Source organism: Coffea arabica, chromosome 8e, assembly GCF_036785885.1.
Source record: "Coffea arabica cultivar ET-39 chromosome 8e, Coffea Arabica ET-39 HiFi, whole genome shotgun sequence".
In the NCBI taxonomy this organism is placed as follows: domain Eukaryota; kingdom Viridiplantae; phylum Streptophyta; class Magnoliopsida; order Gentianales; family Rubiaceae; genus Coffea; species Coffea arabica.
The window spans coordinates 26,068,867-26,140,955 of NC_092324.1; the positions used below are offsets into that span (position 1 = coordinate 26,068,867).

General features: G+C 37.1%; 1 protein-coding gene across 8 annotated transcripts; it reads left to right on the forward strand.

The window, feature by feature from the left end:
- The first annotated feature begins 23,775 nt into the window (after positions 1-23,775).
- On the forward strand, positions 23,776-46,413 carry LOC113704143 (putative disease resistance protein RGA3). 8 transcript variants are annotated; one of them, XM_072062037.1, is made up of 5 exons: positions 23,776-27,084; positions 27,619-27,693; positions 27,788-28,988; positions 30,325-30,359; positions 33,872-46,413. In XM_072062037.1, exon 1 carries the CDS (start codon positions 23,954-23,956, stop codon positions 27,035-27,037), a length of 3,084 nt encoding a protein of 1,027 aa, XP_071918138.1. In that variant the 5' UTR covers positions 23,776-23,953; the 3' UTR covers positions 27,038-27,084; positions 27,619-27,693; positions 27,788-28,988; positions 30,325-30,359; positions 33,872-46,413. The 8 variants fall into 8 exon arrangements, with proteins under 8 accessions (XP_071918138.1, XP_071918136.1, XP_071918135.1 ...); XM_072062035.1 differs by having other exon boundaries at positions 27,788-43,792; positions 45,129-46,413; XM_072062034.1 differs by having other exon boundaries at positions 27,788-30,359.
- The last annotated feature ends 25,676 nt before the right edge of the window (positions 46,414-72,089 follow it).

The window sequence follows — 72,089 nt, forward strand, 5'->3', positions numbered from 1 at the left end:
ATCATTGGATAATTTCTTTAGATTTTTTTTGTCTGGAGGTGCAATAGTTGAGATGGCCAAGCGCCCTAATATGATATAATAACAATTGAGAGTCCTATATACGGAAAAGTAGTTTTGTTGTTGGTAATATTTTAGACGGAAATGTTAGTTGGTACTGTGGAGAATGCATTTGCAAGTTTGTCAAAAGAAGCAGCGCTCTTCTTTCTAAGCTGAGAAACCCTCATTGGCTGATTTGTTTAGGATTTTTCTGCATACATTCCCTGGTGCAGCGGTAATAATTGAGATGGCCAAAGCCGCCCTAATATAATAACAAATTAACAATTGAGACTCCACCGTCACCCATCCATTTCTATATATATATATATATATATATTTTTTTTCTCCTGCTAGTATTATACATTGTTAATATTTTACCATTTTTCCAGTATTTTTTAAATATCAAGGAGTAGACTTTTTAAACAACCCAAGGGGCTCCAGCATTAGCGTAAAGTAACTACTCGCTGGAATGATAATTTCCTAAACCAAACAACATTCAACACATTAAAAAAACATTGGTTCATCAGAGAAATTGATTTAGATTTCTGAACAATTGACTGAACAAAAAAGTCTCATGCAGTTTCCAGTTAAAACATTGGTTCATCAGAGATATTGATTTAGCATCTTGCAACATTTGAAACCTGTCAAATAATTTGCATTCTTCTTCATGATGATGAGCCTTTTATATAAGGAAGAGGCCTTGGTCGACTAAGGTTGAGAATACAAGCATTAGAGGTCTTAGGGTTAAAGTTCCCGCTTTTTACGTCTCACTCCTCCTTACTGATATTCTTTTCTAATTTTTTGAAGTTTCTTTTAATTTTTGAAAAAAAAAATGCAGTTTTTGCACCTAAAACAATGGCCACGTTGCATATTTAGTTGTCAAAAACCCAAATTGCAGCTAAATTTGGCCGCCTTGATTTTATAAAGAACATAAAATCAGTATTTTAAAAGTGAGAGACAAAAAAATTCATCTAACGAAATATGAGAGACATTTTAAATGATTTTCTAAAAAAAAAAGTAATAAAGAACAAAAAAGAAAAACTCAGCATTGATTTAGAAACATTCAAGTAAAACGCCAATCAGTATTGGTGGAAAATGCATTCCAGTTTATCAAAAGAAGCACTCTCTTCTTCTATGCTGAGAAAATCTCTTCTTGCAGCAGATGCAATAATTTCTTGCGTGGCACCTTTTTCTTTCAGTAAATTTGTATTGGCATTTAATCATGAAGGAATAGTGGATTTAGCATCTTGTAACATTTGAATCCTGTCCAATAATTTGCATTCCTCTTCATGAGATGTGCCTTTATATGGGGAAAAGACCTTGGTCAATTAGGTAAGATTGAAACTACAAAAATTAGAGGTCCTCCGTTCAAAACTCATGCTTCTTAAATGCTTCTTACATTTCCTAAACTCATGATTTGTTTAGGATTTGTTTTGGATAATTTGTTGGTGCCAAAGCCGCCGCCCTGACACAATAACACATTAACAATTGAGACTCCACCGTCACCCATCCATTTCTATATATATTTTATTTTCTCCTGCTAGTATTATACATTGTTAATATTTTAGCTGGAAATGTTAGCTGTGCCCATCATTTTCCCAGTATTTTTTAAATATCAAGGAGTAGACTTTTTAAACACCCCAAGGGCCCCCAGCATTAGCGTAAAGCAACTACTCGCTGGAATGATAATTTACTAAACCAAACAACATTCAACACATATAAAAAAACATTAGTTCATCAGAGATATTGATTTAGATTTCTGAAAAATTGACTGAACAAAAAAGTGTCATGCAGTTTCCAGTTAGCTTTATGGGTTTTCTATATATATGGTGTCGTCAGTTGGATTGTCTGTTTTGCAGTGATTTTGGCTAATTAAAATGCTCGATGGGAAACCCTGTTGGCCCCTAAATAATGCCTTTACTTTTGGAATTCATTTGATTCTTAGCTGAACCGCATCACGGCACAGTCTTTTTATTCTCTTCGTCTCAGCCGGCCAAAACTTGTGATTTGTTGTTGTGAATATAGAGAGTGATGTGATGAATGAATTTAAGGGTTGATTACACTTTGATTACATCACGAACTTGGGAATGAGACCTGAGTAACACTTTATCACTCTGAACTTAAGATATACTATACACTTTTTTCCCCAAGATGGATGAATAAAATGTTTAACAACACAAAGATTCGGTCCAAAAATTTAATGAAATCACATTAATGCCCAGAAATGATGGCTATATGGGTGACATTTCCCTTCAGGCAGGCGGGAATATTGACTGCCTATTGGCACGCTCGGCGCGCATGATTGAAAAGAAAATGCAAATTCAATAAGGGACTTGGGTGATAGTTCACGGCAAAAAAACCTAAAAAAGTGTTCAAAAATTGACAACTACACCAGCGATCTTGCGCGCCTCCTCTTTCTTTCAGTAAATTTGTATTGGCATTTAGTCATGAAAGAATAGGGGATTTAGCATCTTGTAACATTTGAAACCTGTCAAATAATTTGCATTCTTCTTCATGAGATGAGCCTTTTATATAAGGAAGAGGCCTTGGTCAATTAATTAAGGTTGAGAATACTAGCATTAGAGGTCTTAGGTTTAAAATTCCTGTTTTTTACATCTCACTCCTCCTTACTGATATTCTTTTCCGATTTTTTGAAGTTTCTTTTAATTTTTGAAAAAAATGCAGTTTTTGCACCCAAAACAATGATCACGTGTGAATCTCTTCATGTATTTGGTGGTCAAAAACCCAAATTGCAGCTAAATTTGGCCGCCTTGATTTTATAAAGAACATAAAATCAATATTTTAAAGTGAGGGGCAAATAAATTCATCTAACGAAATATGAGGGACATTTTAAATTATTTTCTCAAAAAAAGTAATAAAGAACAAAAAAGAAAAACCCAGCATTGATTTAGAAACATTCAAGTAAAACGCCAATCTGTATTGGTGGAAAATGCATTCCAGTTTATCAAAAGAAGCACTCTCTTCTTCTACGCTGAGAAAATCTCTTCTTGCAGCAGATGCAATAATTTCGTGCATGGCTCCTTTTCTTTCAGTAAATTTGTATTGGCATTTAATCATGAAGGAATAGGGGATTTAGCATCTTGTAACATTTGAATCCTGTCGAATAATTTGCATTCTTCTTCATGAGATGAGCCTTTATATTGGGAAAAGACCTTGGTCAATTAGTTAAGTTTGAAACTAAAAGAATTAGAGGTCCTCCGTTCAAAACTCCTGCTTCTTAAATGCTTCTTACATTTCACTCCTCACTCATATTTTTTTTTTCTAGTTTTTTGATGTTGCTTTTAATTTTTGGAAAAAAATGTAGTTTTTGCACTTGAAAAGATGATTACATGTGGGTCACGTTGCATATTTAGTGATCAAAATCCCAAGTTGGGACTAAATTTGGTTGCTTTGATTTTATAAGAGACATAAAATTAATATTTTAAAAGTGAGGGAAGAAAAAATTCATCTGACGAAATGTAAGGAACATTTTAAATGATTTTTCCAAAAAAAAAAAAGTAATAAAGAACAAAAAAAAAAATTCCAGCATTGATTTAGAAACATTCAAGTAAAACGCCAATCAGTTTTGCTACAAATTGCATTCAAGTTTATCAAAAGAAGCACTCTCTTCTTCTACGACTAAGCTGAGAAAACCTCTTCTTGCTGCGGAGGCAATAATTTCTTTTGATGTTTTCTGCACGCACTTGTTGGTGTTTTAGGTGCAATAATTGAGATAGCTAAGCCGCCCTAATATAGCAATTGAGAGTTTGGGACCCAAACCCGAGCCGTCCACTTCTATAATTTGTCTACTATTGTTATTGCTAATATTTTAGGTGGAAATACCTTTTTGTTCAGTATTTTTTTATATATCAAGGATTGGACTTTTTGAGCATCCCAAGGCCCCAGCATTAGAGTAAACTAAGTAGTTGCTGTAAACATAATTAACTAAAACCAAGCCAGCTTCGAGGAAGAAGCAAGTGGCTTCATAATTCATACCAAGTAAGAAAATTTTTGTTTATGTAGCAAAATTTCTTTCTTAATCTCCAAGAGAAAACTATTGATTTAGCTTTGTGAATAATTAAGCAATTGGCTTCATAATTCATACCAAGTAAAGGGAAACAAATATTGGTTTTGATGATTTCCATCGTTCTTTTAGTTTCGTTCAAATCACAAGATGTCTGATTATATGGTGTGCATGCTAAAAACTCAGTATTTTTTTTCCTTGGTTTGCTATTAGACTGCACCAAATTATGATATTAGTCTAATATTTTTATTCAACTAAACCGCTATCCAATCACACTTTTATTTAAAGTAAAATCACATTTTTCCTCCTTATGGATCATTCAATTTTTTCCCCCTTGGTTTGCTATTAGACTGCCCCATATTAATAAATATTTCTTATTTTAACGAATGTGTCACAGGCTTTATGATTGTATTGCAATTGATATAAATTTTTCCTCAACCTCATTTGTTTACGCTCAATTGCTCTACAAATCTCCCACTTTAATGTCAAACTTGTCCTAATACTTTGGATGCCCCCTTCTGTTTGCTAGTGCACCAAACCCATTTTGTGACTCTATACATGTACAACATTAATCTGAAGTAGCATTATTTTGCTTGTGCCTTGGCATGTTTATTTTTTTAAAATTTATTATGAATTCGTTCAAGCATGAATAATTTTACTAAAAAATTAATGATGATCGTACAAGTTCATTCATATTAATTTTATAAAATTAATGTAATAATTATACATAACTGTCATACTAATTTTTAAAAAATTCTTTAGATACTTTTATTATAATACAATAATATTCATCAAATATTATAACGCATATCAAACAATCAATAGATATTCTACCCATTTGTGTATGTATAGTTTTTACATTATTGCAATTTTTATAATAACCATAAACATAGTTACATATTCCTACTTAATTAAGTACAAAAAATTTAGCAATTTATTTATGCATCAACAAATGTTCAATTTCCAGCAATATTAATAAATCTATCAGTTAATAGTTAAAGTTTTTTGACACTAAGTGAATCCATGTGGATAAAAAAAAATATACAAATTTATCTTATTGTTAGAATAGAGAAGAACCATAAGAAAAAATAATTCAATTTTACCTAAAAAGATAAATTTTTTAGGACTAGAAAAACTAATTATAAAAGAGCCGGATACAAAAATAGGTAAAACTTAAGTATCCAAATAACCGGTTAATTCCCCATCAATTTCCACTCATTTTCAATTTCCACCTTTTGAAGTCTTCTTTCAAGAATCTTCTATTATCGCAACTCCATTTAAGTTAAACTTGTGATCATATCATAGGCAAATAATTCAATTGTAAAAATTGGAATCCAATCTTGAATCGTAAAGATGTTTTCTAATCTAATTTTTTATATTTTTAATTATTTTTTTATCTCACATATATTATATCATAAAAAATACTACAGTAATTATTTCAAATAATACTCTATCCAAACAAACTCACTAGCATAATGCTTGCAGAAAGCAAACAAAATAAGGAGTACTTAAATAATGTTATTTATTATTATTATTATTTTGGGTACATTTTTATCCTTAAGGACAACAGTTTCTTGTGCCTCTTGGGTCAGATCACTATTCCCACAACCCTCTGGGATTTTTTCCACAACTGAAGGGCCCAACAATCAGAAAAAGGTGTAGGCCTCAGCAAAGCATTGATTACGACAGGTCAAGTCAAAATCCCAAGCAACTTCCATGGCAATTATGAATTACCCTTCCGTCCAAATATTAGAATCGTTTTTGGGAATTTAACTTTTTACAAAGACATGACAATTATTATATTTATAAATTTCCTCCTCCGTCCAAATGTATTTTTGAATTTAAAATATTCTCTTGATTAATGTATATTGAGATTTTAAAAAGTTACTTTTAAATTATAAAATTAAAAAACATATGTTAAATTTAAAATGATGACTTTTATTTTATAACATCAACAAAGTAAAAATATGATAATACCAATGGAATGTGCGTGGACTAGCCATTACTTTCTCATTATTTCTTGGCTTCACCAAACCCAGGTACTCAGTATTTTTTTTTTCCTTGGTTTGCTATTAGACTGCACCAAATTACGATATTATTCTAATGTTTTTGTTCAACTAAACCCCTTTCCAATCATACTTTTATTTAAAGTAAAATGACTCCTTACGGATCGTTCATATTTTTTTCCCCTTGGTTTGCTATTAGACTGCCACAAATCTCCCACTTTAATGTCAAACTTGTCCTAGTACTTTAGATGTCCCCTTCTGTTTGCTAGTGCACCAAACCGATTTTGTGACTCTATACACAAAATCTCCCACCATATATATATATTTTTTTTGTCAATTCAGGGGTTTCTGGATTAATCCCCTGGCCTGTACAAAGCCCCGCCCATGGATGTACAGGAATTTCGCACAACAAGGTTCGAACTATGATCCTACGGGATATCACCCAAAAATATGCAATTTCCCCTGGCATGTTCCGGGTTATGAGATGAAATTGTTTTTCTTTCTTTTATTTTTTTTCTCTTTCTTCTCTCTTTCATCCTTCCCAATAGAAAATTTCATTTCAACGAAAATTTTTGTTTTGAATTTGTAATTGCATATTTTTGGGTGAAGGTTTAAAATGCATCAAAAACTAATTTTTATTTTTTGTATGATGCCACGTGTCACAAATTTCAATTGATGATTATTAATCAAGTCACAATTTCATTTTAAGATATTTTCTTGGGAATAAAATGAGAAACTAGAAAGGAAAGAGGAAAACCCAAAATTAAAAGAATTGAAAGGCTAAAAAAATTGTATTTTGGGAAAGTGATTTGAATATTTTTTTTAATCATTTAAGGAGAAAATAGATCTCTGCAATTCCTCTTTTTTAATTTCAATCATTAAGGTGAAAATTTTTGTGGGAAAGAGGAAGAATTAAATAAAGAAGAAAGAGAAAAAGAAATAAAAGAAAGGAAAACAAGGTAAATGAAAAGTCAAAATAATGCAAGGGCAATTTTGTCCTATAGGGGGTTAAGTGAGCAAAATTAAAGGTTAGAGGGTAAACTGAGAAATAAGGTATACCTTAAGAGGTTTAAATGTGATTAATCCTTTTCTTTATTTAGGGATGTCGATTTTGGCACAATTGGCAACATGCATACATGCGCATCCAAACCCTTTTTTGGTAATTTTAAATTTGTTTTGGAAATGTTAATTTTTTTAAAAAAATTGAAAACTAAATGCAGCTCCCTACTTTGCAAAAGAGCACCTCTGTGACGCACCAAAAAAAGAAAAAAAAAAAAGAGCCCCTCTGCTCTTTTGCAAATATGGGGTTTGCATTTGCCCGTAACGTAATACATGAGGCTGATTTATTGAAAAAGGAATTTTAAAAATGGGGACACATGTGGTCCTTTGTCTGTGAAAAAATTTAACACGTCGCACCTCCTTGTGAACTCTACTTCATTAGGTCTCTTTTCTTTCTTTTAGTTCTAGTAACGCACCCATTTCTTCATATGGAGCTAGGGATGTACTACTCGAGCTCGACTCGGCCTATAATAATTATGCTTGAGTTCGGCTCAAACTCGATCGAGTCAAAGAATCTCAACTTGAATTTGACTCGAGGAGATCCTTAAAAGCTCGAGACTCAACTTGATAAGGCTCGACAATTGAGTCAAATCTTATCGAGTCGAGTAATCGAACTTTTTGACTCGGCACCCTACTTGTAAATTCAATATAAATTATACCCATAACGGTCATTTTATAATTATCATACATATATATTATTTAAATTATACTACTCGACGAGTAGCTCATCGAGCCACGAGTTGCAAAGTCCTGACTTGAACTCGATTTACATGTATATTCGAGTAATTCGAGATTCGGTTCGAACTCGATTTGACCAAGTTCAAGCCAAGTCATTGTAGCTCACAAGTAGCTCAGTTCGCGTACATCCCTACTCAGAGTGTTGCACCCAATGATTGGAACAAATAATTGCAGTATGACAGTTTTTTAACCAAAAAAAAAACCGCCAATTATATCTGACAGGTGGGGTTATATACCCATTTTATTAATAAAATCATCGAAAAAGTTACAAAGAAAGGAAGGGGATATTAGACCTTACCTCCAAATAGAAAATTGAAAAGTACAAATATTTTGCCTATCTAATGGTAATAAGGCAGTAGTAATATGCGACAATATGACATTATTCATTTGTAATCAATCGCTCCACTTTCTTGATCAATTTGGTTGCCTTCCTTTCTTTGTTGTGATTATTAGGAGTGCCCGTGCATCGTACTGATGTTTGGTGCATGTGATTTGAGAGAATTTTTTATTGGATAAATAATTGTATATTCTGAAAAGAAATAGTCATCAAATATAATAAAACTAATAATAGTACATTTTAATTGCAGCACACACTTGTACATTTTACTTTATTAATGCTTTTACAATTTTACCATTCTTAAAAAGCCCCTACAGATGTTAGTTGAAAATCGCCCAAGAGCAGATATAAATTGTTTCAAACAAAGAAATATCCTCTAACGGCTAATTATAGCAATATTTTAATTGCACAACGTGTTAATATATCTTTGTGTTAATTGTACAACAAAAATCACACTTTAATTAAATATGTCAATAATATCATTTCAGTAATTATATCAACACATAAGTTTATATGAGTTGTACTCGATGCAAAAATGGTTGCAAAATAATTTTATATTTCAGAAATACCTGAATGTCCCCATAAATCAAAGTTTTAAATGTACCAAAATGACTGTATTTCAGTAAATCTATCTAAACACATGCTGCCATCAATTGTACCAAAAGATTTTAAAAAACTACACAATATTTCATATTTTAAAAAAATCCCTATTCATACGACTGAAATTCAAATTCCATTTGATCACAATTTATTCTTATACAGTAGTATAAGGATTTGTTCCCTTGTTTCTGAATGACGGGAACAATAGAACAATTATAGGGAAGCGTTGAATAGTGACCAAGCAAAGCTACCAAATGGCATTGGGATATGATTGGCATATACATACATATATATTTATATATATACCTCAAATTATAGAAAATTAAAAAAAGGGGTCACAGAACTGAATCGAATTAGAAAATGGGCGTTGAACGTCTATTTTATTTCTCAAGAACTGGAAATTGGCTGAACAATGTAGCCAAAGTAGATTGTCATTTTCCTTTTATTTATTATTATTATTTTGGTACATTTTTATCCTTAAAGACAGCAGTCTCTTGTGCATCTTGGGTCAGAGAGGTTTTTACCACAACTGAAGGCCCCAGCATTTAAGATCTGTCAGCTGTTGGCCTCAGCAAAGCATAATGTTTGTTTGGATTGGTTTTATCCGAGTATTTATTTAGAAACAAAACTCTACCCACATTTTTTGACGCAAATCAAATCGATTGACTTATCTTTTGAGAAGATAAACTTGCAGCAAAATTCCAAAACTTGTTTGAAATTTTAGCACAATATAAGATGATTTATTAGGATAAACATACAATATGTGGAAGCCATAAAGGTCAATGCATATTTCAAGCAGACATCCATCAGACAAGGTATTCCACGTAGCAAAAGTAGTAACGATATGAACTCCATGCAAAGGATAACTCTCTAATATTTTTTTTCCTATGTATTTTTTATTTCAAGAAAATCAGCAAATACATCACAATCGAATGACTTTTTCCCTACCAGTTATTGCATTCATTTATAGATGCTAAGTCAGAGTCTCAAACAATAAACCGACAAGTAAAGCTTAATTAAACTCCTTTTGGAAACTATCAGTGAATAGTTTTTGCATATTGTATTGTCTTTTCGAAACATTCACACATTATATAATCTTTCAGAAATTATTGAAGACAAGCACCTATTGAACGGTTCATCGATAGTGTCCGGATAAGTAAATACATTTTCTTGTGGCAAGTGTTTACAACCAATAAATCGCTAATGCTTTAATAGTTTTTCCTTTTATCAATTTCAACCACCTTGTTAAAACTGCATAAAGCAGTAGCAACACTTGAATGATTAGCCAATTGCATGTCAACAAGTAGATCAAATTGCTTCCCCGTTAACAGTTCACCAAGGCCAACAACTAACCTTTCTAAAATGGAGATCAAAGCATTGTCAGTAGGGTTACAAATGAATCCAGTTGAGTCCACTTTTGGCTTAATAGAGTCAAGCTCAAATCAATTTTATCAAATTCGAATTCGACGAGTTTTCAATGTAAAATTCGAGTTCGTTCTCGACTTCAAATTTGAGCCTAATCAAAGTCGAGTACTCGAGTTTGAGCTTGCTCGACCTTAAAAAGTAAAATATACTTATTTTGTTTCTTTTAAAAAATGAATAAATAGTCATTTCTTGCTTAATAAATAATAAAAATATTAGGCATATATATGTGTAATTTTATTATTAAAATAATATATATAAATATATATTCGAGCTGACTCGTGAGTTAACGAGTTGAATTTCTTTATGTTTGACTCGAATTCGATAGCTCGACTTGGTTGGATTGAGCTCAACTCGAATTCAATGTTAACTGAACTTGAGCTAACTTTTGATTGAGTTGGCTCGCTAGCGCTTGAGTGGTTTGCAGTCCTAATTGTAGGTCACAATGAAAAAGAAGGATGAAAGATGGAGAAATAAGATGAAAGAGAGCAATAAAGGGGTTGGTAGTTTTTTTGGCTTCTCTTCCTCGTAAAACGCCAATGGCTACCTCTGCATTTGTGAGTGAAATAGGTAAGAAATCCGAATAAAGTGGACAGGCCTTTAGAAAATAAATAGTAGGTGAGAATAATTACAGATTATGTATCCACATCCAAACACCATTCTAAAGTAACTTATTTTGAAGCCAAATATAACAGATAAAATCATGCATCCAAAGAATCAAATTGCTAAAATGGAAAAGAGAATTTCCATAACTTAACCGTATATTTATCCTTGCACTAAATTTTTTTTCCAGGTATATGTAGTTATTTCTTAGACATGATTTTCTAGATTCAACATTTAATAAGAAAAACAGCAAATCAAGATGAGATCTTGTAATTACCTAAGGTATTGGTTTTGCCTTAAAAAAAAGGTATTGGCCCAAAATTGCTAGAATTTCAAAACTTCATTTGTCTATTTTACAAGCGTCAGATGAAGCACTAAATTCTCTCATGCTGATACACTTTAATAGTTTTACATGTTAGCCTAATTGAATTTACAAATTGGAAAGGTTGCGTCATTTTTCCTTCGTTTCCAACAAATATTTCATTATTGTTTTTTTAATCTAAATTAAGCATGCAATTTCCAACAAATGCTTTTGGATAATAGGATAGGATTAATAATATATAACACGAGACGTAACCAGAAAATACTCTTAGCTAGTATAAGTGGTTTTTTTTTTGTACTTTTTTCTTTGTGTAAGTGGGAGGAATCGAACCCGAGACGTTTTATTCATTGCCTCCCTCCATACTTCCCCCGGTATAAGTGGTTTATGAAGGGATAAGTTTAATTATTCAACAAATATTTTCATTGTGTTTCTTGAATGGGGAGAAGACTACTTGTTTGGATTGTAGTTTTCTAAGGCAAAATTTTTACATTTTTTGTAAACACATTTTTTAATTACTTTTTTATTTCATATTGATCAAATCGCAAGCCATGCAAGGATTGCAGTTTACTACGGAAAATTTTTAACGTTTTTCATAAACACATTTTTCAATTACTTTTTTATCTCATAGATATTAAATTCCTACAACACATTTTTCTATAAAAACTTCAAAAAATAGCAATCCAAACGAAAAAGTCTCTATAAAAAACTTTTTTTTAAAAATTATTTTTGTTTTTTATTAATACGGAATCTTGAGTACACTAAGTGCCCTATCATACATATCCTACCATCTGTCTACGGATCGAGGGAATTCCCAACTGATCCAACCTAATCGCCCCCCGAACCCATTGAGGTAAATCCAACATTGACTGAAACAGTTGTTTGCCATTTAGATCTGCCCCTAAATTAGCCAACTGATCCGCGGGAACGTTCGCCTCTTTGTAGCAGTGAGCTGCTGTCTGAAAGTGCTGCTTGAACTGAAGCAAGTCATCCAATTCCCCCTGCATCTCCCAAGGGCAAGTACTCTCCCCTCTAACCATCCGAATCAGTGTAAGTGAGTCTGATTCCAAGTGTATCTCCAGGAATCCCCGGGCAATACAATGCTTAATCCCCACTAGTAGAGCGCGCAATTCAGCCCGTAGGTTGGTTAGATGACCAAAACACTCTGAGTAACCGAAAACAAAGTCCCCAAGGCAATCCCTCACCAGTCCACCCCCTCCACTCAAACCCGGATTCCCCCGAGAACATCCATCCGCATTCAACTTCCACCCACCCTGCTGCATTACCCAATGGACCATCCGGAAAATCCACCTCTCTCGCCGACAAGTCACCTCCCTCACTAACCCTTCCCACGAAGCATCCGCACACCTCAGCGTCGGGAAGCGTGCCTGACAGACCTCTACTAGCACCTGGACGACTCGATTCACCATATCCCGACCCCTCATCCGCTGTCCTTCAAACATTCCCAGATTCCTCACCTTCCATAATTCCCAGTAAATCACCAACGGTAGTATATGAAACACGAACTGCAAAAACTCATTGCTCCCTCTCCTTAACCACCATAATCCAACCATGTGTCGGAGTGTATGCACCCCCGCCATTTCCCCCGGGTGAATCTAGGGCTGCAAATGAATCGAACCGCTCGCGAGCGGCTCGAGCCTGCTCGAGTCAAACTCGAGCTCGAACTCGAGCTCAGAATATTAAGCTCGTTAGCTCGCGAGCCGGCTCGCGAGTTTGAGTATATATATATATTTTTTATTTTTATTTTTATTTAATAATAAAATTACGTATATTATATATATGTTTTTATTTTTTATTTTCATAGTAAAATTACGTATATATCCTTAATATTTTATTATTTATTAAGAAAAAAAAATTATTTTATTTATTTTTTTTAAAATAAAATAATTATTTTTTATTTTTTTCGAGCTCGACTCGAGCCGACTCGAGCTCGACTCGAGCTCGGCTCGACTTGATTCGAGTCGAGCTCGAGCTTGAAAATTGCCGGCTCGTCGAGCTCGAGCTCGAGCTCGAGCTTGGTAAAATTTAGTCGAGACTCGGCTCGATTAGCTCAAAGCTCGACTCGGCTCGACTCGTTTGTAGCCCTATGTGAATCTCAAAGTACCGCCAAAGTGTCCGCGCCCCTTCTCCAGAACAAAACACATGTTCCAGACTCTCCTCCTGTGGTTCTTGACAACACCAGCATCGGGACGGGCCATAGAGGCCGAACCTCGCCAATTTATCCATGGTAGGAACCCTGCCCAGCATCAGCCTCAACATGAAGAAAGAAATTTTAACCGGAAGACCTTGCCGCCAGACCGAGGCATAGATCCAAGAACGATTATCAACATGGCGGACGAGGGAATAGCCTGAGGATGTGGAAAAAACACCAGCCGTCGTAGGTCTCCAAATCATACGATCTGGGCCTCGAAAGGAAGGGGGGCCACCTGCAGAACCCGACCAACTAGCCCGGCATCTAAGTACTGACGAAGCATATCGACATTCCATGCCCCCCCTTCCACAAAATCCGCAACCAAATGATCGAAGAAAACCTCAACCTTACCACAAAGCGCTCCAGTCCCCAACCAATTGTCATGCCAAAAGTCCATCGAACCCTGGCGTACTACCCAACCGATGTTGTCCTCCGCAACCTGCGGAACTGCTACCATCCGTTTCCACGTAGAAGAACACATCGGGCCATCATCCGCTAGACACGGGTGCAGACCCGCACAATACTTCCTAGTCATGAACTCCGCCCAAAGCGATTGCTGCTGTCTGAACTTCCACCATAGTTTAACCAAGAGCGAATCATTGACAGGTTGTCAGCCTGTGCAATAATAAAAACCTGCTCAACTAAAGTTAATTTCTGTAGATAGTGGTAAGCAGGGTCGAATCCACAGGGACTGGGTGTAACTGTTTCTTTTCAAATCCACAGTAACAAAGGGGGGGTGTTTTATATCAGGGGCGACAATTTAAGCAATTCAACTAAAAGTAAAATAATAAAAATGAAATAGCCAACTAGAAATTAAATAACAATTTACTAAAATCAAATGAGTGATAATTAAGGATCTAGCCAAGAAATAACTTCAGCAATGGTACACCTAATTGATCATCGAAGCAAAGGCAATTCCAATTATTTATCAATAAATAGATTATAATTACCAAACAAGCGATGGCAGTCAACCCCTCCTTACTGTGTCGGTGATTAAGGTACGCCCATTAATCACTGCTCTAATTAGGAAATAATCTTAGGTACGCCCGTAAGATTTAATTCCCCAATTGCCTTACGTATTAGAAGAGCCATATTCTAACCAAATAACACACTACCAGGGTTATTTTATGTTAGCCCGCTTATTCCTTTGACACAAACCCAATCATGCCGGTCATCACTATTTTGAGACAATTAAACAATTACGGATTTAACGTCCCAATTGACAATAGATTATCAAATTAACTAATTATCCGGATCCAAGACAATCAATTAATTAAACAATCATAAGCACTGTAACCAGGGAATATGCGAATACCAATAAATAAAAGAAAAAGATAAAATTAAATCGATCTCACAATTTTAGGCGACCCAAAACATCCGTTGTCCCTTGACTAGATCAGAGGCTTAGTTCATCTACATGGAGGAAATCCCATGCGAAATTGCAGAAGTAATTATTCTAAAACAAAGATATGTTTCCGTCGTCCTCCTAGAAGAGACGGCAAAGAAGAAAAAAAGAACAACTAAACTATGCTAAAAAGCTAACTGTCCAGCCTCTGTCCGCTTTTTTCCTACTTTTAAAGCCAAAAGAAAGTCTAATGCTCCCGTGGTCCCCCATGAATTGGGAGTCCAGGTACAAAGAGGAAACTTTGCCAGATTCCTTGTATTTCCTTTTTCTCTTGGTGGCAGGACTCCTAGTCAGCCAAAAGGGAAATGGGAATCCGTTTCTTCTCAGCAACGTGGGCTAGGCTTGTGAAGTGTTTAGAAGTCTTCCATTTTATTCCGGAGAGTCCCTCCTTTTTGTACTTTTCTGCTCCACTTCCTGAAATTGGGTCCAATACCAAATATAAGTAAATATTAATAATTAAAGCAATATTTGGCAAGGATAAAAGGGAAAATTAACAATAAAATTACTAATAATTAACACCCTATCAATCATGCACCCCCTTCAGGCTCCGCAACCCAATCCCTCCCTCCTCCCGAGGGCAACAAATGTCCTTCCACCTAATGCAATGGAATTGTGAACCAAAGTCAGATGGCCCCCACAAGAAATCAGCGAACAACCTCTCCAAGGCTCCCATCACCCCTTGAGGAGGGGACGCAGCCACAAGTAAATGTATCGGCATTGATGCTAAAACACTTTGGATCAACACAATACGGCCTCCTACAGATAATAGCTGGTTCTTCCAAGATAGAATACGAGCTACCACCGCATTATACATATCCGTAAAATAGACCTTTTTCCTCCTGCCCACATATAACGGACAGCCAAGATACCGTACCGGGAACGCTTGTCTCTGGAAACCCAGGATCCGACCTGCCGCTGCCGCCTGCCGTGGCGGAAACTCCGAGTGGGTCAAAAAACAGCTTTTCTGGGAGTTGATCCGCTGCCCTGAAGCCCTGCTGTACTCATCTAGCACCTGCTTTAGCCGAGCTAGCGAAGATCTCCCTCCATTGGAGAAGATGATCACGTTAAAAAATAGTTTTGGTCCTGTACAAAATGGGACCTAAGAGCAATTAGTTTCGGTCCTGTAGAAGTGCAGGTTTGTTTGGATAGAGGATTATTTGCCAAAATTTATTTGCTTACATCATCATTACAATTTCTAACACACCTTTTTATCTTCCCAATTATCTTTTTATCTCACATACATCACATCACAAAAAATGTTACAGTAAAAATATCTCAAATAATTTACAATCCAAATTTTATCAAATTTGTATATTTATTTGTTTTTCTGTTTATTTGCCTACAAAAACACCACACAGTCATCACTAAACTATAACACAATTCTAAAAGTTGGATTTCGTGCATTATGCTTTCCTCTCTCTTATTGACTGAATTATTTGCAATAATGGTGTGCAAATTTACCTAATCTAAAACACTAATTGCATGGTTTGCAACTTGCAATTGCTATCCATCTCATCAGAGTTATCATTATTATTATCAACCTTCGTCTTTGCATGCACTGTTTTCACCCTATTATTATCATCATTATTATTATCAACCTTCATCTTTGCATGCACTGTTTTACCTGAATCATTTTTTTTTATTTTACTAGCCATCATCCTATCTCATATACATTATATCAAGCCACAAAAAGTATTATGATATTAATCTAATTTTTTTTGTTCAACTAAACCTCTATCCAATCACACTTTTATTTTAAGTCAAATGACATCTTTCCCTCTTACGGATCATTCACATTTTTTTTCCTTGGTTTGCTATTACACTGCACCAAATTAATAAATATTTCTTATTTTAACGAATGTGTCATAGCTTTTATGATTGTATTGCAACTGATATAAAATTTTCCTCAACCTCATTTGTTTTCGCTCAATTGCTTTACAAATCTCCCACTTTAATGTAAAACTTGTCCTAATACTTTAGATGTCCCCTTTCGCCTGCTAGTGCACCAAACCGTTTTGTGACTCCTATACGTGTACAACATTAATTTGAACTAGCATCTTGCATGTGCCTTGGCATGGTTTATTTTTTTATTTTATTATGAATTCGTGCAAGCATGAATAATTTAAATAAAAAATTAATGATGATCTTACAAGTTCATTCATATTAATTTTAGAAAATTAATGGAATAATTATACTTAACTGTCATACTAATTTTTAAAAACTTCTTTACATACTTTTACTATAATATAATAATATTCATCAAATATTATAACACATATAAAAAAATCAATAGATATTCTTCCTTTTAGTGTATGGAATTTTTTAGATAATTACAATTTTTATAATAACCATAAACCTAGTTACATTTTCCTACCTAACTAAGTACAATAGATTTTGCGATTTGTTTTCTACATCAACAAATATTTAATTTCCAGCAATATTGATAAATCTATCAGCTAACAGTTAAAGTTTTTTAACACTAAGTTAATCCATATGGATAAAAAAATTTTATACAAATTTATCATATTGTTAGAAGAGAGAGGAACCATAAGAACAAATAATTCAAATTTATCTGAAAAGATAAATTTGTTAGGAGCGAGAAAAACTATAAGAAAAACTAATTATGAAAGAGTTGGATACAAAAATAGGTAAAATTCAAGTATCCAAATAACTGGTTAATTCCCCATTAATTTTCACTCATTTTCAATTTCGATCTTTTGAAGTTTTCTTTCGGGTTTAGACAATCTTCTGTTATCATAACTCGATTTAAGTTAAACTTGTGAACATATCATAGGTAAATAATTCAATGGTAAAAATTGAAACCCACAAGAACATGCTCATTCCCCCTTCCCAAAACATCCCAATTCAGTCAAAGTTTATAATCGTAGTGTGAGCTAAAGGTCTTTTTCACTTCCAACTCCAGTTGATTGTATATTGTACTCTAAAAAAAAAATAGTAATAAAGAAACTCCTTAAACTTTCACCACTTAAATTTTGTATGCTGTACATAAAAAAGGCATTTTGAAACAAAATGTTTGAAATTTTGAAGTGCTAGAAAGCTTGTGGAATTACGAGCGAATATTTTGGCGATTTCACAAGTGTAAAAGCGAAGAAAGAACCCAACCATTGGCCAATTATGTCGTTACACGCCAAACCTGATTGTTAACTCCATTTCATGTTTTTGATAAGTGAACCACGGACTATTTTTTAAGATTTTCCCCCACAAAATAACGTTTTAGTCTATTTCCCAAGGATTAATGACTGAGGTAATTAATGTTGCAAAGTCACCAGCTATGGTTGTCATTTCCTCTTTCTCCTTTACATTTTGATCATTGAACATAGTTTTTTTTTTTTTTTTTTTTTTTTGCTGGGGTCAGTCTTGGGTCAAACCACAACTCCGACAAACCATTGAGATATTTTGCACAACCAAAGGTCCCAGCCAGCTTTCAATCAGAAAAAGATGAAATACCCAGCTAAGCATTGATCAATAAAGGCCAAGTGAAATTGCCAAGCAAACTTCTCCATGGCAATTAATGGCATCCAAGTTTGTCAAAGATGTACTACTGCAGTACTTTTACCGGTGGTTAAAGAGCAAACATAAGCATCCACTGTAAATTTCTAGCTATTCTGAACTAGCCAAAGAGGAAAATAGATAGCTAGCATGGAAATGGAAAACTTTGGGGGTCTGTGGATTTTAAAGAAATTGGAGGATTTTTTTTAAGCAACGATGTGTTAGCATAATCCCCTGCAGAAAGCAAACAAAATAAGGAGTCCACCAAATATGCTTCAAATCTGATCCACCAAGGATCAGCAATTTAGATGGAATTATTAATTGTACGTTCACGTCCCAAGAACTGAGGAGTGAGATTTATTAGAGTCTCAATGATGATTGCCATTTTCTTTTCTTCATCATTCAACACGGTTTCTTGTCCTTCTTGGGTGGAATTTTCCACATCCCACCCCCCCCCCCCCACACAAAAGCATGTGTAATGTGGATCAAAGGCAGATGAAGAATCCCGGCAACTACTATACTACAAAGAAAGGTGAATTGAAAATGCCAAGCAACTGCCGTTGCAACCACGGAGCCAACTAAGCTTTGGCTGTGTAGCCATAAAAAAGAAACTAAATTTTTTTTTGGACTGTAAATCTGGAATTCAAACTCTATATGTAATGAAAAAATTTAAAGAAGGTGTCAAAATACCCTTTTAATCTAGTCAGGTCTGTATACCGGCTCCCTTATACAGCCTTCTTAACCTCTCCTCCCTATAGAATAAGATAGATTAGGCTCCCCTTTCCTGTAGAATAGGATAGATTATGTTGTAGGAAAGTTATTGTTCCTATAAAAAAAAAAAAAAAAACTTCCGTTGCAGAAGCATCCAATTCAGTTTGTCAAAGAAGCGTTGCACCAAATTGGATCTAAATTCTTTACTAATTTCTCGTGTTTCAGGAACCAAATTAAATAATTAAACAAGAATACATATAAGGAATGAGAAATTTCTTGTGTTTCAGGTATCAAAGAAATTGATAAGACACATCTTATAAAATTTGGCAAGATTTGCAACAAGGAAACATAAGTTGGGAGAAATTCGAAATAGAAGAGAAAAGGAAACTAAAATTTTTTCTGTAAATAAATTTCTCAATCACCTTTTTAACTCATATACATCAAATTTCTACAGTATATTTTTCTACAAAAATTCCTAAAACAGCAATTTAAACGGGACAAGTTGCGAGGAAAACTATTTAATTGGTGGTGAAATTTTGAATTCTTACATGCAAAGTGATGCGCAAACCAAAAAAGTTGGCAACAATTCTTGAACTCAAATTGGAAAATGTTGCTTTAGGAAAGATTCAGAACATTCCACAAGAAATGGAAACTATATTAGTAATAATTACTTCAAAAGAATTCTTATATACTGACACTTTCTAGATTATGTTGTGAAACAATAATGGAATTAAGGAGAGTTGATATAGAAAAAAAACACTGGAGGAAAGAAGGATTAAGGTTTGTGATAAATAAATGTCAAAAATATGAAATTAGTATGACTCATCCCCATATGAACTTTAATTCTTTAAGTGCAAACTTGATAATGGCAAAATGAAATTCATCTTAAAGTATGTTGAACTCCCAGAAGAGAGATTGAGAGACATCCAGTTTGAGGAGAAACCAGTACATGCGTCCGCAAAAGCTAAAGGAAAAGGTCAAAGAAAATAGTTAGAAAAGTAATAAAAAAGATCCAAAATCAACTAGAAAAAGAAAGTAATAAGAAATAATATAATAAAAAATTAAATTTATAAAGACTATGGGAGTGTTTTTCAAAAACTAGTTTTCAAATACAATAAAAATTTTTAAAAAGTACTCTAAAAGGTAATCTAAAAATTAGTTTAAATTTTTTTAAAAATTTTAAAAAATATTTCAAAATATATTCTAGAAACTCTTCTACTCTTAAATATCCCAAAATATTTTCTGAAAATATCCCAAAACTAGTTTTGTACACATTCGTTGAATGGGAATTGTCTAAAAATAATAAATTATTTAGTGTAGTTCATAAAAATATTTGCATAAAATACAAACTTATTGTATAATCTATTATAACCTTTCTTAAATACATTATTATTCAAAAATAGTCGTATAATGTAAATTTAAACATCTAATTCAGTGATTAATAATTCAAAAAATGCAGAAAAAAATCGACAATATGATGACATTCAAAAACTTGAAAATAGGGAAGATCAAATCTTGGCTGATCTTCTGTAAACAAAATAATGGCCAACCCGTTACCAAAACATCAATTTTGGTACTTAATATAAATGGCTTAAAGGTTAATGTGAAAAGAAAAGAAGCCGAATGAAATATTAATAAAATATAAGAATTCAGAATCAATCAAGTCATAGGAATACAGCAACCTTCTAAATCTATTCATGGCTAATAGAAACCCAAACGAAAACATAAGATGTAGTTTGCTATAAAGTCAAAAACATAAAAAATCTAAATAGTCTAATGTATATTGCATGACGTGAACTGCTGTATGACAATGAACTTGATGCCTTGCTATTTATGTAATCAGTGACACCTTCTTATTCTTTAGAAGATTTCTACCAAAGTCTGAAAAAAAAACATTGAAAACTGCACAAAATTTTTTTAACCCCAGAAACCTAGAAAACAAAAAAAAATTAATACATTGTTGAAGACAATTAATAAATTGTCAAAGGCAATTAAAAAATCATGTGAAAACACATAGTTCAAAAGGCCACTTTTAAATCACTAACCAAAAAAGCAATATGTGTTATACTTGAATTGAAGAGTGAATCTATAAATTGAAATAACAAATTAATTACAAAAACTTTGTTAGAAATAAAAACCAAACTGTAACTTTTGAAGATTTAGAAAATTCAAATTCAATGACCTAGCTATGAAGAATGTGTAGGAAATTATAGACCACATACAGCGAAGGGAATAAAAACAAAGTTCCAAATCCGGTCCTTGCATTGAAGTAAAAAAAAAAGAACTTTCCAAAAACATTGTGGAAAAGTGTAAACATGTGCACTGCTTGATAAAGTGATGAGTAATAGATCGATAACCATATATATGAGTAAAAATGTAGAGCATCTTCAATAGCGATAATCTGATAAAGATAATCTAATATTTGAATTGATATTTCGAACTTTTGAGTTGAAGATGAGAGAGAGTTAAAAACATAATTCAAAATTATTTATACTAATTCCCAAGAAATTTAGGCTTGATGATTAGGGTTAAGGAAAAAAAGGGTGAGAGAATGGAAGAGATAATTATGGAAGGATTATCTAGAATTGTAAAGTCAAGAGAAAAAAGAGGGATAGAATAGCGTAGGTTATTAGAGGGTTAACTCATAGAGCGCGTTGCACCTACTTGCTATTTCAATAAGCTACGTAGGAAAGAGATAAACTAAAAGGATAAGGATGAGAATACGACTTTATGTATATATATATATATATATATATATATATATATGAATCCTATAATATTAAGAATTCTTATAGGAAATAAAAGTGCGTTCTCAAGACAGATTTTACCTACCGTAAAAGACCACCTCAACTATATCGAGTTCTTTAAGTGCATGGACTCCTATGGTGTGGGTCCACACACTAAATACCCCCCACTATCTGAGCAGAGATGTATTGTGAATCCTATAATCTAGCAATGAGTATAACCTGCATGTTTTGATTAACAACGAACGGGTTTATAAGAATTTACAAACCCGTGCTCAAATAGGAATTTATATTTGACCGTACGGGTCAAATACATATAGTTAATTGGATTCAATTAACTTTTTCTTTTCCATAAATTTTGTACTATGCACTATGTCTTGACAACGCACCTAATAATAAAATCTATTAAGAATCCTATTTCCAACATCAGATATTGACTTCTGTTATTAATGGTTCCTTTTGAAATTAGTTACTTTTCTACTTCTTGTAGTGATAACAATTCTTATTTACTTCGGTTCCCTATGCAGTACACAAATTATTGGCATGAATTTGGAGATATATCTAATAGAGATATTTATGTCTCTTTTATTTATATTGCATTACTTTTCAGTTCCTTTTTTGGCTAGGAAATAAGAATCATATAATATTAAGAATTCTTATAGGAAATAAGAATTGATATATATCTAAACAAAAAGGAGCAAGTCACGTAGGAAACTACTTGCCGTCTCGTTAAGCCACGTAGGAAAGAGAAAACATGAAGGGATAAGTATGAGAATACGACTTTATTATATATATATATATATATGATATAATCTAAAAACTCTGCTACAATAAAATTTTTCAAAAACATTTCCAAAAACAGCTAATCCAAACGAAACATATCACATTTTAAGTAGAGGAGTAGAAGGCTAGGGATTTCATACCGATCATGTTATATACTTGAAATGCTAAAGTACAAAAGGTAATTTAAAATCTGAACCGTGATTACTGCGCCAAGAAGCAAAATGCATCGTTGCTAGTGCGGAAACACAGAACATTACTGCTTCCCAGTGTGGTCGGTTTCCAAAACCAAACAAAATTCAGACCAAATTATGTCATAAATTCATTTTCCAAGGATTAACAATGACATGCATGATGCATGTAACCAAAACAGAATCCCACTCTCCCTTTACGACAATGGCGAAGCCAGAAAAAATTCTTAGTGGGGGCAAAAATAATACTAAAATTTTTTACCTATTTTTTTATAATTTTTTAAGCAAAAAAAAAATTCACCAACAAGTACAAATGATGCATATATTCCATGAAAAATATAAAAAGACAAATTCAAAATTATTAATGTAATAATAATTTTATTTCAAAAACAAACTAAACAATTTACAATTACTCATTGCGAGTTTTTATATTTTGATAACTAACTTGGTTGTGGAAGTAAGAATAGCTCTTAGTTGTGGAGGGAAAATGGGGGACCAGTGGAGGGAAGGGAAATTAGGAAATGGGGACAAAGGAAGTGAATGATATGATTGGATGAATTGATTAAGAGAAACAGTAGCTAGCTGCTTGGTTGTGGAAGGTAGTGGCTCTCGGTTGTGGGGGAAAAATGGGGGACCAGAGGAGGGAAGGGAAATTGGGGAGTGGAGTTCAAAAAAATGAATGATATGATTGGTAGTTGCTAGTTGAAATGAAAAAGGCTTTTTTTTCTCTTATTTCAAACGGAATTTGTGCCCTACCCCCACGTATTTTTTTAGAATTTTAGTTTACAAACTAACTTAAAAAATTACGTAATTCTTGATATCCTTTCTAAAAAAACTCTGAAAACATACTTAAAATTATATCAAAATTGTATATGTATTATAGGAATTTAAGGGGGACAGTGGAGCCCGTGCCCCCAATGCCCCACCTTAAATCCGCCCCTGCTTTATGATTTGATCGCGGACAAAAACAATGGTCCACAACCAAAAAATTTGAAGGCCCCAGCATTTAAATTATTTAATCAGAAACCATGATGCCCGAACAACTAACAATAATTGAGAAAGTTACTGTAAACATGCCAATACAAAAGCTTACGATTTGTCAGAGAAGACCTCCACGTCTACGCGGAATAATTGTTAATGCTCCTTTCTTCATAACCAATTATACTAGCCTAGATAAGATTACCAGTTCCTGGCTGCATAAAACCTTCCATCAAAAAAACCATCTTGATCTCAACACTGAATCCAAGGCAGCAAAAATGGCTGACGCTCTTATTAGTTCAACAATTCAGGTCACCTTGGAAATGGCACTGTCTCTTGCCTCTGATAGGATTGGTATGTTAGTTGGATTCGAGGAGGATTTGGCCAGCATGACCCGTTCTCTACGCTTGATCAAAGCTTTCTTGACTGATGCTGAGGAAAGGCAGCATAACCAGGAGACGGCAGTGCAAGAATGGTTGAAGAGTCTCGAGGAGGTTGCTTATGATGCTGACAACGTGTTGGATGAGCTTCACTATGAATCTCTTCGTCACCAGGTGGAGTCCCGAAACCGACACAAGCAAAAGGTATGCTGCTTCTTCTCCTTCTCTAACATTAATCTTGCTTTTCGTTGGAGGATGGCTTCTAAGGTCAGGGACATCAAAGTTAAGTTGAATGGCATCTATCAAGATGCCCATGGATTGGGACTGGTCAGTAGGCCAGTCTTGACAGCTACCCTCCCTGCTGCTCCTGCTGCTGGAGACACAAGAAATCGGCAGACCGACTCAGTTGTTGCTCCAATGGTTGGAAGAGCCGATGATGAATCAAAGATAGTGAAGATGCTGTTGAGCCCGTCTGAGAAGGTTGTTTCTGTTCTTCCCATAATTGGTATGGGAGGTCTAGGCAAAACAACTTTGGCTAAATCGATATACAACAATCAGCAAATTGATGGGCACTTCGACAAAAAGGTTTGGGTTTGTGCATCAAAAAAAGTTCCAATAGAGGAGCTTTTCAAACTCATATTAGTGCATTTGACAAAAGAAAAGGTTGAAGTAGATGTTAGGGAAGTCATCGTTGAAAAAATTCAGAATCAACTTGGGGGAAAAAGATATCTCCTAGTTCTTGATGATGTGTGGGATGATAATCATGCATTGTGGGATGACCTTTTCACCACCTTGAAAGGACTCAATCCAACTGATGGAAGCTGGTGTCTTGTCACTACTCGTAGTGGTCAGGTGGCAGGTATTGTGTCTGGAGCTTTGATGATGGATGATGAAGCCTATGCCTTAGGAAGGCTACCTGATGATCTTTGCTGGTCTATCCTAAAAGAAAAAGTAGTTGGAGGGGGAGAAGTACCTTACGAACTAAAAGCAATTAAAGAGAGAGTAATCAAAAGATGTGATGGTCTACCATTGGCTGCAAGTGTAATCGGAGGTCTATTACGTTTAAAGAGAAAAGAGGAGTGGCAATCAATTTTGGAGAATAGGCTTTTGAGTTTTAGTGGAGATGAAGATCGTGTCATGCAAATACTTAAGTTGAGTTTTGATAATTTGCCATCTCCATACATTAAGAAATGTTTTGCATATTGGTCTATATTTCCTAAGGATAGTGAGATAGAAAGGAATATGCTTATCGAACTTTGGATGGCAGAAGGTTTCCTCCAAGCAGATGTCAACAGCCAAATGATGATGGAGGAAATTGGAATGAATTATCTGAGAATTTTATTGCAGAGTTCATTGTTTGAAGAAATAAGATATGATTGGAAAACATATTATAAGATGCATGATTTGGTGCATGACCTTGCAGAGTCAATGTCAAAGTCTACCAAAGTCATTAATAATGGGGATACATATACAGTAGACAACGATAATCAGATTCGTTACCTTACAATAGACTCATTTGTTGGTGCAGAAGACAGAGAAAAACTTTTGGAGAGTCTATCAGCTTCGCTTCATACATTGTTTGTAAAGGGTGACTTATCTGATGACATGTTAATGAAGTTGAAGAACTTGTATGTTTTGAATTTGTCTCGTGGAGAAATTGAGGAGTTGCCAATCTCAATTGGCAAATTGATGCATTTGCGGTGTGTTGACCTTTCGGAATCTGCAATCCGTATTTTGCCGGATTCCCTTTGCAAGCTTTATAATCTGCAAACATTGACGCTGAGTTACTCAGCGGTTGATGATCTTCCGAAGAGCATGTCCAATTTGATTAGCTTGAGACATCTTCATTATTACAAAAGTGATAAAGAATTTCAAATGCCGCTAGACATGGGACGACTAATTTGCCTTCAAACACTAAAGTTCTTTAATGTGGGTCGAGAGAAGGGTAGACAAGTTAGAGAGCTTGGATGCTTGAAAAACCTCAAGGGCAGTTTGGAGATACGCAATCTTGAACTAGTAAAGGATAAGGAAGGAGCTGAAAAAACATGTCTATCTGAAAAGAAAAATCTATCTAAGTTGCGACTTGAGTGGACCAACAATCGAGAAGGTGACAACCACGACGAAGATGTGTTAGATGGCCTTCGACCCCACCCAAATTTGAAGGAGTTGTCAATTTCGAATTTCATGAGCGATCAATTTCCTCAATGGTTAATGGATTTGCCAACAACACTCCCCAAGTTAGCGAGTTTGGAATTTAATTACTGCAACAGATGCAGAGAACTGCTTCCCCTACAAAACTCTACGTCTCTTAAACAGCTGGAGATTTGGGGTTGCCGTGGGTTGACGAATCTGCCTGGTGACATGCTACACTCTTGTATCTCTCTCCAGAAGCTTCGGGTGACTTATTGCGACAATCTTATCTCCTTTCCACTTGATTTGCAACGAACGCCTTCTCTTTTGGAGCTGGAATTATACAGGTGTCCCAAACTGAAAACAAGTATGATGCCCAAAGGATTTGGTTTCCTAACCAGCTTAAGGGAGCTTACAATTGGTCCCTTCTTAGATGATGGTGATGATCATGAAAATTCTTCAATTTACAATGAGTTTGATTGGTCTGGATTGATATCCTCCTCCTCCTCCTCTTCATCATCCGCACTCCGTGAATTATACTTATATGGGTTGCCACACATGGAGTCCCTGCCACCTCAGATCCAATACTTGACCGCTCTCACGTCACTCGCGCTAGGTTACTTTGGAGGTATAAAAGCTCTGCCAGATTGGTTCGGAAACTTCGCTGCTCTTGAAGAACTATATTTATATGATTTCAAAGAGCTTGGACATCTACCCTCTGAGGATGCCATGAGAAGTCTCACCAAACTAAAATGTCTGCACGTTTATGGTTCTCCTGTGTTAAAAGAAAGATGCACTCCTGAGAGCAGCAGCCCCGACTCCCAGTGGTCCAAAGTTACTCATATTCAATAACTAGACATAAGTGGTTAACAGTTCATCTTCAAATCGAATTCAATCATGTAAGACTGCCTCCTGCCTTATAATCAATCTCTTTGTCGTTTTGAGATTTGCCTTCTCTTCACCACCCCATTTTGATTAACCTTCATCACAATTTTCTCTTCTTCCTTTTTCTAGTCCTATTTATTATCTTTCAAAGCTACACCATTAGCATTCCTTAGCAGGTCCAAAATATTGGTGCTTTTCATTACTCCTAACAACATAATACTCTTGTAACCATCAATTAGCATGAAACAAAGCACCTATCCTGCTCCCTGCTTTGATGTATTACTATAACTCTGTTCATATTCTGTTCCATGCTTTGTTTTTGTAGGATTGACCGAACAATAGCTTCATGAAATTATCTGAATTGGCTTGTTAGATTTCTTGCTCTCTACATAATATTTGAGTTCGAATTTTCTGTTTTGCGGTGAACTTAGGCTCAAAGTTTAACTAGAAATCTCCATTGGCTACTAATTACTCGTTGAATTGCATAGCCAGTATCTTGGACAGAAATGTTTATGATGGCACTCTTTTCTTTCATATTGCTGTCTCAGATAGCCAACACCTGATATCCTTATCGTTGGAGCTTGTACACTATCAATCTATCGTTTCAACCACAAGGTCTAGCAGTAAGAATTTACTTGCTATATTAGTACATTACTACAAGTTTGCTCTTTTTTTCCTGGCTTCTTGTCCTTGAAACTAGTTGTTACTTAATCGCAGAAAGTTTTCGGTCTGTGTTCTGATTGCTCAATGACTGTCAGCTAGCCTATATGAGCTGCTCGGAAAAAATTTCTTGCCCCCACTTATCGGATGCTTTTGAAGAGCCATCATTGCTAGGAGTTTCTGATGATCCTTATTTACAGTTTGATGATTGTAGACACCAAAAATTTCATCGATTCAGTTTTAGCTTTATTCATTCAATTTTGACTTCCTTTGATTCAATTTTTAGTTTTATTATTATTATTTATTCTTGTCTCATATTTATTATTTTTAATTGATTGGAGGTTGCAAATGGTAATTGATGTTCATTCTTATTTTAAATGCATTAAAATTCATCATTTTCTTTTTAAAGCAATTTTACACTAAATTTTAGGAAAATCCCGAATAAAGATCCATTTTATCTTTTTAAAATTTGATTTTTTCTTGCTAAGGCATTTTGCAAGGTAATTTTTAAAAATTAAGCATGTTAAACAAGTGTGTCAATTGCATGTTAAACAAGTGTGCAAATAAGCATTAGACAAGTGGTTGAGGAATGGTAGGACAAGTGTATAGGGGGTAGCTGTCAAGGACACTTGGGGGGTTTTTTGGGGGGCATCGGAAAAAAAGGAAGAAAAAACCCTCGAAGAGGCTTGAAAACAGGGGGAAGAGAAAAGAGCTAAAAACAGAGGGGCCAAGCAGCGGGCAAGGGGAAAAAACAGAGGCTAGACAAAACAAGGGGAAGCTGGGGGCTAAGAATCTGAGGAAAAAAGGGAAAAAACACGGAGAAAAGGCCGAGGAGGGTGGCGGCTAAAAGGGAGAGCAAAAAGCAAAAAGGCTTGAGAGCTGAGAGGGCAGGGGCGGCGGAATTGCCGAGCAGGGGCAAAAGAACAAAAACAGAAAAATTTCGTCCGAGAGCAAAAGAAAGGAAAGCAGGAAAAAAGAGGAACCGGGCGGCGGGCTGAGCATAAATGGAAGAAACAATCAACGAAAAACAGCAAAAGGGAAAATAGGGGAGGTTTTGGCCAAAAAGAACAGAGCGACATGAAGAATAGAGGAAAAGTCCCCGGCCGCGAACGGAAGCAGAGGAAGAAAGCTTCAGCAAAAATAAAGGGCAAATTCGAAAAGCTTGTAGCTGCTGCCGTTCACTGGAATCACCATTGCTCGCCACCGCATCAGCGGAATTCACCGCTGCCGCTCGTGAATCTTCACCGTGAGAAACGATGTAAGCTATTCTTTCCCTTTTACATTTCAGTTTTTTTTTCTTCAAGAATGAATTTCAGAAGCATGGCTGCCGTGGGTCTGTCATCATGATTTTTTTTTTCTGTTGAGGGTCGGTAATTTTGTTCGCATATGTTTTCTGCGTGTGTTGGACTGAATTCCTTGCTTTTCTGATAATTTTGGGGCCGGTTGTAATGTAATTTAAGCAGAAATCTGTTGAGTTTTTTCATGCCCATTTGCTGTTTGCTAAAATGCCCGAATGAACCTTCTACTTGAAGATGATTTCGTTTGCTTTACGTACGAAGAAAATGGAACATTCGGATGGTTTTTGCTTGTCCGAACATAATGAACGATTCTCCATGATAGAAGCTGTGTTGGTTCGTTGTTTTTTTTTTCTGTTTTTTTATCTCTATGCTTGAATCCGAATCGATGTTGAGAGGGAGTATTGTTGTGAGTTTCATTGTTTGCTGGAATGATTGGAATCGAAACCAAATTTCTGGTTTTGCTAATCGAAAGGAAAGCTGAAATGCTTAACTGGTATCAGCAATGAAGAGGAAAGCCTCTGCGAAACATGAGTGAAGAAATGTCTAAAATTGCAATTTAATCCCTCATTTTCTGTCTCATTTCATTACGGCCCAAAATCTGGAAAAATCAAACTAATTTTGCCCTTTTAAGCTTATTCCTCTGTTTGCATATTTTATGTGATTTGTTGGATAGATTAATTCTGGGATTTGGATTATAATTATGGCCTAATAATTTTAGTTGATTTGCTAATCTTGTTAGGTTTGATATTATGATTTGGGTTGTGGGTAATAATAATTTGTTTGGATTTATGAAAGTGGGTTTAGTTTATTTTGTTTGGATTTTTGGCTTGGGCTTAAGGGGGGCTAAAGCCCACTCTTTTGTTGGGTTTGTTTTATTGATAAGTAGAGGCCAGCCCACATGTAGCCTCTGGGCTTTGTGGCAGGCTAAGGAGTCTTGGCCCAAACAAATAGAGAGAAGGGCCCAATGGCCTGTTAAGTCCAGTAGCCCAATGACGAAATTTCATTCCAGTCCCCTGACTTTTGGATATTTTTACTGTGGCCCTAGACATTTCCATTCCTTTCAATTGAGTCCCTGGTTTAATTGCAAATAGGCCCTTGAACTTTATTTTTCTTTAATTTTGGCCCCAAAATTTTTTTCAATCTTTGCAATCAAGTCCTCTCTTCTCTTGACTTCTTAAATGTGGTTTGTTGACATGATTTAATTGATTCAAATTCATGTTTATTTTTATCCTTTGTGATTATTTGCCAAATAAATTGGTGCCTTGACCATTTCTTTTATTTTGGAGGATAAATAAGTGATTTCACTTCAGTGGGGCCCAATTACAAGGGAGGTAACCTATATCTCCTTGATTTTTATTTCTCCTATGTGATCCAACGTGCTAAGTGTGAATTGCATGTCTACGTTGCTTTCCTTGCCATTCCTTTAACTCCTTTCATTTATTTCATTTATTTCATTTACTTTTGCTTTTTATTTAAATTATTCTTTATGGGGTATGTGTACACCTCTTGGCTTGTAATAGTTAGGGATTCAATTATTTTATTCCCTTTCCCCCTTTTAGATTGTAGTAGGGTCCCCCTAATGTAATAGATAAGGCTTGGAGGAGCATTCAATGAAGACCTATCGAAGACTTGTGCCTAGCTAGCAAATGTAATAGTTAGGGCTTTAATTGTCTCATGTGCCTTGCATGCTTAGTTGCTACGTGTTAATTTGCTTTGCTAGGGCCTTGCATCTAGTCGAGCATGCAAAATGTTATGTGCTATGTGTTTATAAGTGTTTGGCATGTCTACTCGCTTTCCATAGCCTGAATAAATGTGATGGATGAATGTACGTCACCACACTAGTCCAATGCTAGTTGTGGTTCATTATTTCATTAGGAATTCATGGAAAGGGCTAGTCCAACGCTAGACCCAATAGGATTTTTCCTTTGTTTTTCATTAATGCATTATTTGCCTGTTCACTACATATCATGCATTTTTCCTTAGTTTTATCATCTGGCATGCTCCTCGATTCCCCTTTCCCCTCATTTTAGGATTTTTGCATTTCATGCTAGTTATAGGGTTCATTTGCCTGAAGAGTCCCCTTCTGATAAGGGAAACGAGCGAGTGTGGCTACTCGATAGCCTTAGCACGCTAGTTTCGCCTTCTAATCAAAGGGAAGATTAAGTCACAAAGTTAGGACTCCCCGTTCCCGTCTTGATGCATTCCTATAGGATTCATGCATTCTATTCATTCACTATCACATACACTTACTTTATATTCTAACCCTTTTTCCACATTCTCACTTCACACTACTTTTACACGTTTTCATTTAACTACTCACACTCTATGCCATATCACTCGCACACATGCACTTTATATTATTTTCACATTATCATTCTTTACTCACCTTACCTTGTAAATACATTTGCACACCTCCACTTTTCTCACTTCACATAAACTTACATTTTCACATGACATGCACCCCATTCATTTTTACGTCATTTAGGATTACGTGTGACCTCTCCAAAGGATCATTATTGGGCTTCACAATTAATGTGATTGGCACCACTCAACCTTTGAAGAGAAATTTCCCCCAATACCCCTAGGTCTAGGGTTTTGCATTCATATAGACATATCCAACACGCGATACATACCTTGGGTAGAAAAATTAGAAAAAATTGGTTTAAGTCACGCAACTAGCCTTGGCTAGGTCGAAGGGGTGCCTTGGATTTTTTATCCTTGCCTTCCCCTTCGTCAAATGTGACCCCCGATCCCTCTTTTTGGTTACGTAGACCCAAAAGTTCTTTAAAAGGGTTTATTTACTTTTTTTATTCAAAAACAAAAAACCATTTTTTGGGTGACTTGGTACACCCTAACCCTATACCAAGTGGCGACTCCATTTTTGATACAAAAAACCCTTTTTGAACTTTATATGGCCAAACCGTCGCATTATCAAGTCCCATGGCCTTTTACTTTTCATTTACACACGTTCACATTCCATTACACCACTCACATCTCACACCACACACACACCACAACTCATCATCTTCGAAAAGTGGGGCGCGACAGTTGGCGACTCCACTGGGGACTTCCTAAGTGGGTCCGAGCATTTGATTTAGCCGTTCTTTTCCTTTTTTCTACCTTTTTTATGTATAGCATGTGGATATTAGGGTTGCATTTTCCCTTTTTAGGACCCTTTTCCTCACGCGCGTATCAAACTATTCCCTCACTCACGTACGTGTGATTGGTTGATTGGATGTATGTTTACTTGTTTATCTCGCGCTTGCATTGCATTTGGGAGGGGGTGTGTCACCTTTAGAGCCTCTCGTGGTTCTCAACCCCTTCCCTCAAAATAGGAAAACACTTCATACGTGCACGTTTACTTGCTTTTATCCCATTTTATTTTATTTTTCGTGGGCGTTTCCCACACCGCCTTGTAGGATTAGGATCGATTGCCTTGGGTAGGCGCCTTGGGTAGGCGGCTGGTGTGCTCTGCGCCCATAGCGCTACCTAAGGGATCACTCGAGCCACCGATCAAAGGCCCTGGGAGTGATGACCCTTCGCCTTTAGGTCTGAAGGCTTGGGAGCCGAAACCTTATCGAGTCTAGATGCATTAGTGAACCCCAGCCTCATGCATCCATGTTAGAATTTTCCTAGGTTAGAGTCAGCCTCACCCTATTTTAAACACATTAGGCACGAGGGAAGGGGTTCCACTCCTCTTACTTGCTTTATTGTATTTCTTTTTCTTAATTGCTCCCAATATGTTATGTGTATTACCAATTGCACTAACCATTCTTTTGTTTTCTTGGCTTGCATTCATATGCCCTAGCAATAAGAGGCCCTTTTGGCACTCTTTTAGTGACCTATCCACTAGATAACTCACATGTTTAAATTTCAGTCATTATACTTAATAAATACATTTCATTTTAGACCTTTTTTCCCCCGATGCATTATTTATGTCCCTTAGGTCATATTTGTCACATATTTACATCGCTTTAATAAATGACATCATGCATAAACCCTAGAAAGGGAATGCCATTTAGGGGATCCCGTGTCAGGAATAAGCCACCTTGTGTCTCGGATACTTAATCCAGTGAGACTTGCACGTTTACATTTTGTACCATCCAAAGGGGGTAGTGCACAAGGTAAGGTAGGATCCGATCATTTTCATAGAGTGATCTTTGGAATATGAGCATCTAATAATCACTTTTTGGCCATTTTATCAAAAATTGGTAAAAATTCCTTGCGTGAAGGACAGTAATTTGAAGAAATTCACAAATGATTCCTTCTATTGAGACGATAAATAAATTGAGGCCAAAATTTGATTTTTAGAAGCTCATAGACTAATGCATCTCAATCATTTTGAAATCACCAATGGCCGGACAATTCAACCTGTAGACACCAAATTTTTGGTGTAATTTCATTTACTGTTTATTTTTAGTTTTTATTTGTCATGCTAGTTTTATTCGATTTTTAGTTTTTAGTTTATAGTTTTATTTTTATTTTTAAGTTTTTAGCATAGAAATTCTTGAAATGAAAAAAAGAAAAAAAGGGAAAATTTGTTCACAAAATATGTTTATTCAATCTTTGGGCACTTTAGTTATTTTTATTAAGTTATTTTGAGAAAAAGAAAATGAATGAAAATGAAAAGAAAGAAAATGTAGAAAATTTGAAAAATGGACATTTTGTCGTTTTTATTTAGTTTGTTTTTTTTATTATTTATTTATTTGTTTTCGTTCTTATTATTATTGCATGGTTCTGTCATTTTGTTATTATTATTATTATCATTTATATGCATTCTTTTTATAAAAAAAAAAAAAAGAGATTACCGCAGCGTGCACGCTGCATTTTTTTTTTTTTGCAGCGTGCGAGGCACAACCTCAATGCCCATCGGATGGCTAAGATAAGGGGCTGAGAGGAGGTTGATTGCTGGCCATTGAGAGCAGGTTTAGGGGATTGGGAGATGGTACAAAAAGGAAAGAAGACATCAGCCGCAAGGAGAGCTTCATCGTGGGGAGAGTTTTGCAGCTAACGGGAGCGGAAAGAAAAAACGGGAGCAAAACTGGACAGAGGGGAGAGCAAGGGGAGAGCTGAGGCTTCGGTGGGCTAAGGAAAGAAACCAGAAAAACGGAGAGGAGGAGCTTTGAGAGGAAAAAGAAAAGAAAGGGCAAGGTGGCGGCTGAAGCAAATAGATGTAGAAAGAAAGAGATTGACGGCGTGGGTTCTGGAAGAAGGAAGAAGGAAAGCAGAGAGAGGAAGAGCTTGGGGAAGGAACCGTGATAAGCAAGGAGGAAATGAGCAATGGACGGAGGAGAAGAAGGCTACGAACAAAATTGGAACAGAAGTGATAAAGCTGCAATTTTTCTGACCAAAGGCCGGCTATGAGCCATGTTCCGGATCAGATTTCTCTTTGATCTCTGGTTCTTTTAAGTAACTCTCAGTTTCTGCACTAACTAGGAAGTAAGGGGAGGAGGTTTCGTTCAGAATTTGTTGGCAGAAAACATCGAATGATCCTTTGAATTCGCCCCCAAAGATCGCTGCTTAATTTTGCTGGTGCGGTTTCGGAGCCGAACGGGACAGCTTCGGCCGCTCTTTCATGACGTTTCCTGTCCAGATTTTGATCCAAAAACGTTTGGGCAAGTACTCTCCTAGATTGGTGTCTTAGTCCCTTTCCTTTTTGTTCTTTGTTGAATCGTCATTTTGATTTTTCTTTCTGTTTATTGTTGCTGTCTACGCTTTCAAATCGGAATTCATTTCTGGTTCCTCCATGTTAGCTTAATTTGCCGATCCTTTTGTTAGGATAATTTCTTAAAGATAAAATCCAGAAATCTGGTTGTTGTTTCTGTGCTATTCGTTGGGTTCCTCGTTTGGTTTTTAATGGTTTGGTTTTGCAACTGGTTTGCGTTCATCAAAATGTTCAGCTTGTTAAAGGTTTCGAGTGATGGGTCTGCTGGTTTTGGTTCGAAGTTTGACATGAATTTTTCTGCTTCCAAATTACAGAATGTTGTTCTTCGATACTTATACAGTTTTTGTTCAATTTATTGTGCTTAAACATAAGGATTTTATGGTCCAAAAGTGCATATGCTTGGCTATGAAATCTGGTTTTGGAGGGTAAAACTAGAAAGGTTGCATTAGTTTAGTTCATCAAATGCTTGCATAATTGCCTGGATTTTTTTTGCGTGGGATGTTGCTAAGATTTCTGTTTGCTAGGATGATGTTAATGATGTAGTATATTGCCTAGTTTGAAGCTGTGAACCTGGAAAATTGCGTTGAGCTTGGCAAAGGGCCGCAAGCTTTGTTTTTTTTTTTATTGCAGAAACTTTTGTTTTTCAAGCATGCTGTCCAGAATTTCGCATGATGTTGCTTTTTCTAAGAGTTTGCTTGTTTGAATCGTGGAGGCTGTGTAGTTTTTTGCTTGCTTAATCTAAAGTGGTGATGTTGGGTTGAAAATATCTAATCAAAGCTGGGATTAGAAATCAGAGGTTGAAAGAAAATGCAGCAAGTCTCATTGCTGAAATCATATGTCGAAAAATGCAGAATTTCTCTTGCTGTTTGTATATTCAAATGTTTAGCTTTGTTTTCTTGCTAGAAATTGCGGTTTGATGTTGGATTGGGATGTTGGGCTGTGTTCGGATGAAGATTACATTTTTGTTTCATTTAAGACAATGAATTGAAACGCAAGCTACGGCTAGAATAGTGCAAAAGGCTTTAGAAATGGCTGAAACTTTGTTGCAGAATATAAGCTACGTTCTTTGCATGAAGATTGCATGAAATAATTTTCTAAAATTGCATTTTGACCCCTTGGCTTCTAACTAATGCTACTTTGACCCAACTAATTGAATAATGTCTTCAACTTGGTCCTTGGTAGTTTTAACTTTTGCAATTTCATTGTTTGTTCGATTCCAATTAGCCACCTTGCTTTGCTTAAATTGCACTTAAGTTATGACTTTAGGGACTTTATGACTAGGTGAGCCTTGTTTTGCCCATTTCTTTTAATTTTTCTTAAATAAAGTGGTGCCATGACCTTTTTATTATTTTGGAGGGTAATTGAATAATTTCACTTCATTTGGACTCCATTCCAAGGGAGGTACACTCTATCCCTCATTTGCACTTCATTTGATCCTATGTGACCTTATGTGTTATGTGAATATGCCTGTCTACTTCGCTTTCCTTACCTCCTTGCGTGCATTTACTTACCTTACTTTTATTTAAGTTTTATGGGGTATGTGTACACCTCTTGGCTTGTAATAGATAGTGCTCGGAGAGCATCTGGTCCACTTCCCCTTCCCCTTTATGCTTTTATGGGGTATGTGTACACCTCTTGGCTTGTAATAGATAGGGCTCGGAGAGCATCTGGTCCACTTCCCCTTCCCCTTGCTTGCTTGTTTTTGTTGCTACATGTTTAATTGCTTTATTAGGCTCTTGCATCTAGTCGAGCATGCTAAGTGCTACGTGCTATGTGTTTACGAGTATTTTGGCATGTCTACTTGCTTTCATAGCCATGAATGAATGGAATGGATGAATGTACGTTTCCGCTAGTCCAACGCTAGTCGGAATTCATAGAATGGGCTAGTCCAACGCTAGACCCTTAGGGATTTCCCCTCATTAGCATATCATTTGCTTGTTCACCACATATCATGCATTTTTCTTAGTTTTATCACTTGGCATGCTCCTCGAACCCCCTTTCCCTTCATTTTAGGATTTTTGCATATCATGATAGTTGTAGGGTCCATTTGCTTGAGGGTCCCCTTCTGATAAGGGAAACGAGCGAGTGTGGCTACTCGATAGCCTTAGCACGCTAGTTTTACCTTCTAATCAAAGGGAAAATCGAAGTCGACAAGTTAGGAGTCATTCCCATACCCGACCTGATGCATTCCCTTAGGTTCATTCATTCTCATTTATCACTCACTCATTCTTTTCAATTCACATTTTCCTTTCCTTGTTGTTCATTTTGATTTCTACTTCACAAAATTGCATTTAATTACACCTATATGCACTTATCACTATATTTCATACACTTGCACACAAACACTTGGAATTTTCATACAATTGCACACGTGCACCTTTTCATACACTTGCACACAAACACTTGGAATTTTCATACAATTGCACACGTGCACCTTTTCATACACTTGCACACAAACACTTGGATTTTTAATTTCTTTCATACACTTCCACACTTGCACATTTGAGTCTCATTTGCATTAATCGACCTCTATGGGGGTTTTCCTTTGTTGGCCGCCACAATTCATGTGGTTTGGGACCAAAAGCCTCACGAGAGACATCGTAGAATTTAGGATTGCATTTTCCTTTCCGTTTTGCATTCATATAGTCATATCCAACGTGCGAACATACATTGGGTAGAAAAATTAGGAAAATTGGTTTAAGTCACGCAACTAGCCTTGGCTAGGTCGAAGGGGTGCCTTGGATTTTTATCCTTGCCTTCCCCTTCGTCAAATGTGACCCCCGATCCCTCTTTTGGTTACGCAGACCCAAAAGTTCTCAAAAAGGGTTTATTTACTTTTTTTTATTCAAAAACAAAAATCATTTTTGGGTGACTTGGTACACCCTAACTCTATACCAAGTGGCGACTCCATTTTTTGATACCAAAACCCTTTTGAACTTCACTTGGCCAAATCGTCGCATTCTAAGTCCCATGGCCTTTTACTTTTCATTCCGCACACGTTCACATGTATATCACACACACTCACACACCATCACACATTCACACTTATTTTTCAAAAAGTGGGGCGCGACACAACCAATCCATTTTACCCATTCATTCAATAAATCATCAATTCATTTGATCAATTTACCCTTTTTAGGGTCATCCGGTCGATTTTGAATAAATCGTCAATTCATTTGACCAATTTACCCTTTTTAGGGTCACCTGGTCGATTTTCAATAAATCATCAATTCATTTGATCAATTTACCCTTTTTAGGGTCACCTGGTCGATTTTGAATAAATCGTCAATTCATTTGACCAATTTACCCTTTTTAGGGTCATCCGGTCGATTTTGAATAAATCATCAATTCATTTGACCGATTTACCCTTTTTAGGGTCGTTCGGCCGATTTTTGAACAAGTCACTAATTCAATTTCATTCATTTGGCCAATTTACCTTTTTTTAGGGCAACCGAGCCGTTTTTTGACCTGTTTCCCTTCTAGGGTAATCCGGTCGATTTTCAATAAATTGTCAATTTCATTTGACCAATTAGGATTTCAATGTCGAATTCCAAATTGGGAAATCTAGTCAATTTTGAAGAAAACCGTCCATTGCATCCAATCACTTGATCAATTAGGGTTTTTGACCCGTAATTCACTGAGAAATTTTATCAACGAATTCCAATCTCTTCGATAGGAGTTCGTCAAGGTCAAACCCATGCGTTTTGCAAATCAAAGGTGATCAATCTATTCGGACGTTGTCCTCATTTTGACAAATCTCTTGCCACTCCAATGGCCAAATTTTTCAAATTATTTTTCACTCAATGAGTTGATCAGATCCGTCAGGTATGGTATAGTGCTTCCCTAGAGGATTGCATTTTCATGCTAGGCCTACCCTTGGCATAAAAAGGGTTCCCCCATAGGACATGCATACCGATTTTTTTTATTCTTACTTACTGACTCTGGGTATTTTTCTTTTTGTTTTCCCCTCCCCCTGCATTTATAAAAATGTTTCAATAAGGCGAGAATATTCTTCTATATCTGATAATTTTGATCCAATAAAGCTTGAAGATTACAAGTATTACTTGATTTTTAGGTAGACATTGCCGCGAAAGCATAAAGGGGAAATTCTATTTATTTGATTTGTTAATACATTTTGTTCCAAAAGAAAAGGAGACAAAAAGTGTATGTGTTGAGCTCTTTACGAGTTTCTCTCTTCTCATTTGTATCATATTTGATTGAGCAATTTTGTTTCAAACTTTTTCAACAATAAAATTTTTTGGATAATTTTTGTTTTGTGTATATTTATGTACATTTCATTCTTTATTCTTACTCATTGGAGATTTCATGATGATTTTTGAGAAATAAGACCCAATTTGAGATTTTTCAACCTATAGCCTGAATTTCACAAGTGTATGCTTCCTAAAATCCTTACACTCGATTGGTGTTCCAACCTGTACAATAAGAGTGCTCAGAAAGAAAGAGAGTGAACGGTCACTCAAAAGGCCCTATGAGATACCTTTCTCCTTCACTTAATTCCAAAATAAAATCAGTCACATTGATTGATAAATTGTAAATTGGGGCAACTTTTGCTTGAAAATGTTCAAGGCGTCTAATCTGGTTCAATCACATCTAAGTGAAAGCAAAAATGTGCATTATTCTTATTTGTTTGGAAAATTTGGAATGATACTTCAAGCATTCGTTTCATTACCTGTACAGATTTTTATCATTTGCTCTCCCATTTGAGCTTCTAAAAGAATAATTTCGTTTCAAATAAGGGTCTTAATGATCACTACCCGTCATTGAAAAATTTTCAAATATCAAAAGAAGAATGGGTTTTCAATGACCATTTCGCTACTTCGGTTGTCATGAGGTATAAGAATGATACTTTGGCCGTCAGTTCTACAATCTAAACACTGATCATCCCTTGCATCCTCGTTTGAGCTAAATTGGTGGTTCTTTTCGAGTGCACATATGATCGCACCCCACATTGGGGAAGGAGATTGGGAAATTTTGAAAAAAGGGAAAAGAAAAGGGGAAAAGCAAAAAATGCTAGAATAAGGAGGGAACCGCAAATTTGGGGAATTTGATTCCACTTGGGTTCCAATTTTGAAAAAAAAAAAGAAAAGAAAAAGAAGAAAACAAGTTCTATCCGGTGGATCACTTATGTTTCATAGACATGAATGAGCAAGGGTCTTCCTCAGTCAGTTAATTCGGATACATGCCAAAAATTTCCCATTAATGAAAATTTCTTTTCAGAGTTAATGTAAGGAACGGAATACAAGTCAGGCCATCTTCTTTTCCGATCAAGCATCTATCCCTAGTTATCCCTTTTGAGCCTTCAGAATGAAATACTTCGTTTGGCAACCCCTGAGAATCGCAAACCCCACACTGGGGCAAGTTTGAGTTGAAAGGAAAAAATTTCAAGAAGTGAAAAGGTAAAGTCACAAAATCAAAAAGCAAAAGAAGAAAAGAGAACCTCAGTTTAAAAATAAACTGGGGCAAATTTTGTGAAAGTTCAAAGATGGCAGAATGCCGAAAAATCAAAAGAAGAAAGAAAATGAAAGAGAAAAAGCCCCAATTGAACACAAGCTCTGGCAAATTCTGATTTAACCCTAAAAATGGGGCTGGAGCAACAATGCGATCTCAGATTTTTCAAACCACTTTTGAAATCCGCTTTCAAGCCTTAACTTTTCTAAGCACCCCACCTGACCCCATTACAAAAGCCGAAAGTCCTGACTTCTGTTCTTTGCAATGGCCCTGGCAAGAAAATTTCTGATGCCGGAAAATTTCAGCTGTATTTCTGAATTGCCTGGGTATGGGGTTGACGCTACTTACCAGGTGAAAATCCACCAAGTTGAGGGAAAGGAAAAAGAGGCAAAAAGCGAAGCAAGAAAAGTAAATGCAAGAAAATACAGAAAAATTCGACGCTGAAGTCCCTGGTAAATGATGAGAAAAATGCAAACAAAGTCTGAGATCTTTTGAGTTCAAAATAGGGGCAATTTTGGAAAAATGTGATCTTCGGTGCAATGTCCTTGAAAGTTTTATTCTTTAGCTATCGTTTTTCAAGCCAAATTACAAGCTAAGAAAGTCCATCGTTGACTTATTCCTTCATGACAATCCAAAGTGAGGATCATGCTCATAAGAAATTCATCAAATCATTTGTGATCATAAGGGTATAACCCGTTTCCACATGTTTAGCTATCACTTCTGTCCATACGTTACAAGCCTAGAAAGCTGGTATGTTGACTAAGTTTTCTTGAAAAATAAGGGTGACAAACTCTTTGCTTTCACTAAGATGTGACATTGAATGGATTACATACAATTGGGGCACAAAAATGAGACAGATTCTGACCTCTCATTTTCCTTCAGCCACTTCCAAATCAAAAATAAAGTCACTTGATTGGTCCTGAAAAATGAGCCAACCAGAAGTGGTGACCCGTTACCCTAAACACCAATGCTAAAAGTGAGGAAGAAATCTTCTTGAATTTGGTGTTAATTCGAGGAATTCATCATGAAATTTCTGCATGAGTTTCAAACTTGACGTTTAAAGTTTCTTCACATTGTTGTATATGTGCACTCTTTTCTAAATTTTAGAAAGTGCGGTTTTTCTTTGTTCAAATCAATGGGAAATCATCTGAACAAATTTTTGCAATTAAGGGAGCCCACACTGGGGCAAAAATTTTATTTGTGAGATTTCATGAAATAAGCCCATACTGGGGCAAATTTTTTGTAATACATTTGAGATTTGTGTCCAAAAATCAAATAATAACATTTTTCGAAACAATCCCGCTGCTCTTTTCCTGGAATTTAAGTGCATGTCATACTTTGATGAACCCCTTGTACAGGTATTCATGATTCAAAATGACGAAAGGCATCCAGTAAGGCGGAAGGCCGATACTGCAAAGAGAAGCAAGAAGAAGGAGGAAAAATGGACACTACACTTGGGGCAAATTATTTTTTTAAAATTTTTGAAAAAAGGGAAAAAAGAAGGAAAAAAGAAAAAAAGAGAAAAAACCAAAAATCAAATCAAAAAGTCAAAAATCAAGTTCAAATTCTTGTTTCTTGAAAAATCAAATTTGATTTCTTGTGGGCGAAGCTCCAATGCACGCCGCGCATCATTCTGTTCCCCCCTTCTCTTGACATTCCAAATCAAGTTGGGCCTGGACTTGGTGCCGCCAACATTCCAAAGATCAAGTTGGGCCTGGATTTCGTGCCGCCAACATCACTTTATCACGTTGGGCCTGGACTTGGTGCCGCCAACATCACTTTATCACGTTGGGCCTGGACTTGGTGCCGCCAACTTCACTTTATCACGTTGGGCCTGGACTTGGTGCCGCCAACATCACTTTATCACGTTGGGCCTGGACTTGGTGCCGCCAACATCACTTTATCACGTTGGGCCTGGCTTGGTTTTCGTGCCACCAACTTCGCTTTGTCACGTTGGGCTTGGATTTAGTGCCACCAACATTACAAAAGTCACATTGGGACCGGGTTTTATCCCGCCAATCTCGGCAGGACCGGGTCTAATCCCGCTGACCGCTTATCTCGGCAGGACCGGGTCTAATCCCGCTGACCGCTTACTTCGGCAGGACCGGGTCTAATCCCGCTGACCGCTCACCTCGGCAGGACCGGGTCTAATCCCGCTGACCGCTCACCTCGGCAGGACCGGGTCTAATCCCGCTGACCGCTCACCTCTGCAGGACCGGGTTTTATCCCGCTGACCGTCCACACCCCGTCGGTCTCAGATGTTATCCCACCGACCAATTCATCACACTGGGGCAAATTTTTTAGATAATTTTTCAAACAAGTCCTATACAGTTCTCTATTTAATTTTCTGTTCGGGTCTATCCCATGGGTCTGTCCCATCTACATTTTTATCCGAGTCTATCGCATTTACATTCCTGTCCGGGTCTATCCCGTTTACAATTCTGTTCAGGCCAGTCCCATGTTTGAAATTCCTTGTTTAGGTCAGCCCTCCGAATAGGGGCAACCGAATGGTACAGGTAAGCATTTGGTGTCTACTTCTTTGTCTCAAGTTTTTTCAAAACTCAGACAAAGAGGGGCAAACTGTAGACACCAAAAATTTCATCGATTCAGTTTTAGCTTTATTCATTCAATTTTGACTTCCTTTGATTCAATTTTTAGTTTTATTATTATTATTTATTCTTGTCTCATATTTATTATTTTTAATTGATTGGAGGTTGCAAATGGTAATTGATGTTCATTCTTATTTTAAATGCATTAAAATTCATCATTTTCTTTTTAAAGCAATTTTACACTAAATTTTAGGAAAATCCCGAATAAAGATCCATTTTATCTTTTTAAAATTTGATTTTTTCTTGCTAAGGCATTTTGCAAGGTAATTTTTAAAAATTAAGCATGTTAAACAAGTGTGTCAATTGCATGTTGAACAAGTGTGCAAATAAGCATTAGACAAGTGGTTGAGGAATGGTAGGACAAGTGTATAGGGGGTAGCTGTCAAGGACACTTGGGGGGTTTTTTGGGGGGCATCGGAAAAAAAGGAAGAAAAAACCCTCGAAGAGGCTTGAAAACAGGGGGAAGAGAAAAGAGCTAAAAACAGAGGGGCCAAGCAGCGGGCAAGGGGAAAAAACAGAGGCTAGACAAAACAAGGGGAAGCTGGGGGCTAAGAATCTGAGGAAAAAAGGGAAAAAACACGGAGAAAAGGCCGAGGAGGGTGGCGGCTAAAAGGGAGAGCAAAAAGCAAAAAGGCTTGAGAGCTGAGAGGGCAGGGGCGGCGGAATTGCCGAGCAGGGGCAAAAGAACAAAAACAGAAAAATTTCGTCCGAGAGCAAAAGAAAGGAAAGCAGGAAAAAAGAGGAACCGGGCGGCGGGCTGAGCATAAATGGAAGAAACAATCAACGAAAAACAGCAAAAGGGAAAATAGGGGAGGTTTTGGCCAAAAAGAACAGAGCGACATGAAGAATAGAGGAAAAGTCCCCGGCCGCGAACGGAAGCAGAGGAAGAAAGCTTCAGCAAAAATAAAGGGCAAATTCGAAAAGCTTGTAGCTGCTGCCGTTCACTGGAATCACCATTGCTCGCCACCGCATCAGCGGAATTCACCGCTGCCGCTCGTGAATCTTCACCGTGAGAAACGATGTAAGCTATTCTTTCCCTTTTACATTTCAGTTTTTTTTTCTTCAAGAATGAATTTCAGAAGCATGGCTGCCGTGGGTCTGTCATCATGATTTTTTTTTTCTGTTGAGGGTCGGTAATTTTGTTCGCATATGTTTTCTGCGTGTGTTGGACTGAATTCCTTGCTTTTCTGATAATTTTGGGGCCGGTTGTAATGTAATTTAAGCAGAAATCTGTTGAGTTTTTTCATGCCCATTTGCTGTTTGCTAAAATGCCCGAATGAACCTTCTACTTGAAGATGATTTCGTTTGCTTTACGTACGAAGAAAATGGAACATTCGGATGGTTTTTGCTTGTCCGAACATAATGAACGATTCTCCATGATAGAAGCTGTGTTGGTTCGTTGTTTTTTTTTTCTGTTTTTTTATCTCTATGCTTGAATCCGAATCGATGTTGAGAGGGAGTATTGTTGTGAGTTTCATTGTTTGCTGGAATGATTGGAATCGAAACCAAATTTCTGGTTTTGCTAATCGAAAGGAAAGCTGAAATGCTTAACTGGTATCAGCAATGAAGAGGAAAGCCTCTGCGAAACATGAGTGAAGAAATGTCTAAAATTGCAATTTAATCCCTCATTTTCTGTCTCATTTCATTACGGCCCAAAATCTGGAAAAATCAAACTAATTTTGCCCTTTTAAGCTTATTCCTCTGTTTGCATATTTTATGTGATTTGTTGGATAGATTAATTCTGGGATTTGGATTATAATTATGGCCTAATAATTTTAGTTGATTTGCTAATCTTGTTAGGTTTGATATTATGATTTGGGTTGTGGGTAATAATAATTTGTTTGGATTTATGAAAGTGGGTTTAGTTTATTTTGTTTGGATTTTTGGCTTGGGCTTAAGGGGGGCTAAAGCCCACTCTTTTGTTGGGTTTGTTTTATTGATAAGTAGAGGCCAGCCCAGATGTAGCCTCTGGGCTTTGTGGCAGGCTAAGGAGTCTTGGCCCAAACAAATAGAGAGAAGGGCCCAATGGCCTGTTAAGTCCAGTAGCCCAATGACGAAATTTCATTCCAGTCCCCTGACTTTTGGATATTTTTACTGTGGCCCTAGACATTTCCATTCCTTTCAATTGAGTCCCTGGTTTAATTGCAAATAGGCCCTTGAACTTTATTTTTCTTTAATTTTGGCCCCAAAATTTTTTTCAATCTTTGCAATCAAGTCCTCTCTTCTCTTGACTTCTTAAATGTGGTTTGTTGACATGATTTAATTGATTCAAATTCATGTTTATTTTTATCCTTTGTGATTATTTGCCAAATAAATTGGTGCCTTGACCATTTCTTTTATTTTGGAGGATAAATAAGTGATTTCACTTCAGTGGGGCCCAATTACAAGGGAGGTAACCTATATCTCCTTGATTTTTATTTCTCCTATGTGATCCAACGTGCTAAGTGTGAATTGCATGTCTACGTTGCTTTCCTTGCCATTCCTTTAACTCCTTTCATTTATTTCATTTACTTTTGCTTTTTATTTAAATTATTCTTTATGGGGTATGTGTACACCTCTTGGCTTGTAATAGTTAGGGATTCAATTATTTTATTCCCTTTCCCCCTTTTAGATTGTAGTAGGGTCCCCCTAATGTAATAGATAAGGCTTGGAGGAGCATTCAATGAAGACCTATCGAAGACTTGTGCCTAGCTAGCAAATGTAATAGTTAGGGCTTTAATTGTCTCATGTGCCTTGCATGCTTAGTTGCTACGTGTTAATTTGCTTTGCTAGGGCCTTGCATCTAGTCGAGCATGCAAAATGTTATGTGCTATGTGTTTATAAGTGTTTGGCATGTCTACTCGCTTTCCATAGCCTGAATAAATGTGATGGATGAATGTACGTCACCACACTAGTCCAATGCTAGTTGTGGTTCATTATTTCATTAGGAATTCATAGAAAGGGCTAGTCCAACGCTAGACCCAATAGGATTTTTCCTTTGTTTTTCATTAATGCATTATTTGCCTGTTCACTACATATCATGCATTTTTCCTTAGTTTTATCATCTGGCATGCTCCTCGATTCCCCTTTCCCCTCATTTTAGGATTTTTGCATTTCATGCTAGTTATAGGGTTCATTTGCCTGAAGAGTCCCCTTCTGATAAGGGAAACGAGCGAGTGTGGCTACTCGATAGCCTTAGCACGCTAGTTTCGCCTTCTAATCAAAGGGAAGATTAAGTCACAAAGTTAGGACTCCCCGTTCCCGTCTTGATGCATTCCTATAGGATTCATGCATTCTATTCATTCACTATCACATACACTTACTTTATATTCTAACCCTTTTTCCACATTCTCACTTCACACTACTTTTACACGTTTTCATTTAACTACTCACACTCTATGCCATATCACTCGCACACATGCACTTTATATTATTTTCACATTATCATTCTTTACTCACCTTACCTTGTAAATACATTTGCACACCTCCACTTTTCTCACTTCACATAAACTTACATTTTCACATGACATGCACCCCATTCATTTTTACGTCATTTAGGATTACGTGTGACCTCTCCAAAGGATCATTATTGGGCTTCACAATTAATGTGATTGGCACCACTCAACCTTTGAAGAGAAATTTCCCCCAATACCCCTAGGTCTAGGGTTTTGCATTCATATAGACATATCCAACACGCGATACATACCTTGGGTAGAAAAATTAGGAAAAATTGGTTTAAGTCACGCAACTAGCCTTGGCTAGGTCGAAGGGGTGCCTTGGATTTTTTATCCTTGCCTTCCCCTTCGTCAAATGTGACCCCCGATCCCTCTTTTTGGTTACGTAGACCCAAAAGTTCTTTAAAAGGGTTTATTTACTTTTTTTATTCAAAAACAAAAAACCATTTTTTGGGTGACTTGGTACACCCTAACCCTATACCAAGTGGCGACTCCATTTTTGATACAAAAAACCCTTTTTGAACTTTATATGGCCAAACCGTCGCATTATCAAGTCCCATGGCCTTTTACTTTTCATTTACACACGTTCACATTCCATTACACCACTCACATCTCACACCACACACACACCACAACTCATCATCTTCGAAAAGTGGGGCGCGACAATGATCATTACTAGAGAGCCAGATTGACCATTAGAGTTTTTGCTAACTTTCAAGGATTGTCCGCAAGTTAGCATATCTAAGCCGGATAATTATATGTATATAGGATCAAGTCTTATTACCTGCTCATCATCTTTAGGGTAAAAGCAACAAAAAAAAAAAAACTTACTTTTGTAAGATTCCCAGCTCAAGAAAATGTAATAGAACTTCCTTTTTCATAATTATAATGCAGGAACAACCTTTCTTGAGATTTTAAATCTACGGCTTTCATCAAACTCAAGTATACACACCACCATTTACTGTGAAAAATTTATTTACTTTTAAATTTGCTTGTAAAAAAGAAAAGATAATGCATTATATTCATGGAGTAAAGCCTCAAATGAAAGTATGTCCAAGCACAAAAAATTGTGAACTAGCAACCGCAGACAAAGATTTTAGACTTTTTAATTTATAGCTTCTTTTGTTTCTGTAGGAGAACGTACTCCAATGAAACTCGTATGATGATTTCTATTTATTACCTTATGTGAGATGGTAACTAAAATGATTTAAGTTACAAAAATTTGAAAGTTTATGAGGATCTGCTTCCAGGGATGTTGTCTAGCAATACAATAGCAGGAATTTGAGAGGATTCCATTGTGCACCTTCAATTTGATCACAGGTCGCAATTAGAGATCTAAAGTGTTGATTGTACTTTAGTTTGTTGAAGGTAGAAGTCTGCTTTGCTGAAATTTCCTTGTCTTAGAGAGTCTGAAATGTTTAACTGCTGTTAGCAAAGAAAACACTACCACTTACTATAATGTCACAGCACACACTCAATACACAGACACATACCTCATAGAATACGGATCACGGCTCACAGTTGGCACTTCTAGCTCCTCCCTGAGAAACTCAGTTCATCTTCCAATCAATTCTTTTTGGTATAATTTTGGCTTTTTTAAGAGCCACTTCCAGATGTAAAGAGTATATTTGATGAGCATTTTGATATTTTGGTTCTAGCACATGGTCCATTTCACTTCTAACTCAATTATAGATTGCAGATATTTAAGAACAGATTATTTGGTGTGGACAGCCAAGCATAATATGATAGCTTAAGAATATTTGCACTGAGTTTCCCGCCTTTGCTATCTTTCAATAAAAAATAGCAGTTTTATCTGCTCACCACATATGTCTGCCACTGTGATTTGTACATTGATTCCGAAAGTTGAGATTCTATGGGACAAAATGGTTGCTCTGAACTTTCACCTCTTGAAAATGCACCTGTCATTTTATCATCTTGCTGTAAACCATCTGAGATTTGATCTTCTCTACAACATCTCTTAGAGATGGGATTCAACTCAACTTTCCCTAGTTATGATCTCTCAACATGAGGACACTTGTCAATCGACAAATTCTCTCTGCCCCTTGATTGTTGAATTGGTGTTGGCAAAGGGACTGGTAATCCATGATACCACTTTTTTTCCCTTAAAATTATCCTAACTTATGATTCAACATTTCTTCAACTATGTAATATTGAAGTTTAAGCAGTTTGATTCTCAATTTTTTAACTAAAACCAACAAAAAAAGGACATATTCAAGTCATTTTTTGAGATTGCCAAGGAAAATAGTGCTGCTCCTGCAATGAAGCTCCAGAGACTTGGCAGATTATCATTTGTTGAAAACTTAATTTTAACTGTGATGATTTAAATTTTCGTGCATCAAATAGTATAATTCGCAACTCTTGGAATTTGCCTTCATGAAGATTCTTGAGCTGTCTCTGCCTGTCATGCTTGCTAGCTGCCCCTTCTCTTTTCATTTTTTTGGAGTTTTGGACACGAACTAGAACAATTTTCAAGACGCTACTTGGTTTCTATAGTGTGAGGAGAAAGATTTCATATCTGCTTGCCAAATTTAGGTTTTAAAACAAAGATAAAAGCTTTTTTTAAGCTTTCTGTAAGATCTGTTGAACAGAAATGTCATGCAATTATCTGAAATTTCTTGTTAGCTTTATGATCTTCTATACACTGTCCAGAGTTTGAGTTTTCTGCAATGGCCTAATTACTTCCGTACCTGTCAATATCCTGTTATTCCTTCTTCATCATTTTCAAACTGAAGACATATGTATAGAATGCACTCTCTTTTGCTTCTAAGTGACTGAGATGGCCAAAGTCTGAGATCTACATTGTGAATGTGGTGCCTTCAAACTGTTGGTCATGATTTGAGGTAGCAATTCACTGATTATGAACCTCAATTGCTTTTCTGTCTCAGACTGCTTGCCTCTCAAATTAGCCGCAATTAGTTGCAGAAAATTGTCAGTCTATCTTGTGACTACTTATCGTCTGTTAGTTGGCCTCCACAAGCTGATCACCACCCTTCTTGAAGTTGTAACTTAGGTCCATTACATATAACATGATTTTGTGAGTTTGCCTGTTCTCTTTTTGCAGTTAAACATAGTACGTCTAGAATGATGCTGTTACTTTATGATTCATAGTTATTCCTTAAGAGAACCAGACACTAGCCGCTACACTAATCCCACAGTTGATACCCATCTCAAAATTACTCGGTCTATATGATGTTGAGTAAATATTACTTATGTTAGTAGTCTCTTAAATCTTAAACAAAAAATGAAAAAAAAGCATGATGTTGTTCTTTTCAATTTTGTTTGGTGTCTTTCTTATGCTTTTGTGTCATAATTGAGAGTCATATGTCCTAAATAACATTACCATCAATAGGAAACGGTTCCATGTCTTCATTGGACGATTTAGTTAATATATTGTTTCAGCAGTTAATAACCAAATGCACAAGATTTTCTGGGTTATCAATGCAAGTTTGGCATAAAACAGAAGTCAAGCAATTCAACTAATAAGGTAACAATGTGGAAGAAATTAAGAATTGACTTTACTTTGTTTGTCATGTATATCAGCTAATCTGTCGTACGTTATGATTGCACCTATTCATTCAAATTGCACTTTTCAGATTAGTTTACATATCATGTGCAGTAAATTTGTGAACCCTCTTCCACTCCTTAGACCCGCAATTCTGGCCACACCAAATTAACAAGTCTGTACGTTTGTGGTTCTTCTCTATCTATTATCTATCTATCTATCTATCTATCTATCTATCTATTATTATTATTACTATATAAAAAGCATGATGAACCTTTAGTGTGAGTGTAAGTAAAAATTGGTCTTAGTTTTTGTGATACCAATATTACCCTTGACACCCATAAGTGGACAAATTACATTGCATTTCCTTAATAATTAATAAGAATTATGCTAACCGTTACAAAGAAATATTTTTTGAATTGTGATAATTCTGGTTATTACTATATAAAAAGCATGATGAACCTTTAGTGTGAGTGTAAGTAAAAATTGGTCTTAGTTTTTGTGATACCAATATTACCCTTGACACCAATAAGTGGACAAATTACATTGCATTTCCTTAATAATTAATAAGAATTATGCTAACCGTTACAAAGAAACATTTTTTGAATTGTGATAATTCTGGTTAATTAAACCAAAAAAGAAACAACCAATTCATTGCATTTCATCAATAATTAATATCTGTTATGCTAACAATTACAAGAATGAACAACATTCCCTTGAGTTATAGAGAATTAAATCAAAAAATGAAGAATAAATTTTATTTATAAATTATAATAAAATATGGTGAATCTTAGTGGTTAATAGTGTAAGCGAAAAATGATATTAGTTTTTGTGATGCCAAAATTACACTCCTCTCTAATAAATGAACAAATTGCGTTGCATTTCATCATTAATAAATAATATCAAACATGCAAGCAGTTACAAAAATGAAAGATTCCTTACTTTTTTTTTATTTATCAAAAGAAAGAAGAATAAATTTATTTACAAAATCCAAGTTTAGAGAGTATTTCAAATATGGAACAAAACATAACAAATTGGTACTATGAGTCTCCTAAAAAGTATTGCAAGCCTTTTCATTTTTAGGATATAAGTAAATTAAGCTTTAAGAGCACCTTTTTAATATATGTATATTGGTACTGAGTTAAAAAACATTAATCCAATATATAGTAGCAAATGGAGTACCAAGGTAGGCAAAGAGTTTAATGTTGGGAATTTATTTATTTAAATTGTAATAAAGATTAAATTTAATGAATTTTATCAGTCATATTCCTGTAACAACTAACAGTATTAAACTATAATTTATGAATATTATATTCATCAACGCCAATTATAATAATAATTACAAAGGTGAAACATCCCTTTGAATTATGGTGAATTAAGCCAAAAAAACTTTTTTTATAAATATCAATTTCAAGGAGTACTTCAAAGATGAATAAAAATATATCCAAGTCCAGTTTGACTATAATATAATAAATAATTTTAATGTCTTACAATTTTTAATCATATAAACACTATAATCATAAAGCATGTCATCAATAAGAAATGCAAATAAGTTTCACTAAATCAAAACATTTCTCTTCAAAGTTAAGCTATTTAAATTCGAACAATGGAATTTCAATATGTTTAGATACTATTATAATTACAATAGTACAATTGATCATTTTACAATCCACAGCTAGCAAAAAAGTAGCAATAATTAGAAAGTCTCACTAAAACTAATAAACATTTCATAGACTGATTTAAAGGGGAGCAACAAATTATTAAAAAAAATTAAACACAAATGGCATAAAAATGAACATTTAGGTCATCTATATTTAACCAAAATACAAAAAATATTGATATTGTTACAAAATAAAAGTGCTTTTGGAACAATGAATGGTTTATTGCTTGTACATTTGTATTGGTTAGGGCACACTAAGTTCCAAATAATATAAATATTAAATATTACATTTGTTTGTCTCAATTACATTTATTCCTTCAAAATAATTAATTTTCTAGAAATTTTAAAGCAAAAAAACTCTAAAAGCATCATGTTCACGTGCAAAGCACATGCTCCATTACTAGTTAAAGGAAAGGTGCACTCCTCAAAGCAGCGGCCCCAACTCCAAGTGGTCCAAGGTTTCACATATTCAAAACCTATGCATATCTGGTTAATAGTTCATCATCAAATCAAATCTCAATCTCAATCTCAATCTCAAGTGCTTCTTGATCTCAATCATGTAAGAATGCCTCTTACCGCGCCTTATAACCAATCTCTTTGTCATTTTGAGATATGCCTTTTCTTCACCACTCCCTCTGATTAACCTTCTCCTGGGAAAAATAGAAAAGAGAGAAAAAGTTCTGTGTCATTGTTCTTCACAATTTTCTGTTTTCCCTTTTTCTCGTCCTAGCATCATCTAGCAAAGCTACGGTATTAGCATTTCTTATCCAGTTGAAAACATTGGTGCTTTTTAAGTTCTCCCTTTGACAACTTAATACTCTGTAACCATCAATTAGCATGAAAACAAGCAACTGTTCCAATTCCATGCTTTACAGCAAGTAATGGCCCAATAAATTGAATGTCTGCATTACATGTTCTAAATTAGTTAATATCTAAATGCACAAGATTTTCATGGGTCACCCCAAAGATATATGCATAAACAAGTGGTCAAGGAAATCAACCTACAACTTCATAATAATCTCTTCAAAATTGAGATTCTACAGGGGGAAAATGGTTGCTTTGATATTTAACATCTTGAAGATCTATTTTTTATTTCATATTCCCATCACATGCAGCAGTAGCACATTTCTTTTTGGTCACAGAGTAAGACATCCAGTTCATACCAGCCATTCTTGATTTTGCTTCTTTTCCAGTTCTTGCCAAGTTGATTTTGATTGTCTAGTGCCTACAGAAATAAAGTAAATCTTGTTATATTTAATCTTCTTCAGCACCATTTATATGGCTTATTAAATTATTTTTGCTATGATTGTGCTACAAATTGCCCACCGTTTCTTCAGGTTATGAGTTTTAATGATTTGCTTCTTGCTTGGAACAAGAATGGACTAAGAGTAGGGCAACTTGTAAACGCGACTGCTTATTTATTTAGCTTAAAATCCAACAAGACACAGCTTTTGGCTTTTCATTGGATTGACTAAACTATTTGAAATATCTCGCACTACATACTATCTGAGTTCAAATTTTCTGTCTTCCCGTGACCTTAGGTTCAAAGCTCAACTGGAAATCTATAATGGCTGGTAATTACTAATTACAGAGCCTGCATATTTGAGAATCATGTTGAACCAGATCCTGTTTCAGTTGGGCTGAAATGTTTATGTTGGCACTCTTTTCTTTCACTTTGGTGCCTCAGATGGCCAAAACCTGATGTACTGATCTTGGGAGCTTGCACACTTTCAATGTGCCTTTTTAGTCATGAGGTGCAGTAGTACGAACTGACATGCTATAATACTATGCATTTGCTTATTTTTTCCAGGCTTCTTGTCTTTGAAACTAACTGACACTAAATTGCACAAGTTGCAGGCCTGGATTTTGATTGCTCAATGACTGCAACTGGCCTGTACGAGCTGCTGGCCAAAAATTTCTTGCCCCAACTTATCTGAAGTCTTTTATGAAACCATCATTACCATGACCTTCTGATGATCATTATTGGCATCTTATTGGGTCGTACTAGAGTTACACGTTAACAATCAGAGGTTTTGCCAACTTTCAAGAATAACACTCAGGTTAGCACATTTATTTTAACCAAATAAATATTTGTACATAGTATCAAGTCTTATTGCCTGCTCATTATTTTTAGGGAGAAAACTGACAAAAAGAAACTCTTACTTTCCATAAGGTTTCCAACTCGAAAACGTAATGGAACTTTTTGTTCTATCTTATTTATAATGCAGGCAGCATGCTTTCTTCAGATTTTTAAATCTGAGTTCATCCAACTCAGGTACACATGCCACCATTTAGTGTGAAAAGTTTATTTACTTATTGTTTTGCATTCATGGAATAAAGTGTCAAATGAAAGTACGTCCCAGCACAGAAATTTGTGGATTTTCTAACACAGAAAGATTTCAAACTATTTAACTTATAGGATTTTTTCTCCTTTTTTTTTCTGTAGGAGAACATACTCCAGTGAAACTCTTAAGAAGATTTTTATTTATTGCCTGAGGTGAGGTGATATATGTATTGTGACTAAAATGATTAGTAACAAGAGTTTGAAAGTTTTCGAGGGTCTGCTTCCAGGAATGTTGTTTGGCCATGTAATAGCAAGGATTTGAGAGGATTCTGCTGTGCACGTTCAAATTGATAATAGATTGGAATTAGAGATCTCAATTGTTGATTGTACTATCTTGTAAGCTATTTTAATCATGGAAGTAAATTGCCAGTCTTGGAAATGATGTAACTGCTCAACTTCACTTTGTTGAAGGCAGAGGTCTGCTTTGATGAACTTCTCTTGTCTTAGGCGGTCTGAAAAGGTTCAACTGCAGTCATCAAAGTAAACACTATCACTTACTATAGCATCTCGACACACAAACTGCACACTCACACACACAGAATACGCATCACGGCTCACACATAGCACTCCTTGAGAGACTGACCTCATCATCCAATCTATCCTTTTTGGTATAATTGTGGTTTAGGTGCCTTGTCCAAATGTAAAGGATCCATTTGATGAGCATTTTGTATTTTGCTTCTGGCAAATAGTCCCACTTCACTTCTATCCTTTCCTTCCTCAATCATAGAATGCAGATATTTACAAACAAATTATTTGTTGCGGACAGTCAAACATAATATGATAGTTAAAGACCATTTGCCCTCAGATTTATGCCTGCGCTATCTTTCAATAAAGAGTAGCAGTTTATATTTGCTCATCACATATGTCTGCTACTGCAAGCTGTACATTGATTCCTAAACCTGAGATTCTATGAGGAAAAAATGGTTACTCTGAACTTTCACCTCTAGAAAATGTTATTATCTTATTCTTATCATCATGCCAAATGGACTGGTAATCTACAATACCAATTTTTTTTTTTTAAGAATGATGTGTGCATGAACCAGGGCCCAGTCCAAGTCCCATTAGGCCCAGTCACACGTGCACGGGCCAAGCTATTCAAGGAATCCCTCCAAGCCCTTGTTCAAGTTGTCCACGATCAACATGGAGGCTATAGAGATATTGAAGGCTTGGAAAGGATCAATCAAGCAACTTGCACTTTGGTCCAAGCCCAGGAAGACTCCAGTGGGCCTCCTTACGAATCGGCCGAGTAGGGCCTTAGTCGTTGTTTCCATTTTGTTTGGACTAATTGTCCGTAGAAGGCTTGAGGCCGGCCCACCTTGATGACAAGGTAGCCGACCTCCCCTTTAGGTTTCTTTAGGGTTTTTAGTTGTTTCATTAAGCCTATAAATAGGCTAGCCTTGTAAGGTTAAAAACTAGTTTTTGATGAATTAAAATTATTAGTGCATTCGTTTTCTTTCATAAAGAATTCGTGCCTTTCAACTTGCTTGGCAAGGGTTATTGAGCAATCTCGCGTCCTGTCCTTGATTGTTCGTCCGACCTATTCCCCTGGAGTATTCACCTTCATTGGAGTGTCGTCTACCACCTCCAATCAAATCGAGTTGTCCGTTTGAGTAAGGGTTCCGCAATCCAAGCGTTGGACATCCCCGCTAGATCCTTGGGCAAACGTGCTACGTGTCTCGACCGTGGATCGAGGAACGTATCAGTTGGCTTCAGAGCTTTGGTGGAGGTATCTTCCGTTATATCCATAGTTGTGTCTTAGTTTCATTATTTCCGCTGCCTTGTGTTTTGAAAAAAAAAAAAAAAAAAAAAAACTGTTCGTTTGCTTTGTTGCTTCGTTGTGCCGTTTTCCTTCGTTTGTTATCTAGAAATTCTGGTCGTTGTTTTATTGATTGAGTTCGTATCCATACCCGTTCGTTTGTGTCTTCAAGTCTGTCCGTTGCTGCTTTGCTAGTCAAAAAAAAAAAACAAACAAAATCTGTTTGCATCGCTTGTCAAAAAAAAAAACATTCTGTCCGTGTCTTGTCTTGTGCCTTGCCGTGAGTCTTTCCTTTCTGTCCATTGGTGTCCGCATTCATCAAAAAAAAAAAAAAGGAGACAACCAACAAAATAGAAATTTCTGTCCGTTGTGAGTCAAAAAAAAAATCTGTTCGCTAATTCTTGTTCTTGGTCGCGTAAATTTCTGGACAGTTGTGTGTTTTTGTTGCTAGTCCAATCTGCCCAGATTTTATCCTCGTATTACAACCATTCTGCCCAGCAATTGGTCCTAGCCGAAACTGAAAAAAAAAAACACAAAAAAAAAAGAAGAAAAAAAAAAAACCGCGGCTAGGGTTTTGTGCGGCTAGAGTTTTTGTGATTGCCAAATCTGTCCAAGTGTTAGTCGCTTATCTAAGTTGTTTAGTTAGTTTCCTAAACTGATTTGTGGACCAAACTTGTTGGAGTTGTGAATCTTGAAGGAAATCTACGTGAGTTTTAGGATTCTTGACTTTCTTGAACTTAATCTTGAAGTTCTTGGAAGTTCTTGATAAAAAACTTGGAGTTTTGGGGCTGTTGGTTGTAGTAAATTAGGACTTGATCAGAATCTGGTTTGAACCCCTTTCGGCCAGGTGTAGTCTATTACCAAGTATAAAAAAAAAGAACCGAAAAAGAAACAAGAAGAGCCATCGGGTAGCAAGAAAACCAAGAAGGAAAATCGCACTTCTTATTGCCAAATCTGTCTTATTGCATCTTGTACCCAAACCAGAAAATTACAGCAAGTAGAAGAAAAAAAAAATTCAAAAGTTTTGACCAACCTCTTCTTGAAATTCTTGAACACCTTGAACTTTGATTACTTGCACTACCTTTTGGGATTCTTGAGGTTCTTGACCATCAAGAGTTTTGAAGACTTGCACTTCTCTTCGAATAAAGAGTTTCTTGTAAGTTCTTGCATCCATACGGGGTTTCCTTGGTTTAGGAATAAAATCCTTGGGAGTTTCTTGAGCAACCCGTGGGAAAGAACCTTGAGAGACTTGGTTCACGCTGTCTTGAGACGCCATTGACTTGGCACAACAACCGAAACTGTCTTACTCTTGGCACGAAGGAAGGAGCCGAACTGGTTGTGACTTGAGAGTAGAGAGAGAGCCGAACTTCTTGGGTGAAGTGTGCGGCTGTGAGGGGAGGTTAATAGGGAACAATAACCGACCTTGGGAGGGGTTCAAGAAGGAAGAAATCTGGAAATTTCGGTGGCCCAATTCTGGTTTTTGTTGTGAGCATAGTGGGCGGCTGCTTGAGAGGGTTTATAAGGGTCTTCTAGCCGACTTTGGGAAGGGAATAAAGGGAAGATTTCTGGAAAATTACGGTCAAGAGGAGAGAGAGGGAACCGAATCTGTTTTGAGAAGAATTAGGAAGTTGCTTAAGCAAGGTTTTCAAAGGAAGTTTTCAACTCCAACTTGTTTGCCAACTTAGTTTAGGAGACTAAGTACAACACTTGGATAAAACTTGGACACCTTCCTACTTTTTCTCCTCCATTTTTGGGATATTCTCCTACATTTCCTCATTCACTTTAGGAAACTACTCCTACATCTTAGGCATTCTTAGAGTTTCCTTTATTGGTAATATTTTCCAAATCTGTCCACCACCTTTAAGCTTTCCAAAACCGTCCTTCCCTTCATCAAAACAAATCTCTTGCTTACTCTTGTGGGGGACAAGTTGGTGACGCTAATCGGGCTCGAGCAACATTACTCAACTACCTAAACCAACAGGTAAAGGTACCTGGTAAGTTTTATAGAGTGACTTGAGCACTACACACGAGCGCGAGAGATACACTTAGGGAGTGAAGTGAGGATTATATTTGCACTTTCTTTGCTTGTTACTAACCTTTGCAGGGGGGGGCATCACGAGACACATGGAGCAAGATCAACAACCACCTTCCAAAGACCTTTCTCTGATGTTCACCGCCATGAGACATGAGCTCAAACGCATTAGTGAGCAACAAATGGAAGAGTTGCACAACCGGTTTGACGAGCTCACCAAGAGTCTCACCCCAGGCTCTCGTTCTGGATCACGCAATCGGAGTGGTCGTGACCGCAAAGGAGCACCCAGTGAGGACTACTCCGCCAGTGACGACGACGAGCGACCCGAGAGGCCGCGACGGGACACGCCTACGAACGAACTCAAGGGGCTTAAAATTCAAGTCCCCGCATTCAAAGGCAAAAGTGACCCTGAGGCTTACTTGGAGTGGGAGGGCCGTATCGAGATGGTCTTCGACTGCTACGATTACACCGAGGAACAAAAGGTTAAAGTTGCCACCGTGGAGTTCACCGACTACGCACTAGTCTGGTGGGACCAAGTACGGACCCATAGGAGAAGGATGGGCGAACCACGTGTCCGGACTTGGCGCGAACTCAAGGCACTAATGCGCAAACGATTCGTTCCTAGCTACTACAATCGCGATCTCCATTCTAAACTTCAAACCCTCGCTCAAGGCAACATGAGTGTGGAAGACTACTACAAAGAGATCGAGATGGCCATGATGAGGGCCAACATTCAAGAGGACAATGAAGCCACGATGGCTAGGTTTCTTCGAGGTCTCAATCCCGACCTTCAAGAAGCCTTGGAGCTCCAACATTACCTGGACATGCACGACCTTCTAGAACTCGCTATCAAGGCCGAGCGGGGAAAGAAGCTCAGACGAGGAGCACGTCCTTTCCAATCTTCTAACACCACTTCATGGAGGGGCAACCAACCACGAAGGGCGACCCACGAAGTTGGAAACGCGGCGATACCAACCTCTTCTAACCGCATCCAAGGTAACACCTCTAATCGTAATGCCTATTCTACACCTAACAAGGGTCCCGATGTATCCAGGTCTACTTCTAAGGCACCACAAGAGACTCCTAAGGCAAGGAGCAGGGACATCAAATGTTTTAAGTGCCAAGGGTTTGGGCATATTCAATCTCAATGTCCAAACCAACGGGTCATGCTAATCACTCACAATGGCGAGATTGTGTCCGATGACGACGACTGTGAGGAGCTACCCGAGTTGACCAAAGGCGACGGCCTGGATGACGACTTTACTGAGGAAGATTGCTCGCCTATACAAGGGGACGTCGGGTGTTTGGTGGCACGACGAGTGCTAACAGCCCGAGTTAAGGAGGATGAGCAATTACAACGGGAAAACCTGTTTTACACTCGTTGCAAAGTAGGTGACAAGGTGTGTAGTCTCATCATCGACGGTGGGAGTTGCACAAACGTGGCAAGCTTACTCATGGTTGAGAGCTTAGGACTTCCAACCACTAGACATCCACACCCTTATCGCCTCCAATGGTTAAGCGAGGAAGGAGAGGTACGTGTCTTCAAACAGGTACGCATCCCTTTTTCCATTGGAACTTACACCGATGAAGTTGTTTGTGACGTGGTACCTATGCATGCCACCCATGTTATCTTGGGTCGACCATGGCAATTTGACAAACACGTCACGTTCGACGGAAGGGCCAACAAGTACACTCTCTTGCATGATGGCAAACGCAAGGTTCTCACACCACTTACACCTGCACAAGTATATGAGGACCAACTTAAGCTACAAAGAGAGTGTGAACAAGACCGTCAAAGAAGGAGACAAAAGGCGGTCGACCCTGGCAACGGCTCCACCCCTGCAAGTGAGTCATTGACCAAGGATCAAGGAAGCACACCTAGTGTGACGCGTGAGAAATCACTTACGCCACCTACCACTAGGAAGCAAAACATGATCATTAAGGCCAAGGACGTTAGGAAAGTTGTCAATTCTGATCAGCCCGTCCTTCTCATGATTTGCAAACATGTGCTTTTAGATGTTGCTGAACTCGATAAGGCATTGCCTGCGAGTATGGTTGTTCTTTTGCAGGAATTTGAGGATGTTTTCCCCGACGAAGTCCCTGATGGCTTACCACCTATTCGAGGGATTGAGCACCAAATCGACCTCATTCCTGGGGCACCACTACCCAACAAACCTGCCTACCGCATGGGTCCTGAAGAGACCAAGGAGCTGCAAAGGCAAGTTGATGGCCTCTTAGGTAAAGGTTGGGTAAAGGAAAGTCTAAGTCCTTGTGCTGTGCCAGTGATACTTGTGCCCAAAAAGGACGGTACTTGGCGTATGTGCACTGACTGTCGGGCTGTGAACGCTATCACCATCAAATATCGTCATCCCATTCCTAGACTTGATGATATGCTTGATGAACTCGATGGTGCCATTATTTTCACCAAAATTGACTTGAGGAGTGGCTATCATCAGATTCGGATGAAAGAAGGCGACGAGTGGAAAACGGCCTTCAAAACCAAACATGGTCTCTATGAGTGGTTAGTCATGCCGTTTGGCTTAACTAATGCCCCTAGCACCTTCATGCGACTAATGAACCATGTGTTGAGACATTTCATTGGCAAGTTTGTCATTGTTTACTTTGATGACATCCTGATCTATAGCCGTAGTGAGCATGAGCATCTAGAGCATGTGAGATTAGTTCTTGAGACACTTCGACAGGCGCGTCTGTACGCCAACCTCAAGAAGTGCACCTTTTGTACTAACGAGCTTGTGTTTTTAGGCTATGTAGTAAGTTCACAGGGCATCAAGGTGGACAAATCCAAGATTGACGCCATCGAGCAATGGCCAACCCCCACATCCGTCCCTGACGTGCGCAGCTTTCTTGGATTGGCGGGCTTTTACCGGCGATTTGTCAAGAATTTTAGCACTATTGCCGCCCCGTTGACCGCCGTGACAAAGAAGCATGACAAGTTCCTTTGGGGAGAATCACAAGACCAAGCATTTCTCGCCCTCAAGGACACACTAACGCATGCCCCTGTGTTAGCATTACCAAACTTTAACAATACCTTTGAAATTGAATGTGATGCTTCTGGTGTAGGTATTGGCGCAGTCCTAATGCAAGACAAGAGGCCGTGTGCCTTCTTTAGCGAAAAGTTGGGAGGAGCTGCATTGAACTACCCCACGTACGACAAGGAGTTGTACGCCTTAGTGAGGGCCTTGGAGACCTGGCAACATTATCTTCGCCCTCGAGAGTTCGTGATACACACTGATCACGAGTCATTGAAGTACCTCAAAGGGCAACCTAAATTAAGCAAGAGACATGCCAAATGGGTAAGCTTCATTGACACCTTTTCTTATGTGATTAAGTACAAAACTGGCAAGACAAATGTGGTAGCTGATGCCTTGTCACGTAGACACTCCTTGCTTGCCTGTCTTGATGCCAAATTGCTTGGGTTCGAAATGATAAAGGACCTCTACACTAATGATCATGACTTTGGTGATATCTATGCCGTGTGTGTTAAGAATCCGCATGGAAAGTACTTTTTGCATGATGGATTTCTATTCCATGTAGATAAACTGTGTGTGCCTAACTCTTCCATTCGTGATCTTTTGATTCGAGAGGCACATTGTGGTGGTCTCATGGGCCACTTCGGCATTGCCAAGACACTGGCTATGTTGCAAGAGCACTTTTACTGGCCCCATATGCGTAGGGATGTTGACCGCATGGTTGGTAGGTGTGCTACTTGCCACAAGGCAAAGTCCAAAACAAATCCATATGGCTTGTATACCCCATTACCTATCCCTCACCATCCCTGGGTTGACTTGTCTATGGACTTTATTCTAGGTTTGCCTAGATCACCAAGAGGTAATGACTCCATCTTTGTGGTGGTTGATAGGTTTTCTAAGATGGCTCATTTTGTTCCATGTCACAAAACTGACGATGCCTCTCATATTGCTACTCTATTCTTCAAAGAAATTGTCCGTCTGCATGGTATGCCTAGGACCATTGTTAGTGATAGGGATGTGAAATTTCTGAGTTATTTTTGGAAGACTCTGTGGTCTAAACTTGGCACCCGGTTACTATTTTCCACCACCAGTCATCCACAAAGCGATGGACAAACTGAAGTTGTCAATCGCACACTTGGCACACTACTTCGGGCATTGATTAAAAAGAATCTTAAGACTTGGGAAGAGTGTTTGCCTCATGTTGAATTCGCCTACAATCGAGTTGTTCATAGTGCTACACACTACTCACCTTTTGAGATTGTTTATGGTTTTAACCCGCTAACCCCTCTTGATTTAGTACCCTTACCTTCCTCTGAGCACACAAGCTTAGATGGGAAAAAGAAGGCCGATTTTGTGCGCAGGTTACATGAAGCTGTTCGAGCAAACATTGAAAGGCGTACTCAGCAATACACCCAGCAGGCTAACAAGCACCGCCGCAAAATGATCTTCGAGCCTGGTGATTGGGTTTGGTTACACTTACGCAAAGAGAGGTTCCCCAAGCAGCGACAAAGCAAATTATCCCCCAGAGGGGATGGACCTTTTCGTGTGCTCCACCGGGTTAATGACAACGCCTACAAATTGGAGCTACCTGGGGAGTACAATGTTAGCGCGACCTTCAATGTCGCAGACTTGAGCCCGTTTCTTGGTGAGGAGGATCCAGATTTGAGGGCAAATCCTTCACAAGAGGAGGGGACTGATGTGTGCATGAACCAGGGCCCAGTCCAAGTCCCATTAGGCCCAGTCACACGTGCACGGGCCAAGCTATTCAAGGAATCCCTCCAAGCCCTTGTTCAAGTTGTCCAGTCGCTTAACCAAAAATGAAGAATTGCATGAAGTAGTTCTTTTCAATTTTGTTTGGTGTCTTTCTTAGGTTTCGGTATCGTGATTGAAAGTCATAGGTACTTCATAAACATTACCATCGATAGGCGACAGTTACATGTCTTCATTGGAAGCTTGAGTTAATATCTTGTTTCCGTAGTTAATAACCAAATGCACAAGATTTCTTGGATAACCAAAGCAAGTTTTGCATAAAAGAGAAGTGAAACAAAGCAACTAATGAAGTAACAATATAAAAGAAATTAAGATTTGACTTTACTTTGTTTATCATGCATGTCAGCCAACCTGTTGTACATTATGATTTCTAAGATTAGCTCTCTCTTAAAACTCGTGATTTGCATCAGGATGAAATGAGTTCTCTGAACTTTCACCTGTGGAAAATGCAATTGCGTTTTATATTCCATAGCGTATGCAGAAAATTCGTGGAATTTTTTCTCTCTGTCTTTAAATTAGCAATTCTGACCACACTCCTGTCTTCAATACTTTCCAAGCTGATTTTTGTGGTCTCTTGCTTAGACAAACAGAGGTTAGAGTTTTGAAGCTTCTTCAGCACAATCTATATGGCTGGAACTCAATAACTTTTGGCCTGCATTTCCTACAAATAGCGCATCAACGTTTAAAACAACCAGCGGTCTAGTTTTGTTGATTTTACATGTCTGCTTCTGTGGATTGTAAGTTATTGTTGCTAAAGTCAGCTCACTCTATTTGAACTTGTGATTCTAAGGGAAAGAATGGTTTCTCTGAACTTTTAGCTCTTGATAATGAGCTTACATGCTTATCTGAACCATTTGATTAGTAACTGCTCTATCAGAGTCATATATGATGGTTTTCTGAGTCACTTTTCCTTGGTTTTGTTTTTCTAGCCACGAAGACTATGGTCAATCAAGGAGTATTCGCAGCTGTTGGTCATCACTTTCATGTTTTGGTTCAAAAATTCTGGTAATTTTAGATATGCTTCTCTTCTTACACTGCACGATTGTGACTTTTAACCACTTTGATATCTAATATATTATGCACAAAACAAAAGAAATCTAGTCATCCTGAAGATATTTTTGAGGTAGCCAAGGAAGATGTACTGTTCAATCACCTAAAATGTCAAAAATACCCTTATGTAAAGTTAAAAATTATTTATTAACCAAGGGGCGTTATGTGCATATTTTGAAAATCATAAGGGGGTTATATGATAAAATATTAAACCATAAGGGGGTTATATGGTAAAATGTAAAAATCATACGGGATTAATGTGTCATGTATTTATAAGGGTAATTTCGATATTTTTAGAAGTTCCATTACGAGTGACTATTTCCTTCACTTTGACACTTTAATCCAAACCATGAGGGGGTTATGTATAGCTTTTGAAATCATAGGACGGTTATGTAAAAAAATGCTAAATCACAGAGAGATAAAATGTAATTTGCCCGATAATATACAAAGTAGAAGTCGACCCTCAATTTGGTATTTTCTCTATTCTTGGAGGTACTTGTGTTTAAGAAACTTGGAAGTTTGAACAAGCTAGCCAAGAGTCAAAATCCAATGCACACGGAAAACTGTGGAGGAGGTCTCTTTTTCACAAAACCAAGGGCAGGATTTTGGTCCCTTCAAAACAAATAATATATGTTTTAAGTAATGGAGATGACAACACAAACAAGCGATTAAAAGAAAAAGAAGAAGAAGAAGGAAGAAGAAGGAAGAAGAAGAAGAAGAAGAATCCGAGCATGAACCTGGGAAATTTTTTCCAGTGAAAAGACAAGTAACTTCCCTGGGATAAGCATATTATACTTTAGTTAAACAAACTCTTCAAATTTTTCAACACTTAAATCTTGTACATAAAACATAACCAAGACATATTGAGTGTGGAAACTAATTATAAATGGGATAGGAGGCTAATAGAAGAGTGTCAAAACTAATTATAGGTTTTTAAACTACAAAATGGTTATGCGGTAAAACAGCAAACCATAAGAGATGTAAATTGCCCTAATAATTACGCTGTCAGTCTAATTCTCGAGGATAGTTAGTAAGACCAAATCATTTTTTTATAATTTATGTCTGGATTAACAGATGGCATGATTGATGTTGCCAATGTCACCAACTATGATTGTCATTTCCCCTCTTGGGTCATTCCACTATTTCAAGAAGCCTTTGAGAATTAAAATTCTTTAGTGGCCATAAAAGTTACTAAACTAGCAAAAAGGGGATCTTCTAGCCAATGGGTGAAAAGAGCAATTAACAAGAATGAGCGGAAATCTCGGATCTCAGCAGGCAGCTAGGGTTTATCCTAACTAGTGCATGGCGGCCAACGGGTCGTCGGAGTCGTCTCCAGAGGGAGGGCCGCCGCAGGGCAGGTCGTTTGCGGCGGTTGTCTCAGGTAGGGCTGCGGTTGCAGCCTCAGGTGCGTTGGGGGAGGTCTCCACCTTCAGGGGAGAACCTGCTCTCCGCCTCTCCAAACAGGACATCGCCAAGCTTGCCGAACCTTTCCAGAATGCTCTTGTTGGGAGGTTTGCGTTCACCAGGCCTTCAATGGAACTCATCAGAAAGTTCATCACATCTCTAGGCCTTAAAGGGGAGTGTGCGGTGGGATTGCTGGATAAAAAACATGTGCTGCTTCGGCCGGCGTTGGAGGAAGATTACACCAGGCTTTTCGCAAGGAGGGTGTGGTACGTACGCAGTTCTCCGATGTCAATATCCAAATGGTCTTTGGAGTTCAAAGCAAATCAGGAGTTGGCAATTGCTCCGGTGTGGGTGGCCTTTCCTGAGTTGCCCCTACCCTTTTTTCAAAAACAACAACTGCTGCGGCTTGCTGCAACATTGGGGAGGCCGTTGCGAGTAGACGCTGCTACCAGTGACCTTAGGCGCCCCTCGGTAGCGCGGGTACTGGTGGAGCTCTGCATCTCGGCGCCGCCAGTGCAGCGGGTCTGGATAGGTGACGATAACTATGGGTTTTGGCAGCCGGTGGAGTTGGAGGGATTGCCTGAGTACTGCTCCTATTGTAGTATGTTTGGCCACGGGGTTGGTTCGTGCTTTCGGAAGGACCCATCTCTGCGGCCAGTGGCTAATGGCCAGCAGCAGCGGCGGAGATATGTTCCACGGGTGATTTCAGAAATGGGAAGGATGGCGGTGACAGCAGGTCCACAGCGTCTCCTTCAGCAACCAGATGCGGTTGGCGAGGGTACGACAGCAGCTATCGAGGAGACAAACGGCAATGAGGAGTTGGACAAGATAACTTTGGGAGATGCGGTGACTCCCACGGAGAGGCCTGGGGCTCCTACTCTGACTCCGGAGGTGCAGCGACCTGGGGGCAATGCCTTAGAGGAAGCTCTGGAAAGCGCGCTGGAAGAGGGCGAGTTGCGGGTTGAGCATCCATCGGCAGGGACTGTCGTCTTGACCCAACCCCAGCAGCCTGGGTTGGCTGTCGCTGCGTTAGTAGAGGAGACCATTGTTTCTACCGCAGGTGAAATCATTCATAAGTTGGCTGATCAGGTGGTTCGGGAAACAGAAGAGATGCGGTCGGTACAGCCCCAAGCTACGAACCAACTTGATGAGGGGGAATTCACTGAGTCGGAGGCTGAGGATGGCCATTCACCAGCTAATGGAACCTTCACAGTGGCTGCATCGACAGAGAAGGCGATGGAACGTAAGCAAATTACATCTAAGGTGGGAAACGATGCACTTGGGAAGGTAGCCAAAAGTCATGATCCACATAATGTGGTATTAGTTGGAGCCACACCCCTTGTGGGTACAATTACAAGAACAGAAACGGAAAAGTCCCGGTTTGAAAATGTGCCACAGTTTAAAGATGTGTTCGAAGAGTTTCAATGGGAGAAATTACATGGGAAGATTCCTCTCGTTCATCTAAAACCTTTTCTTCATTCAGGTACAAATGATAACCAAAATGGAGAGGGAAAGGATGATTCACAACGTGATAAAGACGAATATCACGACCAGACTCTAATTCACGAGCAGTTTACCCAAGTGATATCAAAGAAAACGAGGAAGCAGCTCTCAAAGCAAGGTAAAACAATGCAAACACGTCAAGATGTTAAACCAAAGGCCCATACTCACGCACAGTCTCACAAATGTGGGGCTCCCTCGTGTGGTTGATTTCGTTCGTGTGTTTTTTTTACTTCAACAGTGGTCAGGTTTGGCCCCCTCTAATTTGTCAAATGTGTAAGAAGCCTTTGGATCGATTACGAAAGACCGCAGTGAAATTGCCAAGCATCTTCTGTGGAATTAATAGCATCCAAATTTGTCATGCAACTATTAATTTACATGAAGTCAATTCTATCCTTATGTCGTAAGAATTAACAAATTAGATTAAAAAAAGGGTTAAATATAAAATAGCTCCTTGTGATTAAGCAAATGTTTACATTAACTCCCTGTGGATTAGAAACCTACATTTTCCCTCCTTATGGAAATTGCGAAAGTGAAAGTATTAAATTTTCCATCAAATTTAACAGTCAAAGGAAGATAGTCAAACTTTTTAAATGAAATAATAATAAGATTACTAAGTCACCCTTTAAAACATTTTGGGTTATAAGAGAATTTTATATTTGGCATTAGTTGAATAGTACTAATTTATGATTGCCATTTTCCCTTTCTTTTTTCCATTTTTGTCGCATTTTAAATCCTTGATTGTCATATTTTATGCAACCCAAGGCTCCCCGCATGTGGATCAAAAGCAAATGAAGGCTGATGAGTGCATATTTTGTGTGTTTTAAGTGTGTTTTATTAATTGGTCTTGGTATGGTTTAGTCATTTTTATAGCTAATGAATAGTGACAATGTGAATTTTATGGTTTAAATTGTGAAAATTGCATTTCTACATGTTTAAATGTTGAAAATTTCATGTTTTTATTGAGAAGATATTTGGATGATTATTGATGATTTGAAGTGATTTAAAGAAAACATGAAGTGTAAAATGTTCAATGGAAGAAATGCAAGTTTGACAGCATTGACATTTGTTCGTATTTTGGCAATATCCTGAGCTATAATCATTGGATTGAGATGATTATTGAATCATTTTGAAACTACAAGATAGACCTACATTTGTTATGAAGACATTGAAGTCCAGTTTAGTCGTTTTCATTGTCAAAAAGTTGAAATACAGAAGCAAAATTTCATTGTCGAAAGTTGAAACAGGGGATTGACCAGTTGAGGGTATTTTGTCCATTTCTGAGTCCACAAAGCTGAAAATTGGATGATTATTGATGCATTGGAAAGCTAACTCAAAGGGCTACAACTTTCATATTTTTCACAAGAACTAGTTCAGCCTCCATCATCAAGAAATTGTCAGTTGAAGTTGGTACAAAAATAGAGTGAGGATGAATTTTGCCCAGAAAGTGCAAACCTGTAATGGAGAAAATGTGAGGTGAAATACGCGACCTAAGATCATGTATTTGAGGTCACGTATTCTAGTTTTTCTGCTACAACTTGCTCTGCAACTTGTTTTGCATTCACACAACCTTTCCAACTCATCTACAACTCAGAATTTTGGCTCTATCTGACCAAGAAGAGTGTGGAAACTTGGAGAATAACTCTTGTTGAGTTCAAAAGCCAACTTTATCAACCAAGAAACAACTCACCTTGAGCTTGAATTCTCTATAAACAGCAGTCTTTGGGGAACATTTTCATAATTTTGGAAGGCTAGAGAAACTCCACAAAAATGTAGTCTTCACTAGAATTTCCGTAGTTCATTAGTTAGAGTAGTATAGTATAGTTAGTATAGCTTTTCCTTCTTGTATTTGTAGTTAGACTTAAATGAAAATTGGAGGAGCAAAAATGGGGAGTTGGAACTCATGTGACAAGAGTGAATTCTCTTTTGTATTTGAGTTCATGTTTATCTATAATACAAGTTTGGATTTGTGTTTTTATATGTGTTTCTAAAGTTTATGCCTAGAGTTATGGATGAACTTTCTATATTTTACTTGTGATATTTAATTGGTTATTTGATGATGTTATATTGAGCAAGTTATTTATTACTTTTGCTTATCTAATCATGATTAACTAGCCATTAATTGTGAAATTTTAAGGTGTTAAGTTTGCAATAAGAATTGAAATTTAACACTAATTCAAGAAAGCTATAGTGATAAATCTAGGGAGTACACTTACGAGAATAGAGGTGCACCTTTGTGGCTTTAGTGTTTTGTTCATGTAATTTCGTAGAAGAAATGACCTTGTAGTTGATTTCATAACCACGAAAGTATGTATGACTTATCTACAAGTATAGTTGATTCACTAAGAGAGTAGGTTTCACATACATTAAGAAATTACACCATAACTAGCCAAGATAATAGCATTCACTTAACTGGTAATTTCATTTGTAAGAGTAGAAAGGAATTCCATTCCTCTAGAAGCTTTCTAATGTATTTTTATTACTTTTATTTCATGTTTATAGTGTAGATTCAATTTCTTGCACTTATGACAGTCTAAATACTAAAGGAGTTCGAAAATCAATGGTAATTAAAAATTTTCCTTGTGGGTTCGGCCCTTAATACCCTGTACTTGCTCACAACCTGTATACTTGCAGAAAAATTACGTGCGGGGCATTTAGAATATAATAAATATAAAACTTGACTGTGGATAAATTAAATGTTATTTGTATACCCCGCGCTCATCAAAGGCCGAGCAACGACAAGTATTGAAGACTTCAAGTGAAAATTCTAAGCAGGAAATAGGGCCTCACAAGTTGCATTATGCATAAATTGGTGTAAAATTTAACAATTTACTCTCAATTTACATTAAATTGACCTTAACTTATGCTAAATGATAATAATCAACTTATATCCAAATGTATCTAATTTACACCAAATAACATCAAATTAATATACACTAAACTGCACCTGATTTATATTAAATTGGACCTGACTCATACCGAAATTTGACTAATTTACATCAAAGATCAACTTGTACGAAATCATACGAAACATAAATTGTGAGGCTCAGATCCAAGTAGCAACGTCTTCCACTACAAAACGTATCCAAGGAACAAAAAGAATGGTTGATGTACTTATTGCTTCCACAATAAAGGTAGCATGCATTTAGTCCCGCTTATATATACACTGTCTGTGTGCACAAAATTTATCCTAAAACAAACATGAGGTAGATTTTTTAATATTTCTATTTTTAATAATTCTTGCATCTTAATTTTCTAATGCTAATGATTTATTTTTTTTTAAAAAAAAAGGTTTTCCTCAAGTACCTTCAAAGTGTATTTTTGATGTTTTCAAAGTAGCTCTTAAATATCTATCTTTAATAATTCTTGCCTCTATATTGTCTAATGTCTAATGATTTTATTTAAAAATAGGGTAATGTCAAGTACCTTCAAAGTGTGTTTCCAATGACCTTGCAAAAGTTATTAAGGTAAATTTTTAACGGGGTTGCAAATGCATACTTCAAATTATTCTTTGCTAAAGTTCATTCGACCTAAGATTTTTTTTTAAAATTAATCAAGCAACCCCAAGCTCAAAGACGGATTGACAGCCCTTGGTGTATTCTATACAAATTGTGGATAAATCACCATTAAAATGCATGCAAACTAATTATAAAATGGAGGAAGGAAATTGAATAGGTCAAGACAACTACGAATATCAAGGATCTCTAATTTTTTTGAAATGGAAAGATAGTCAAAAAGTTAAAAGGTTAGGTTGCAAATTAACAAGAAGAAATTATTGTTAGGACTGGCCCAGGAATAAACAAACTAAAGTTAGCACAAATTAGGCGGTATAACCGACCATATAAAGATTAGGCGGTAGACACCAGCCATATAATAATTAGGCGGTAAAACCGGCCATATAAAAGAGTTGTGGCAACCCAATAAAGACAAATAATAAAGCAAATAAAAGACACAGAAGATTTACGTGGTTCGGTCAAATTGACCTACGTCCACGGGCAGAGAAGGAGCAATATTTCGACTTTGAAGAAGAAATACAAAAGCCGTAAGAAAGTGGTTCCTAGGCCAAAAGGCACTTATAAAAGGTTTAGGAAATATTCCTAAACACAATACAAGAGAGTCTAAAATATTTGACTAAATGGGCTAGATGACTCAAGAAGCTAATAGTCCATATAACTCTCTTGAGTGGTGCAATCAATTCCTTCATATGAGCCCCCTATTTATAGTTGTATTTGGGAGGCTTTCCTTCTACTTTAGGCGATGTGGGATGAGGAAATTTTGCCACCAAATTCCACCATTGTGGGCGTCAACAATTGCGGCTCAACAAATCTCCACCTTGGCATAATTTTAAGTCCCACCAAAAAACTGCTCCACCTTCTCCACATAAGCCCCAATGGACTTAAATCACAAACAACGAACACCAACCAAGTCCAAGCACTGCTTGAACTTGTAAACTGGAAGAGGTTTCGTAAACATATCGGCAGGATTGTCCTTAGTATTGATTTTCCGAACAAGGACCTTTCTTCAGCAATGATATCCCGAATGAAGTGATATTTCACATCAATATGCTTCGTCCTCTCATGATACATCTGATCTTTAGTCAAGTGTATGGCACTTTGACTATCACAGTGAATAACAGTAACACCTTGATGTAGACTAAGCTCGCTAAATAAACTCTTCAACCACAAGGCTTCTTTGACTGCCTCGGTCACAGCCATATATGCTGCTTCTGTAGTAGACAAAGCTACGACAGGTTGTAGAGTAGCTTTCCAACTAACAGCACAACCGCCAATGCAAAATACATAGCCTGAAAGTGATCTTCTCCTGTCAAGATCCCCAGCGTAGTCTGAGTCTACAAAACCAACCAAAGTGTTATTATTTCTTCCAAACTCCAAACATGCATTTGAAGTACCTCGCAAGTATCTGAGAATCCACTTCACAGCCTGCCAATGTGTTTTTCCGGGACAAGACATATATCTGCTAACAACACTGACTGCTTGTGCAATATCTGGACGAGTACAAACCATTGCATACATAATACTGCCGACTACACTGGAATAAGGAACCCGTGCCATATAATCTTCCTCTTCATCTGATTTTGGTGATTGAGCAGCAGATAGTCGAAAATGGCTAGCAAGAGGAGTAGATACTGGTTTAGCATCTTTCATGCCAAAACGCTCCAAGACTTTTTCAAGATAATTTTTCTGGGTCAAGAACAATTTCCCTACTCCTCGATCTCGCTTAATATCCATACCAAGAATTTTTTTAGCTACTCCCAAATCTTTCATTTCAAATTTACTATTTAACTGAAGTTTCAAAGTGTGAATTTCTGATAAATTCTTGGCAGCAATGAGCATGTCATCAACATATAACAATAAGTAAATGAAAGAACCATCATTTAACTTCCGGGAGTAAACACAACTATCATACATGCTCCTTAAATAACCATGACCCAATATAAAGGAATCAAACCCGACCCGAACGCGATAAGTGCGCGGAGGAATCCAGCGGAGCGGAGACTCGAACTCGGGACCTTAAGGGTCACCTGTGAGAGGCGCTACCGCTAGACCATTTATGCGGGGGCCAGTAAACTCTAGTTGATATGGCATTTTTAATCACAGCTTATCAAGCCTTGTTTGTTGGATTCGCGTTTTCATTTGATGTTTATCAATGTCCTGTTTCAAGTAACCAAATGTACAAGATTTTGCAAGAAATCAACAATTATCACGCATTTGATTCTCATCAATCCACGTCGCAGTCCAGTTTCCTCCATCATTTTTCGATTCAGGACATCACTTATAGCCATATATATAGTGGAATTGAACGTCTTATTGCTTTGCATGACTATTTTGAAATGT

Bases quoted from the DNA above. Each gene is read 5' to 3' on its own strand.
- LOC113704143 (XM_072062032.1), top strand. From the start codon at position 23,954: ATGGCTGACGCTCTTATTAGTTCAACAATTCAGGTCACCTTGGAAATG.